This window comes from Cajanus cajan, chromosome 11 (assembly GCF_000230855.2).
Source record: "Cajanus cajan strain Asha chromosome 11, NIPB_CcT2T_4, whole genome shotgun sequence".
Lineage (NCBI taxonomy): Eukaryota > Viridiplantae > Streptophyta > Magnoliopsida > Fabales > Fabaceae > Cajanus > Cajanus cajan.
In genome coordinates this window covers 3149616-3221704 of record NC_138527.1, presented here as the reverse complement: position 1 = coordinate 3221704, position 72089 = coordinate 3149616, and the positions used below count along the sequence as shown (strand labels likewise).

The window sequence follows — 72089 nt, the reverse complement described above, 5'->3', positions numbered from 1 at the left end:
TTCAACTTATCCAATATATTGTTTTCAAATTTTGCATTATTGCATATTATGACCAATGCTCTATATTTAAAGTTTGAAATAATTTGTATTATTTGTCCAGAATTACCCTCTAAATTATTGGGATCTCATTTTCTAATTCCTTTCTACCTAATTAATTAATGCATTTCCACTTTTAACCATTCTCTTATTCTATAAAATGCCAAAGTGAATGAAAGAGGCAGCTCTGACTAGTGATCTTCCCCTATCTTTGTGAGAGTCCAAGAAATTAATTTACTGCAATTATTATTCATAGACTAGAAAAAATAGATGAGTAATTAAGAACATTTTCTGTTAATTTTTTTTAAATGCAGTAAATAATTTAGAAGGGGTCCTATGAAAAGGACCAAAGAAAACGTCAAAAACAGTTCTTACAAATTCACCAAAAAAAAGGTTCTTATAAAAAATAAACAATATTTTCCATTTTTTAATCCTTAACAAGTGTTCACTAGTTAACATTTGCCTATATATTGTTAAAAACACAGATAAGTGAATACTAGTAACTGTACCAGGGACAAAAAAAAATGAAACATCTAAACTGAATTAAAAGTTCAAGGGAGTAAAGACAAACACCAAGATCTTGCAAAGTTTTCTCAACCCGTTTGATAGTTCTAAGTCCGGCAGAAGCATTCGCAGCTTGCACCATTTGCTCAAGTGCATATGTTCAAAAAAATAGTTCAAAATTTTGATATGACATCAACGTAACAATGATTTGAATTCTGACCCTACTCATTTTGACATTACCCAATTCAAAAGCTTTAAAATAAATATCGAATGTTTTACCATAATCATTCTACAAAAACCACTATCTCCATCACAAACAGCATTACTTATCCATCTAGGAGGGAATAATTTTTTCTAAACCTCCTACATTAATGCATACATAAGCTCAAGCAAGACCAGGCTCCAAATAAATATTGTCACAGCAAACCAAAAGGTATCCTCACAAAAGACACCCCTCAGCAAAAGTAAATGATAAATTAGGCCAACACTCAATTGCCAAAATCAAATAAAGCTGGGATTATTATGATTCTGATAATCTATCTCTGATCAAGTTTATAGAATCTCGCTGTTGGCATCGATCCATACCAAAATAAATGTACTCCACACTAAACTTGGGGTTCAAGGATTTAAAATGGAAGCCTAGGAACAGAGATATGTAAAATAGAGATAATTGCTTTATTGGATAGAGAGAACAAATATAATTATAACCTCCCTAAACAGAGCAATTGTGCCATAGAGAACAGCATACATGTATTTTATTTTTGCTTTTCTTTCTTGTTTCTCCTAGCATAAATCCTCCAAGTCCTAAGGCCCATTTGCTTGGCAGTTGTCTCAACATTAATTGTTCTCTATCAACCAATCAATATCTTTAGACAAACTAAATTAATGACTGAAGGAAAAACCTCTTGGATGTAACAGTATAATTTGTTGAGAATAGACCACACAGGAATAACATGATATCCTTTTCTTCCCAAGAAAAAAAAACAAAAACGGCTTTCAACAATATGATTTTTATAATCTCCAACATGCTAACAAACAATTTAGCACTTATAATTGTGCATACACAAAAATATATTTTAATACTACTCTTGCAATAGAAGTCAGTCGAGACTCAACAATCACAACTTGATACAGTGAATAAAATTCAGTATGGGTAGCATAAAAAAAAATGCAACATGATAGCTTGAGCAAACCATTCAAAAAATTGCATAAAATTGTACAGTTAGACATGATACCCACAAGATCTGTCAAATACTTGTCATACTCCTCATCTGTGTATTTGATTACGTCAACAGATTGCACCACAGCCAGTAAACTAACATTAAATCATACAAAAAGACGATGATGCCCAAAACTAAATTCAGAAATAAAGCAATGCAAGACATGCATGAAGACAGAGTAAACTCACATTTACCTTATTATACTTAGCAAAAGAGTAGTCCCCTGTAGGAGGAACACCGTTGACAACTCGTACCTGAATTAGGAGAGACAAATAACAATTACTCGTGTGTTCATAATCACAGATTATATTCAAAATTATACCGAGATAGTTACTTACCCAATGATAGAGGTGAAGATTATCTTTACGAGCAGAACTAGTGAAAGGAAGCCACTGCCAAGTGACCTGAAGAAGAAGAGAAAAATGTGAAATTATTCAATAGTTAAACCACCAAAGTAATTAAGTACTGCCAAAACAAAAAAAAAAGAAAAAGAAAAGCAAACCTTTTCGAGAGGAGGAGGCTTTTTCTTCAATTGAGAAGCTTCAATTGCAGGCATAAGAGGTGCGAGTCCACCAGCGGCAGAGGCAGTGCAGGGGAAGGTATGGGAGGGAGGAGAGTGTGGGGGCCGATGTAGGAGGCGAGTTCGCTCTTGGCGTGGTTGAGTTCGGTCTGAAGCTGCTTGAGGCGGTGCTGGAGGATGGAAATGAGGCCAACGCGGCCGTACACAGGGTCCCGGAGACGCGCCTCCGCCTCGTAGGCGAGGGACTTGACGGCGTTCTCGTGCTGCGCCGCGTTAAGCTTGTTAAGGAGATTCAAGTTTGTAGAGGAGAACAGATTTGGGAGAATGGCATAGGCTCTGCTTGTGTGCGATTTTTTCGAGCTATACTACATCGGTCCTTAAAGAAATTGACGTAGAACAACACATATTTACATTGTTTTTGCTTCGAACCGATGTAAATATGCTAACATTTTACATTTATTTACAAAATTGTCACTGCATTTTATTTTTACGTCATTTTTAAGCCAACCGATGTAGAAATGGTGATGTAGAACAGTACTTTTGTAATAGTGTTAGACCGAGCCAAAAGGTCCATCTCTTTAATCTTAAGGGAAGTTAACTGTAGAGGCTTCCTACTCAAAGCATCGACCATCCATTGGCTTTACCAAGATAACAACTAAGATTAAAATCCTAGTCTATAAAAATTTCAACTCTTTTGTCTCATATTCAACTCCTTCGGGTCAAACAATATTTAAGGCTCTTACGATTACTAATTACCTCAAGCTTAGAATCATATAGGTAGTGTCTCCAAATCTTAGTGTAAATATCACAATCGCTCACTCAATGTCATGGGTAAGGTAATTCCTCTCATGAATTTTCAATTTCAAGAAACATAAGCTACTACCTTTCCTTCTTGCATCAACACTCCCAATCCCATCTTAGAAGCATCACTATATACCACAAAAGTCTTACTATAATCCGGTAGTATTAACACTAGTCAATCTTTCCTTATGAGTTTGGAACATACTCTCACATTTTCCATCTTTCACAAGGCAACTCCTTCCTAGTCAATCTAGTCAAAGGTAATGCTATCTTAAAATTTACTCAATAAATCTCCTATAATAATAAGCTAATCCAAGAAAACTCATAATCTCACTAACTGACTTTGGTATCTCTCACTTAAGCATGACCGCTACCTTAAGTAGATCTACGTTATACCTCTGCTAGAAATTATAGGGCCTAGAAAACTCACCTCATACAATCAAAAATCACACTTAGATAAATTAGCGTAAAGCTGTCTTGGATATATTCTCACACTCAATTCCAATATGATGATATCACACCCTAAGGTCAATCTTACTAAACACATAAATACTCGTTAATTGATCCATAAGGTCATATATCCTCATATCAACATACATGCATATCAAATCATATTAGAATACCTACTTTAAACCTTCATATATACCATCCCTAAGCATGTACAAATCAATCACCATTTCCACCATATAACATGTACATGAACCAACCTTACCACATAGCATCATACCATCTTAAACAACCTCTCAATGACAACACCTCAGAACATCATATCCAAATCAGTTTCTATCCTTGCTATGCCTAACAACTCAAAAACATCATGACAACATATACCTCCCTTCAACAACTGTCAAATAAAATGACACACAAAGAGTTATACTCATCCAAATGATCCCAAACATGTCTCAAAAGAAAGCTAAGAGAATAAGCTATAACTCTTATGAAGACATAAGATTCTAAAAAGATCATCTTCTTAGCTAAAAATTCAAAAACCACAACAAATATATTCAGCGCTTACAACTAGACTTCTGATCACCAAAGCAGTTATAACTAGAGTTATAGACCTCCGTTTTACCTGATTCCAGTTCCATTAGAAAGATAACGTCCAAGGCTAAAACTTTTATGAAGACCACAAAATCTAATTCTATCAATACGGTACTCATACTGGCACAACAAAAATTCAGCGAAAAACATTCTCTACACCAAACAACAATAGTGTATCAACATCTAAGGCCACAAAAATATCACAATCCTTTCAAACTCACTCCTTTCCACCTCAAACTCATATTCAAGCTTTCCACTACAATCCTAAACCAAAACAACTCACATATTCCACACAAACGACTTAGAGCTGAAATAAAATCCTCATGCAACCTAACCCCTAACTAGGTTAGTATGCAAGCATCAAAACTTAAGGAAATCACCAACACTTTGACCTTTCATCAAGAACGCTCATAGCTCTAATGCTCAACACATAACCTCTTGGATTCACTCACTACAACTATAGCTTTTAGAAACTCCACCAATCGTAAACTCTTAATACACTTGACAAATTAATGTCTTACCCACATCCAAGGTTCTAATAGTTCTAGTTGGTTAGCACAAGGCTTCGTCCACTACTACTGACACATATGCTCACAACACGAGCGATAACACTCAACCATTACTTCTTATATAAGCAAGAAGTATCAAAACAAATAAGCAATCATGAATAGAATCAACTAAGCTATATCATGTCTTTTAGCCAAATTCTGAGAAAATAATATACAAGTAAGCACAACACTAACAACACAATGGAAACATCATCATCATCATCATTATCGTCATCATCAAGCAAAATATTGTTAGAGTACACAGCAGAATCATGATAAGTACATAACTCACGACCGATTGGATCGACCTGCTCTGATACCACTAAATGTGACACCCTTACTACCCCAACACATATATTGTAATAATTTAAATAGACTAAGGAAATAAAATTTTTAAACATTGGTAAAAGGGTTTACATAAAAACCTTCATAAATATTCTTCAATATCCAAGATAATTAAAAATAAAAAATAAAAAAATAGAAAATGAAACATAAGAGTTTACAAATTGTTTTTACAACTCCAAATCCATATAAAAATCCATGTCCTAGAATTCCTCTGCCCCAATGTCACAATATTAGAGCATACCCACAATTCAACCGTTGGCATTCTAGATGCCACTCATAGCCGAATCTTCCTCACCTAAAACATCCACAATTGCACGGTGAGAAAAGAAAACATCTATATGTAAAGCACACAAGGAAAACCCAACACATAATCTCATCATAACTCTATCAATCATCACTAGTGAAAAATTAGTATATTACGTCACCTCTTTAACGTCGAAAACACTAAAATCCGACGTAAAAAAGACGTGGTGACATTTTTGTAATTTTTGTGAACTTTTTTACGTCGGACCTGGTATGGTCTGACGTAAAATGTCAAATCTACGTCGGATGTATGTTGTGTCCGACGTAGATTTGACATTTTACGTCAGACCCTACCAGGTCCAACATAAAAAAAGGACGCGAATTTGAATAAGAGAGTGCGAGGCACTCCGCGCACATTCACTCTTCCTTACTTTTCATTTTTTTCTCTGTAAACCCTTTCCCTCTCCTTTGTTACTGAATCATTTTTTTTGTCTTTTGCAGAGTGGGGTGAACTCTTTGTTACTCATTCGCACACTGTTGCAGCTCATCAGGTATGAATCAAGGTTTCGTTAACACCTTTTTGCTTTGCATTGCTATTGTGGCTATTTGTTCTATTCGGTTTTTTGGTTGTTCTATTTGTATAGGTCGTTGGCCTTTTCTTTTGGGTTGTTCTACGAAGCAGAACGGCCAGTTCTCCTTGCAGAATGGGCCATTTTGAATGGAGAATGGGCCGTTCTGCTTGCATTCATTATTTTATTTTATTTATTTTTACTACTTTTTTACGTCGGACCTTGGTAATGTCCGACATAAATTTACGTCAGTTTTGCAGGGCCGACGTAGATTTACGTCTCCCGCATTAACGTCGGTATTTTTTCTGACGTAAAAAGCTCAAAATAACCGACGTAGAATACCTCTTTTGTACTAGTGCATGCATCATCTTCACATCATAACTCGCAATCACACCCATTCATCACAAATCTTACAATTATCATTATCATTTTCACATCCATAATTCACACAAATCTTACAATTAACACTATGCCAAGGCCACGCCACAACTGACATAAGTGATACAGGTTAATTGCCTCATCCCACACCATGCCAGGGGCACGCCCTCCCTGTAGCATCACTTACCCAGGGGCCATCTCATCCCTGGTCATTAGTGTGAGGAACCACAATCACATCACAATTCACACATATCTTACAATTAACCCTATGCCAAGGCCACACCACATCTGAAATAAGCGATACATGTTAATTGTCTCACTCATCCCACACCATGCCAGGGGCACGCCCTCCCTGTAGCATCACTTACCCAGGGGCCGTCTCATCCCTGGTCATTAGTGTAAGGAACCACAATTATATCACATCAACATCTCATTTCATGTCAACATACTCACATCATGTTATCAATTCAATATTAAAACAGTATATATAATGTATATATTTGTACGAAGGCAGCACACCACATTCCATGTCTAGATCATCAATTTTACCAAATAATGTAACAATAATATTAATAAATTAGTATAAAACCAGATTGAATCATCAATTTAGTAGAATCTTAACTCAAATAATAAAACCCTCAATTTCTCCAAAAACCTAACTCATAGGCACTTTTCTACAATTTCGTTCTCTCTCCCAGATCATCATTCCTACAAATTAAATATATATTCTAATACTCAACACATTTAGAATCTAATGGGATCATCAATTCCTCAAAAAGAAATAATTCCTCAAACAGAAATAATCCAAATTTTCCAAAACCTAACTTACAGACACTTTTCTATAATTTTGTTCTCTCTCCCAAATCATCATTCTTACAAATTAAATATATATTTCTAATCCTCAATACATGTAAAATCTAATGGGATCATCAATTCCTCAAACAAAAAATAATTATAAAATTACTCATAATCTTAAGGGACTCTTCCTCTACCCAATTCCCTCATGTAACTTTGCATACAAATAATCCCCTTTCCCCCGTACCTCGATAAGTAGTAGTTGAAACTAAAACAGAGATTTCCTTGGTCTCCTCCTCTGAGTGGTCTCCTCCTTTGAGTGGTCTCCTCCTCCGAGTTCCCCTCGATCTTTAGATAGTGTAGAAGGAAAAGAAGGGAAACTAGAAGAAAGAAGTCATAAATGAAAGGTTTTTTTTTGGCAATGCCAGAGTGCCCTATTTATAGGCATCAGGAGTGGCCGGAATGACCCGTTTCAAATCCAGAACGGCCTGTTCTGAACTCTTTGTCATGCATAAAATTTCACATCCAGAACGACTCATTCTCAAACCAGAATGACCTGTTCTAGGGTTGCATTTAACCCACAGCGACCATATTTGGAATAGCCCGTTCTTAAACCAGAATGGCCCATTCCCAACTAGGGTTACAAGCCTTTTTTTTAATTTGGAATACCCCGTTCCAATGTGGGAACGCCCTGTTCAAATGTGGGAACACCCCGTTCCCAACTAAGATTTGTAGGCACTTTTAGTATTTTGGAACGGGCCGTTCTAATCTGGGAATGGCCCGTTTTGAGATACTAAATCACCCTCGTTTTAGTAGTTTGGAAAGCCTGTTCCAATTTGGGAACGACCCATTCTGGGCTACTAAATCACCTCTATTGGGCTTTTTGCCCTCGTACAATTTGTGAAAATCAGGTTGTTACACCAATCATGGGCTCCAACCTCAATCCCAAATTTGAATACGAAGATAGTCATTTAACATTAACCGACGAGTTAGAAGACCTCCATATAGGTTCCAAACTCGATCAAGTAATGAAAGTTGGAAAACAACTACCCCTTGAGGTCCGCTCGAGCATTTCTTAAATCCTTCTTAATAACTCTGACATATTCGCCTGGAGCAGGTCTAATATACTAGGAATCGACCCCAACTTTGTATGGCACAAGCTCTCCATGTCCAAACAAGCAAAATCAATCGCCTAGAGGAGGCAAAAACTAGTCGATGAAAGATGCCTTGCCACCAAACATGAAGCATGTCATGGTCAAAACATCACGTCAAAAATGACACATGTGCATCAATTACACCAACTTGAGCAAAGCCTACCCAAAGGTCGCATACCCACTCCCTAACATTGATCGCCTTGTCGATGGCACCTCAAGTCATCAACTACTTAGTTTCTTAGACACTTCTTTCAGATACAATCAAATCAAGATGTACCGGTCAAAATCACATGGACGAATAAACATATTACTCCATAGTAATTATGATTATAGAAGGTTGAAATGAAATCGCCAAATTTTCACATTAATTGGGTGACAATGATGTATTGCTAGATGTCAATATTTGTCTTTAATATTTAATATGATATAATATATGATATTTAAATATTATTTTCAATCAAGTGAGAACCTTAATTTGGGGTCACAAGCATAAATACTAGGAGCAAGTCATTAAATTAAATTTGATTTGATTTTATTGCTAATTAAGAAAATATGATTCAATTAATTGACAAAAAAGCCTAGATCTTGTTAACTTTCTACATGTGATATGAGAGCATGGTTACATTGTGTATTGAACCCAGAGATTAAATAAATTGATTCCAATTGGAAATTTTTTCTTTTATAAAATTAATTATGAATTCTTTAATATAATTTCATTTTGAATATTCATTAAATAAATTAGGACATTTGTGTTCAAATGGTTGAGCATAGGTGAACTAAAGGGCAAGATTTTTAAGGACAAAACTCTAGTGAACGGAGGAAGGTTATGGTGGCCACTTGCAAATAATATTGCAAATAAGGATAATACTATTTATATAGGGGTAGGGTGTGATGTAAAACTTAAAGAGTTTGTTAGGAAACATTTGATCTTGTTAGGATATTTCATACATAAGGTCTTATCAGGTAATAAAAGTGTGACCTGGTTGGCGCTTATGTCAAATAAACACTAAGTTGAGTGATGCCTTGAGTTAAAGCTCAATGCTTATGTCAAACAAGCATTGAATTGGTAAGGATCCAAAAAGTGTTAGATACCCGTTGTGAAGGGATATTTTGATGGTAGGCCTTAACTTAGAATATTTTTCCATAACTATTGTCCCCATCCCCAAGATGGTATAAAGCTTTAGCTTTATGTCAACTCGAGTATGTCTTGTTGAATTTGACCATTAATTATAATTCAATGGTTAGCACAAGAAATGTTACATACAAAAAGTGTTTCTATAGGTACAAAATATATAAATAAATTTATTTGACATATAATTACATATAATTTTAGTGTTGATTTTAAATGAGATTTAACAACACATATTGTGTTACTATAACATATACTGATGGAAAACTTGTTGGAGAATCCGGATTGATGTGAATCCTCTTCAAGTTCCTCCCTAGATCTTTGGCTCCTTGATTCTTCTTAAGCTTCTCTAAGGTCTCCAATGGAGGAAGAGGCCTTAGAACCACCACGGTTTGGTGGGGAACTCTCTCAAGAGACGTCACTCCTTGGTGAAGAGATAAGTCTCTTCAATTCTCACCACACTCTTTTATGGAAGGGATAAGAGAATTGGATGAATATCAAAGAGGTTAAAGACTTTTGGAAGAGAGAATTTTCGTGCAAATTCTTATCTCACTCAAAAATATCATCCAAAAGTGTTTTACAATGAAGGAAAAATGAAAATATAGGAGTAGGAAGCTTGGAGAGCAAGCTAGCCTTAACCATGGTTCACTAGGAACCATGGTAAGGTCTAGCTAACCATCCATGGTCTAGAGGATTGGAGAGCAAGCTACTCACTTAGCTTGCTTGGTAAGAAAGCTAAGGAGAAGCTTGTGCTTCAAGCTTCTAAGCTTGAGTGTGAACAAGCAATGTGAACACAAATCAAGGTGGGCAGCTCATGGACTTTATTTTACTCCAACTGGTTTTGAAAAAATGTTGATTTGGTTTAGTTAGGTCCATCCAATGTGAATGAAACCTAGCTAAATCAAATCTATGAAAAATTAGGAGTAAAATGAGTCTAATATGTAAAATTTTGCCTAGGCCCAATTGCTAGTAACACTCTCTAGCCTGCTAGTTACACTCTATAGCTTGCTAATGTCACTCCCAATCCTACTACTAGAAAACTAAGAAAAGAGTGTATTTCTAGATTAGGTTAAATGGAGTCAAAGTGTCCAAGTAACCTACCCTAGAAACAATATACAATAGCTAATAAAAGGAAATAAAGTGCCTCACAAATACAAAGGCAAAAATACACCTATACAAGTATCTACTATATACAAGGTACAAGAAATCAAACTATACAATGTATGTACAATAGAGACTATGAGACTAAAAAGAGGAATCATACTCAATAATCATATTGAGCATAGGTCTAAGAAGCACCTCCTCTCTAGAAGCCTCCTCTAGCCTCCTAACCATGGACCTAGTTAAAGGCCCAATGGTCTTCAAGTGTGAGCGCCTTGGATCAACCTTCACCCTTCTTGGTCTTACCTCTTACAAAGGGATCCTTGGGGATTAGATTTCCATCATACCCTCCCCCTTCGAAAGGATTTGTCCTCAAATCTCGTGGTCTTTCCACAAGGATAGCATCACCTACAAAAATAAAAAACAAAGCATTAGTAATGATATATGCATATAATACATGTGCAAAGTGCACCCTATGAGGAATCCCTTCTATAGTCCTAACAAGGCTTCTTAGACTAGGAAGGATGGGTTCTCTAAGCATAAGAATAGGATCCTCACTATAGTGTAGTCTAAGTGTAAAACTAAATCCTAAAAATGTTAAAGTACTAAAACTATAAGAAACTAATGAAGTACTCCTACATACTAAGCTATCTTTCCTAAAGTACCCTATGTAGTAACCTAGGCTTCTACAAGAAAACAAAGTGAATATAATAAGGAAACTACCTAGACAACCCTTGATCATATTATATGTTAGATACATCATGGAAGAGGGTGTAAAGAGTTTAGAAAAGTCATAGAATCTAATTTGGTCTTGAAGGGAAGTAGTAAAATTAAGTTCAAAGAAGTTTGAACTTCCCTTAAGATCAAAAATAGAAAATAAGACACCATAAGATGTATCTAATAAAAAATATAAACCAAAGGTTGGGTGCTTTATTAGAATAACTAAAGAAAGAGAAGTCCTAAATAGACAATGGTTGTCTACTTTGGGCACCATCAAAGTAGTAGCATAAGAAGTAGAACTAGGTGAAGTCCACTCCTTCTTCACAAGACTAAGAACTTGAGATCCTTTATTTTCAAAAATGTTTAGGTTGTGGATCTTAAGCTCTAAGGTTGTGGCAGCAGTAGAAAAAGAGTTAAAATCTTTGTGAAGAAGAAAAGTCTTTTTGTAATCATTTTGAATTAAAAAGTGACTTTCCTTTTGCACAAGATTTTTGGAGGAGACACTATCCTCCTTACTCTTTTCCAAGAGTAGTGTCTTTTTAGTATTAATAAGGTGAAGAGGTTGTTCAACTAGAAGACATTTCTTGATAGAATGTTTTATTAAAAATTGACTTTTAGGAACAACTTCCTTGGAGGAGATACTACCCTCCAACTCTAGAACCTTCTTTTTCTCCTCTTTTCTTTTTTTCGATTTCATAAATACTTGATCCTCCAACACTTGTGAAGGTGAAAGAGGAGTCAATGTGTGTTTCTTGCCTAGGTGGACTAGGCGAATTTTGTTTGTAACACCATCATGAATGACCTTCCTATCATGTTGCCAAGGCCTTCCAAGTAAAATGTGGCTTGCATCCATTGGAATTATATCACATAAAATTTCATCTTTATATTTTCCAATGGAGAAAGGAACATTTACTTGGTCCTTAACTTCTATAGGTCCATCCTTATTAAGCCATTGAAGTTTATAAGATTTAGGATGGGCTATAGTAGTTAGGTTAAGCTTATCAACCAACCTTTGGCTTACAAAGTTATTACAAGATCCACTATCAACAATAAGAGAACAAGTTTTCTTAAAAATTTTGCATCTAGAATGAAAAAGGTTCTCTCTTTGTGATTGGTCATTGGGTTGGTTGGTAAGTAACCTTTGAGTAATGAATAGGTCACCTTCACATGGTGCTTCCTCACTAGAACTAAGACTAGCATCTTCTTCACTTGAGGATGATGAAGAAGATGAAGTGCTTTCCTCACTTAGGATCTCATTGCCCCTAATGATCATGGTCTTTTTTGTTGGGCATTGGGAAGCTATGTGTCCCCTCCCTAAGCACTTAAAGCACTTAATGGAACTAGTTCTAGGTTCATCGGAAGGTTTTTGTTTTTGTTTTTCTTTTTCTAGTGGTCTATCCTTTGAATAAGAGGAGTAACCCTCCTTCTTGAAGTCCTTTTTAGGGTAGGGGGTAGTTTCTTTCCTAAAGCTAGGCTTTCTTCTAAGTTGTTGCTCTACCCTCACACAAAGTTGAACTAGTTCATTAAGGTCTCTATAGGGTAATAGTTCAACCTTGTCCCTAATTTCTAGGTTAAGACCACTTTGGAACCTAGCAATGGTGGTTCTCTCTTCTTTCCTAATTCCAGCCCTTAGCATAAGCAACTCCATTTTTTGCCTATATTCCTCCACACTAAGGTTCCTTTGTTGGAGTCTTTGGAGCTTGTCCATTAACTCCCTCTCAAAATAAGGAGGAATGTGCCTTATCCTTAAGGCACTCCTAAGTTCATTCCAATATTTAATGGAGGGCTCTCTCATAATTTATTTTTCTCTCATTAGGGAAGTCCACCAATGCATGGCACTCCCTTGAAAACTAAGGGTGGCCATAGGAACTCTTTTCTCTTCACTCACATTGTGGCAAGTGAAGAGTTGTTCAACCTTCATCTCCTAATCCAAGTAATCATCAACATTGTCTTTTCCATGAAAGGGAGGAAGGTCAAACCTAGGTTTGTCGCCACCCGCCGAAACGGACCTTGGCATTCGCGACGATGGTCATGACTCTTATTAATGTTTTGAAAAGTGATGGATTGTTAGAACGACTTATTCTCAAACTGAGACCTTATCGAACTAACAATTTTATTAAATGATTCACTAATCCATGTTAATCCCAAACGGGACCCTCCATAGATTAGTGGTTTTCGCAAAAGGTAGGGTTCTTGGAGTCGCCACCAATATTTTACTCAAAACATTGGAAAAAGATTTAAGGCAATTGATTTTATAAATCAACCTTGGCCATTACAACCAGAGTTGGGTAAGGGAGTCGGTTACGTGCGGGGAAGGTGTTAGCACCCCACAGCGCCCCTTTCGGGTTCCCTATGACGGATTATTTCATAAATAACAGTGTAAAATTACTAAATTACCCCTATTTATTATAAACGATTACATATTAAATATCTACATGATGACGAATTTAAATATGCAACAATCAGAAAGCGGTAAAAGAAGGGATTTTTAGAGAAGAAACCTCTTGAAGCGTGCTTTTTATATATCAATGAAGTTTAGGAGGCTTTTTGGCGCTCCCTCCCTCTACAAGCTCGCTCGCTCCTTCCTAAAAAATAATTTTTACTATGGAAATCCAAAAGATTTCCCTTCGACTAAGTTCGAGACTCAAGCAAATGGCTCGTGACTCAAGAACTTCGTCGGATCGACTTCCAGAGAGATTTCTAGGGCAGAACACTGCTCAAAAACCCCAGAATACTCAAGGAGGGAGTCAAAACTGTGTGGAAAAGTGTGGAATGACGTCCAAATGACGTCCTATTTATAGGGATGAGGCGCAGTACGGCCCCTGGGTTCAATACGACCCGTATTGAGTTTTTGTACTTCAATACGGCCGTATTGAATTCAGTACGGCCGTATTGAAATACAGAAACTTCAATACGGCCGTATTGGTTTCAGTACGGCCGTATTGTAGTACAAAATGTGCAGTACGGCCGTACTGAACTCTAAGGAGGCCGTATTGAGCTCCAAACCTCCCACTTCCTTATTTTTAGGTACTCTAAGATCTCTAAACCTACAGATAGTCATCTTATGGTCTTCTGGGAGTCCTTCTGGCTGACTTTCCTTTGATCTTTGAGAGTCTTCGAGTCTTATTTCTGACCCGGACAATTTTAGGGGTCTATAGCTGCCCCCCCTTTACTTAGTCAAACGGCCTTTTGGTGTACCGTTTGATAAGTAAAGGAGTTGACCCAATTGTCCGGGGAATAAGCCATCCTTCCGACTTGTAGTGTCTTCAGGTGGGAAAATTGTTGAGTAGCCTCTCCAGGTTGAGTTTGCCCTCTCCAGGGTGAGTATTAGTCGTCGCCTCTCCAGGCTCATTGCATACCTCGGTGCTCTGGACATCTGGGTAGCTGAGTAACGCCTCTCCAGGCTTGTGCATACCTCGGTGCTCTGGACATCTGGGTAGCTGAGTATCGCCTCTCCAGGCTTGTGCATACCTCGGTGCTCTGGACATCTGGGTAGCTGAGTATCGCCTCTCCAGGCTTGTGCATACCTCGGTGCTCTGGACATTTAGGTAGCTGAGTATTGCCTCTCCAGGCTTGTGCATACCTCGGTGCTCTGGACATCTGTGTAGCTGAGTATCGCCTCTCCAGGCTTGTGCATACCTCGGTGCTCTGGACATCTGGGTAGCTGAGTATCGCCTCTCCAGGCTTGTGCATACCTCGGTGCTCTGGACATCTGGGTAGCTGAGTATTGCCTCTCCAGGCTTGTGCATACCTCGGTGCTCTGGACATCTGGGTAGCTGAGTATCGCCTCTCCAGGCTTGTGCATACCTCGGTGCTCTAGACATCTGGGTAGCTGAGTATCGCCTCTCCAGGCTTGTGCATACCTCGGTGCTCTGGACATCTGGGTAGCTGAGTATTGCCTCTCCAGGCTTGTGCATACCTCGGTGCTCTGGACATCTGGGTAGCTGAGTATCGCCTCTCCAGGCTTTGTGCATACCTCGGTGCTCTGGACACCTGGGTAGCTGAGTATCGCCTCTCCAGGCTTTTGTGATAGTTTTGTCTCCACAGTCCACGATGCTGCTTCGACGATTGTTTTTTGATTTTTGTGCCACTGAGGGCTGGATAACGCAGGGATCCATCTAGGGGATGTGCCGTTATTTCATAAGTTCTTGTGTCCCAACTTTCCATTGCGTAGTTGGTACCCACTGGGGAATTTCTGATTCCTTGGGGATGTAGACACAAAGATGCTCTTTCTGATGTGAGCGGTGCCTTATGATTTGGCTGACGTCCTTTCGACGTTGGTGGAGTATCCCGGTTATCCTTATTCGGGTGACTCTTTTTGATTTTCTGATTTTGTTGCCTCTGTGTAGGCTGTTATCCGCTGGGGGATTTTGTCATTGATTGTGATTAGCCTCTTCTGTTAGGCGGATCATCTTGACGCTTGATGTTTGGCTGAAAGCCGGATTCCACTTGGGGAATGTTTATTTGTCTTTTGTGATTTTTTTTTTTTTTTTTTTTGAAGGGGTGCCTCTGAGTAGGCGAATGGGGATTTAAAATTTTATATATCCCAGAGTATTATTTAGAAAGCCTCTTCAGGCTTAGCTTCACTCATCGCTTGAGTTGGAAAGCTATCCTCCACTGAGGAAGTATGAGTCCTTTCGACTTGGATATTCTGTTTGGATGATCAAGCCTTCCTTGGGGAATCTTGCTGATCTTGGTTTGATAGCTCTCACTGGAGAATTTGGCCCGTGAGTGGAAGATGAGATATCTCTGAGGAGTATTATTTCAGCAAGCCTCTCCAGGCTCAGTTATTCTGATGAGGGAGTATTATTTCGGCAAGCCTCTCCAGGCTCAATTATTCTGTTATGATGAGAGAGTATTATTTCGGCAAGCCTCTCCAGGCTCAGTTATTCTGTATGATGCGGGAGTATTATTTCGGCAAGCCTCTCCAGGCTCAGTTATTCTGAGAGAGTATTATTTCGGCAAGCCTCTCCAGGCTCAGTTATTCTGTACGAGTATTATTTCAGCAAGCCTCTCCAGGCTCAGTTATTTTGTACAATTTGTTGGGTTTTCTGTATTTTGCATTTTTTTGTTGATTTTTGGCTTTTTCTGTATTTTTGCCTTTTTTGTCGATTTTTCGGCTTTTTCTGTTGGAGGGATCTCAAACACACTCACAGATGAAGTATGCAGAGGAATGAAGATGTTGTGATGAATGAGAATGGGCCAATACGGGCCGTATTGAATTCAATACGCCCGTATTGGTGTGGACGTTATGGCCAATGCTGCCGTATTCATTTCGGTACGCCCGTATTGAGTTGAAAATTTGTTCATAACCCTGATTTTAGTACGGGTGTACTGAACATGATACGGGCGCATTGTTTTTTCTGAAGTTTATATTTTTTTGTTTTTTTGTTTTTTTTTGTTTGTTTTGTTTTGTTTTTTTTTTGTTTTTTTTTTGTTTTTTTGTTTGTTTTTTTTTTCAATAAACAGAGAATAAGTGATCTTCCAGTACACCTATCATCTGTATGCATGTATGCGGTATGATGCACCTAATTCTATTTGATTCATTTTTCAAAAGAATTAACCGATGCGTTTCTCTGTTTGAGTTTTGCCATTCCTCCAGACGGGCTGTGCGCTGCCGATTTACATAACCGAGGAATGATGCGTGTTATATCAAGATGGGCGTCATCAACCCAGTGATTCTTCCCTTCCTTTAGAAGACATGTCAACCCTCCTATTGACCACTATATCTCCATGTTTCCACTAGATTATCCTAAAATCGTTTGGGACAAGAGAGAAAAGAAGGGAAGGATATTTTTCGAAAGTTTGTGTTTTAGAGGGGTTTTATTTTTATTTTGAAAAATGGTTTTTGTAAGAATGGCTGGCCAAGGTAGGCTTATGTGTTTAGGCTTGTTTGATTAAACACTTATGAAGTTAATAAAATCTTGTTTATTGACGATGTGATTTTGACAACTTAGATAGCTCCCCTTGAACCTTTCTTTTTTGAATTCGGCTCATGGTACCATCATGGATTTCTTTTTTTTTTGATTGTCCTTATTTTTGCCTAAAACACCCTTTTGTGGCATTTTAGCGGACTTTTGTTTTTGTTCATTTTTGCAACCCTAACTTTTGCCTAGGTCACCCTTTCGTGGGATTCCTAGCGGGTCTTTTGCTCTTATTTTTGCGCAGCCCCCTTTTTGGGTTTCCTGCCGAGCTTCTTTTATTTTAAAGGATTTCTTTTTATCCATGATGGCACTTGTCGAGGCCAAGGGAAGGTGCTCCAAGTTTTCACACACACTTCCACATAAAAATGATGCGGGTTTATTGTTATTAAGATGATTTTAACCTCATTCATGTTTATTCAAACAGGGTTAAAAATAATGCGGTTTAGAAATTTATTGTAAGCAAGAAGAGAAGCAGTAAGAAATGATAAAGAATGATTTTATTATAATCATAATGGAAACATGTGCCCTATCGAGGCTCGGGGGTCGGGCTGTCCCCGAGGAGTGATCTCTAACAGTCATCAGGTCTATACATCCCTATCGGAAGGAGAAGAACACTTGATGACGACGACCGGCCTTGACGCTTGTGAACCGGCCTTCCTAAAGATCTGGCTTAAAGAACGTCGAGGAGGATCTTGGTTCCTCTTCGTCCTTTGATCTTTAATAGGGTTGTATCCTAACCCTTGTTTCCCCGGATTATCTTTGATGATGGGTAGCTCGGGAATCCCTTGGGAATCCTTGCCAAGTCCCTGTCCGGGCAAGTATCCATTCTTGGTGAGCATGTAGGCTACCTTCTTCATTTCTCGGGGAAACGTTTCGACATTGGCAATCTCCAATGCTTGGAAGGCGGTTTCTAAAGCTTCCTCTGCTGCATCCACGTAAGGTATGGTGGATGGCTTACTGATGAGTATGTCATCTTCAGCTTGTACAGTCACCAGCTTGTCACCCACTATGAATTTGACTTTCTGGTGGAGCGTAGAAGGAACAGCTTTCGCATCATGAATCCAAGGTCGGCCGAGGAGACAGCTGTACGCGGGAGTAATGTTCATCACTTGAAATTTGACGTTTGAAGATGGTGGGTCCAATTTGGATTGGGAGATTGACTTCTCCCACCACTTCTCTTTTAGAACCGTCGAAAGCTCGGACGATCATGTTGCTCGGGCGCATTTGGACTCCCTTGATTGCCATTTGATCGAATGTTCTTTTTGGCATCACGTTCAAGGAAGATCCATTATCTACCAAGACTTTAGCGATGTGATACTCCTTGCACTTTACAGAGATGTGCAAGGGCTTGTTGTGGTTTGGTCCCTCAGCGGGGATTTCTTCATCGGTGAAAGAGAGGTGATCACTAGCCGTGATGTGACTAACAATCCCCTCAAACTTGTCTTGGGAGATAGTGTGCGACACGTATGCCTCGTTCAAGACTTTCAACAGAGCTTGCCGATGCGGTTCGGAGCATAGGATCAACGACAACAGAGTAATCTTTGTTGGCGTCTTATGAAATTGATCCATGATGGAGTACTCGCTCTGTCGGATATACTTTAACAGCTTGTCTGTCTCCTCCTCGGATTCTTTGTTTTCCTCGGTTTTCTCTTCTTTTTCTTTCCCTTTATTCTTGGGAGCTTTATCATGAAGATCTTCGGGAGTGTAGATCCTGCCACTCCTAGTCATGCCCCCAAGTCCAGCGATGTTGGAGATATCGCTGTTGGCAGAAGAATGGATGTCGTATATCCACGGCACAGCCTTATTTGATTCGTAGGGGAAAGGTCTTGGAGCAGTGATCCTTAACGGTGTCGGACCTTCCCCTTTATTCGTCTTGATTACCAACAACGGAGTTGATGTGCGTTCGCTTGGCGCGGTTGTTGGCTTACACTTAATAACAAATGGCGTGCGATCCATTCTCTGAACATACGCATCGATTGATCCTTTCTTTTTATTAATGTTTTTTTTTAATGAATTACTAGGAGGGATGTATGAAATGCAAAACTAGATCCCTCCATGATCTTTGATAAGAATGCATGATATGAGATGATGGCGTTGAACATGCATGCATTGTGTTTATTCAACTAAGCATTATCATGTTTTTAGGATGTCCCTAAGATGATGCATGATATTGCTTGGTTTGGATAAATAACCCTTTTTTCTTTTTTTTGGGTATTTTGTTTTTTGTATTTTTGGGTGAAAAGGGAAACTACCTATATGAATGTGATGAAGGTAGATGTTAACACCATGTAATGGAAGATTCTTATTCCTATTTATTTTTATTTTAAAAAGGAATGTTGTATGTTTAAAGAATGCAATGTATGCTCAAACAATGTCACATAAACAATGCACAAACAATTCACTCATCCACGAACAGTCACGAGCGAATCACGAGGTAGGGGTATCCTGCAGAAAAGTGCATATTCAAGGTGGTTCTAACTGTTCTCACTGGTCTGAGGCCCCCAAGGTGCCCCCATTATAGGGACCCAATTCCTCTCGTCGTAAGTCGATGGAAAGTTCCAACGCACTGTCGGACTTGAGTTCATGGTTATCACCTTGAGTGATGCTTTCCGACAACGGTCTACGGGCACCTATAGACCCATTCGACAACCGGCCGTACTAACATCCACTCCCTATGGCTTTCCACTCATGCCCCCGGGTATAGAGGGAACTGTTGTGTGCAAAGGTTTGTGTACAGTTTTTATTTCAAACAATTGCGGAAATTTAAACATACAACAGTTATTAAAGCCAAATAGATAAAGCATGTTATCATACAAGTAAGGGGTAATAAAGTAATTTTAAACTATTATTTTGAAAAGAATCCATCACTAAATGGGACTGACTCTCGAGGCTTCCCCAGTGGAGTCGCCATCTGTCGCCACCCGCCGAAACGGACCTTGGCATTCGCGACGATGGTCATGACTCTTATTAATGTTTTGAAAAGTGATGGATTGTTAGAACGACTTATTCTCAAACTGAGACCTTATCGAACTAACAATTTTATTAAATGATTCACTAATCCATGTTAATCCCAAACGGGACCCTCCATAGATTAGTGGTTTTCGCAAAAGGTAGGGTTCTTGGAGTCGCCACCAATATTTTACTCAAAACATTGGAAAAAGATTTAAGGCAATTGATTTTATAAATCAACCTTGGCCATTACAACCAGAGTTGGGTAAGGGAGTCGGTTACGTGCGGGGAAGGTGTTAGCACCCCACAGCGCCCCTTTCGGGTTCCCTATGACGGATTATTTCATAAATAACAGTGTAAAATTACTAAATTACCCCTATTTATTATAAACGATTATATATTAATGTAGACCCCTAAAATTGTCCGGGTCGGGAATAAAGCTAGAAGGCTCTCAAAGACTGAAGGAAGATCAGCCAGAAGGACTCCTGGAAGGCCCTAGGAGGGTTCTCTGTAGGTCTAGAGGTCTTAGGATAGCAAAAATAAGAAAAGTGGGAGGAATGAAGCTCAATACGGCCTCCCAGAGGTTCACTACGGCCGTATTGAGTATTTTGAACTGCAATACGGCCGCGGCGAACTCAGTACGCCCGTATTGAAGTCTTTGAACTTCAATACGGCCGTACTGAATTAAATACGGCCGTATTGAAGTTCAAAAACTTCAATACGCCCGTATTGACCCCAGGGGCCGTACTGCGCCTCATTCCTATAAATATGACGTCAATTTGACGTCATTGGACACTTTTACACTGAGTTTTGACTCCCTCCTTGAGTATTCTGGGGTTTTTGAGCAGTGTTCTGCCCTAGAAATCTCTCTGGGAGTCGATCTGACGAAGTTCTGGAATTCCGAGCATTTAGCTTGGAGATTCGAACTTAGTCGAAGGGAAATCCTCCGGATTTCCATAGTCAAAAATTATTTTTAGGAAGAAGTGAGCGGGCTTGTAGAGCGAGGGAACGCCAAAAAGCTTCCCAGTTTTACTTGATATATAAAAAGCACGCTTCAAGAGGTTTCTTTTCTAAAAATCCCTTCTTTTACCGCTTTCTGTGTGTACATATTTAACTGTCATCATGTAGATAGTTAATTTATAATTGCTTAGAATAAATAGGGGTAATTTAGTAATTTTGCACTATTATTTTTAGAAATAATCTGTCATAGGGAACCCGAAAGGGGCGCTGTGGGGTGCTAACACCTTCCCCACGCGTAACCGACTCCCTTACCCAACTCTGGTTGTAATGGCCGAAGTTGATTTATAAAATCAATTGCCTTATCCCTTTTTCCAATGTTTTGAGTAAAACATTGGTGGCGACTCCACGAACCCTTCCTTTTTATGAAAACCGCTAATCCATGGAGGGTCCCGCTTGGGATTAACATAGGTTGGTGAGCCTTTTAATAAAATTGCTCGTTTGACGAGGTCTCAGTTTGAGAATAAGTCATTCTAGCAATCCATACTTTTCAAAACAATAAAAGAGTCCAACCATCCTTCGCGACCGCCGAAAGCCCGTTTGGGCCGGTGGCGACAGATGGCGACTTCACTGGGGAAGCCTCGAGAGTCAGTCCCATTTAGTGACAGATTATTTTTAACAAATAATAGTTAAAATTACTTTATTACCCCTCACTTGTATGATAACATGTTTATCTATTTGGCTTTAATAACTGTTGTATTTTTAAATTTACGCAATTGTTTGAAATAAAAACTGCACACAAACCTTTGCACACAAAAGTTCCCTCTATACCCGGGGGCATGAGTGATTAACCATAGGGAGTGGATGTTAGTACGGCCGGTTGTCGAATGGGTCTATAGGTGCCCGTAGACCGTTGTCGGAAAACATCACTCAAGGTGATAACCATGAACTTGAGTCCGACGGTGCGTTGGAGCTTTCCATCGACCTACGATGAGAGGAATTGGGTCCCTATAATGGGGGCACCTTGGGGGCCTTGGACTGGTGAGAACAGTTAGAACCACCTTGAATATGCACCATTTCTGCAGGATACCCCTACCTCGTGATTCGCTCGTGACTGTTCGTGGATGAGTGAATTGTTTGTGTAAATGCTTATGTGCAATTGTTTGTGCATTAATAATAAACCTCGTGATAAGGTCTAAAGAATAATCCCCATGCATGAAAATACCATGACATAAGAGGAAAGACCATGTGTGGAAATATAATAAAAGTGAGGAGCATGTACATCATTACCAATAAGACCTCATGCATCCTCATCAATTATTCATTTTAGGATCACCAATACCCTCTCGATGTGAGTAAAAGGGACCCATGACTATTGAGATCCTCCGTTGGGGAGAGATCATAGGCTAGGGAGGGTGATAAACCTTCATCTTAAAAAGGCAGCGCCTTAAAGATGGAGTCTTATCAAGCTCACATCGAGAGTGTATTCATACCATGAATAAACTAATTAGAATAAAACATTCATTTTAGAAAGTGGCTGGTCATCTCTCTGTCCTCACACGCGCGCAGAAAATCAAGAAGATGGAAGCGCTGGAGGACCAAAATAAGAAGCTTACAGCCGAGCTCTCACAGCTCAAAGAACAAATGGCGCAAATGATGGAACTCATGCGTCACCATAATGTACATGGGTCTCACCACAGTGACCATGAGTCCCATCATCATGAGGAGGAGGAACATGAGGAAGAACCTCCACGAGCTGTACCCCTTGGGGCGGGGATCATGATTAAAGAGCCCGAGGTTTCAAAGGAACAATTCCACGCCCTAGAGGATCGGCTAAGGGCTATGGAGGGGCATGATTTTGACATCAAAGATGCCGCCGACATGTGCTTGGTGAGGGACATCCAATTCCCTCCCAAATTTAAAGTGCCAGATTTCCCAAAATATGTGGGATCGACTTGCCCTAAGAGTCATCTCACCATGTACTGTCGCAAAATGGCTGCATATGCCACAAATGAAAAGCTCTTGATCCATTGCTTCCAAGAGAGCTTAGCCGATACTGCGCTCAATTGGTATATGCAGCTAGATGGAAATCTAGTACATACATGGAGGCAGTTGGCCGACGCCTTTCTCAAGCGCTATAAATACAACATCGACCTAACACCCGATAGGTCAGATCTTCAAGCCTTGAGTAAGAAAAATGATGAATCTTTCAAGGCGTACGCCCAACGATGGAGGGAGTTGGCGGCACAGATAGAGCCCCCGCTGTCGGATAAGGAGACGGTGTCCTTATTCATCAACTCGTTGACTGGTCCCTATTACGATAAAATGATAGGGAACACAACGACACTCTTCTCGGACATCATCACCATTGGGGAGAGAGTGGAACAAGGACTTAAAAGTGGGAAGCTAGCAAAGCCCTCCCAATCATTCGAAGCTAAGAAGACCTTCGGGAAGAAGAAGGAGGAAGGAGTCAACGCCATAACCATTTCTTCATCTTCTTCCACTTCGAAGTCAGGAAGATCGCAATTCACCCCTTTGAAGAAGTTTGATAAACTTCCGACCACTTATAGCGATCTCCTGCCGAAGCTAGTAGAAGCCAAACTTCTAGCTCATGTTCCACCAAGGAAGATCGACCCACCTTACCCCGATTGGTACAAGCCACAAGACAAATGTTTATACCATTCGGGGGCACCAGGGCATTCAACAGAGAAATGCCTAGCTCTCAAATACAAGGTCCAAAACCTTATTGATGCCGGGTGGGTCACCTTCGATTCGACAGCGCCCGACGTGAGCAAGAATCCTCTGCCAAAGCAGGAGTAGAGAGAAGAACAAGCCACGATAGGGCCCCTTCATATTTCTCTTTTAGGGACTCATGATCAGTACCCGAGATCATGAGAACCTTTTCATGTAAATAAGGGTTTTTGTACAGTTTTAATACATATCAATAAAGAGGCATTTTTCACATTATTCTCTTTTTTGTTCTTTTCTCTCTTTCCTCATTAACATTAATAATTCTAAACCTAAACAGAACCAATAAAATAATTATGTCTGTAATTGTTCGCTCTGACCGGGATCCGAAGGTGAAAGGGTTGAGTTGGACAGTGATGAGGAAACCATTTCTCCGGATCTGCAAAGATTGCTAGATCAAGAAGCTCGTCAAGAGAAATTGGAGACTATAAATTTGGGGCATGGCCGAGAGATAAAAGAGGTCAACATTAGGACCCATACCAGTGATGAAATAAGGACACATGTTTCCGCTATGATTATAATAAAATCATTCTTCATTGCTTCTTTTCTTGCTTATAATAAAATTCTAAACCACATTATTTTTAACCCAAACATGAATGAGGTTAAAATCATCTTAATAATAATAAACCCACATCATTTTTATGTGGAAGTGTGTGTGATAACTTGGAGCACCTTCCCTTGGCCTTGACAAGTGCCATCATGGGTAAAAAGAAATCTTTTAAAATAAAAGAAGCTCGGCAGAAAACCCAAAAAGGGGGATGCGCAAAAATAAGAGCAAAGAACCCGCTAGGAATCCCACGAAAGGGTGACCTAGGCAAAAATTAGGGTTGCAAAATAAACAAAAAAAACAAAAGAAATCCATGATGGTACCACGAGCCGAATTCAAGAAAGGCTCAAGAAAAGCTATCCAAGTTATCAAAGCACAATCGTTAATAACAAAGATGTGCTTAACTTCATAAGTGTTTAATCAAACAAGCCTAAACACATAAGCCTACCTTGGCCATCCATTCTTACAAAAACCATTTTTGAAAAATAAATCCCCTCTAAAACACAAACTTCAGAACAAAAATATCTTTCCTTTCTCTTCTCTCTTGTCCCAAAAGATTTTAGAATAATCTAGTGGAAGCATGGAGAAATAAATCATCACTGAAAATGGATCTAATCTGAATAATAAAATGGTGGAAGAACTGTGCCAAGAATTCAAGATCCAACACCGCAACTCTTCCCCATATCGGCCAAAGATGAATGGGGCAGTCGAGGCAACCAATAAGAACATCAAGAAAATAGGGCAAATGATGGTTGCCTCATTTAAAGACTGGCACGAGATGTTACCCCTCGCTCTTCATGGTTATAGGACTTCAGTACGCACATCTACAGGAGCTACTCCATTCTCCCTCGTCTATGGGATGGAGGCAGTTCTACCCGTCGAAGTCAAGATACCTTCTCTAAGGGTAATCATGGAAGCAAAACTTTCCGAAGCAGAACGGGTTCAAAGCCGGTATGACCAGTTGAACCTCATTGAAGAAAAACGGCTGAACGCCATATGCCATGGTCAAGCCTATCAGAGGAAGATCAAAAAGGCTTTTGACAAGAAAGTCCACCCTCGAGTCTACCATGAGGGAGAGTTGGTAATGAAGAAACTCGAAAGGACAAAATCGGAAAGTGGGCCCCAAATCACGGAGGACCATACGTGGTAAAACGAGCCTTCTCAGGAGGAGCATTGATCCTCACAGACATGGATGGAAAAGAACTTCGATACCCAGTCAACGCTGACGTGGTAAAGAAGTACTATGCTTGAAGACGTTGCTTGCATAGGCCCGCTAGGATGAAAATCCAAAAAGGGCGTCCTAGGCAAAAGTTAGGGCAAAACAAAAAGCCCGCCAGTACAAGGGTACTAGGCAAAACAAAGGCAAAATTATCCCCGCTAGGATACGTCCTAGACAAAAGTTAGGGGCAAAAGAATAAGATGTAAAAGCAAAGCAAGCAACGGTCACTTGAATCGAAAACCGAAAGGCGGTTCAAGTGATTATCTTCTAGAAGCAAGCGTCTTGCAGCATCTACGCTCCTGGCTCAGGCATCTCACCCGAAGCAACTAGGGGAATGTAAAGAGCAACAATTACAGATATAATTGTTAAGCCCAATGTATATAGCCTACCCTGGCCAGCCATTCTTCAGAAAAACCTTCTGTATATCTTTCTGTAAAAACACTTGTGAATATCAATAAAATATCTATTCATTTTCTCTTCTCTCTTGACCATGTGATTATGCCTCTAAAATTGGTATTTCTAAAAAATTGTATGAAATTCCTTAATAATCGGTCAATAAAGAAAATTGGAGGGGTTCCTATAAAATTCATAATCTCCTGCATAAAAGGCTCACAAAAATATTCCCTCACGTCGATGACAGAAATTCCTCCAAGAAAAGGAGGATAGGGAGAGCCATTCATTTTTCTAAAAACATTAAATAATAAAACTTGCATTTGTGCATCACACACATTAGTTGCACATTCAAAGACCTTATCATGAGGCAATTGCATAAAATAGAAAAATAGAAAATTGCTTGTGTATGACAGCAGTCAACAAAAGCCGAAAACGAAAAAAGGCAAGGATACAAACAATACTCCTCAGTTTGTACAGAATAATTGAGCCTGGAGAGGCTTGCTGAAAAAATACTTCCTCAGAATAATTAAGCCTGGAGAGGCTTGCAGAAACAATACTCTCTCACCATACAGAATAACCGAGCCTGGAGAGGCTTGCCGAAATAATACTCTCTCAGAAATAACTGAGCCTGGAGAGGCTCGCCGAAATAATACTCTCACAGAATAATTGAGCCTGGAGAGGCTCGCGGAAATAATACTCTCTCATAATAACTGAGCCTGAAGAGGCTTGCCAAAATAATACTCCTCAGAGACATTTCTGTACAGAAAAAGCCAAAACTAACAAAAAAGGCAAAAAAACACAGAAAAAGCCAAAATCAACAAAAAGGCAAAATACAGAAAATCCAACAAATTATACAGAATAACTGAGCCTGGAGAGGCTTGCCAAAATAATACTCTCCAAAAGACATCTCAGCTTGCATTCTTGGGCTGAACAAGAAAAGCAACTCATCGTACAGAATAACTGAGCCTGGAGAGGCTTGCCGAAACAATACTCCCACAGAATAACTGAGCCTGGAGAGGCTTGCTGAAATAATACTCTCTCAGAATAATTGAGCCTGGAGAGGCTCGCCGAAATAATACTCTCTCAGAATAATTGAGCCTGGAGAGGCTTGCCGAAATAATACTCTCATCAGAATAATTGAGCCTGGAGAGGCTCGCAGAAATAATACTCCCTAGAGAAACCCCAACTCAAGCTCACGGAACAAATCCCCAGCGAGAGCTATCAAAGCAAGATCGACAAAATTCCCAATGGAAGCACGATCACCCAAGCAGTATATCTAGTCAAAGGACTTAAAACTTCCTCAGTGGAAGATAGCTCTCCAACTCAGGCGTTGAGTGAGTCTAAGCCTGTAGAGGCTTTCTAAATAATACTCTGGGATACATAAGATCCCTAAATCCCCAGTCGCCTACTCAAGAGGCATTCCTACAAAAAGGAAAAAAATCAAAAGATCAATAATCATTCCCCAAGTGGAATCCGGCTCTTGGCCAAACATCAAGCGTCAAGATGATCTGCCTAACAGAAGAGGCTAATCACAATCAATGACAAAATCCCCCAGCAGATAACAGCCTACACAGAGGCGACAAAACCAGAAAAACAAAAAGAGTCACCCGAATAAGGATAACCGGGATACTCCACCATCGTCGAAAGGACGTCAGCCAATCATAAGGCACCACTCATCTCAGAAAGAGCATCTTCGTGTCTACACCCCAGGGAAACAGAAATTCCTCAATGGGCACCAACTATGCAAAGGAAAGTTGGGACACAAGAACCTATGAGTAACTGCACATCCCCTAGACGGATCCCTGCGTTATCCAACCCTCAGTGGCACAAAAATCAAAAACAATCGTCAAAGCAGCATCGTGGACTGTGGAGACAAAATCAAAATCAACATCCAGAATCCCCCAGTGGATAATAGCCTACACAGAGGCTACAAAATCAGAAAATCAAAGAGAGACACCCGAATAAGGATAACCGGGATACTCCACCAACGTCAAAGGACGTCAGCCAAACATAAGGCATCGCTCAAATCAAGAAGAGCATCTGTGTCTACACCCCAAGGAGTCAGAAATTCCCCATGGGTACCAACTATGCAAATGCAAGTTGGGGCACAAGAACCTATGAATGAATGCACATCCCCTAGACGGATCCCTGCGTCATCCAGCCCTCAGTGGCACAAAATCAGAAAAACGTCGAAGCAGCATAGTGGACTGTGGAGGAAAAAAAAATCATCTCAGATCCCTGGAGAGGGTAAACTCGCATTGCCGAAGTGATCAGAAGACACGGACGCAGACCCTGGAGAGGGCAAACTCAGTTGCCTAGGTCATCAGAGACCAAACAAAGTCTGGAGAGACGGTACTCAAACAAGGTCTGGAGAGACGGTACTCAAACAAGGTCTGGAGAGACGGTACTCAAACAAGGTCTGGAGAGACGATACTCAAACAAGGTCTGGAGAGACGGTACTCAAACAAGGTCTGGAGAGACGGTACTCAAACAAGGTCTGGAGAGACGGTACTCAAACAAAGTCTGGAGAGACGGTACTCAAAGAAAGTCTGGAGAGACGGTACTCAATCAAAGTCTGGAGAGACGGTACTCAAAGTCTGGAGAGACAGTACTCAAGGTCTGGAGAGACAGTACTCAACCATCAGCGTCGTCAGAGGCACGTTGGTGTTCAACTTCCGGCTCGGGCGTCGAGTGAAGTTGACCCTGGAGAGGGTAAACTTAGCTACCGAGGTTGTCAGAAGCGCCGAGGTATGCACTCACCTGGAGAGGCTACTCAACAATTTTCCACCGGAAGACATTACAAGTCAGAAGGTCGGCACATCACCCGGACAATTGGATCAACTCCTTTACTTGTCAGCCGGTACACCAAAAGGCCGTCCGACTAAGTAAAGGGGGGGCAGCTGTAGACCCCTAAAATTGTCCGGGTCGGGAATAAAGCTAGAAGGCTCTCAAAGACTGAAGGAAGATCAGCCAGAAGGACTCCTGGAAGGCCCTAGGAGGGTTCTCTGTAGGTCTAGAGGTCTTAGGATAGCAAAAATAAGAAAAGTGGGAGGAATGAAGCTCAATACGGCCTCCCAGAGGTTCACTACGGCCGTATTGAGTATTTTGAACTGCAATACGGCCGCGGCGAACTCAGTACGCCCGTATTGAAGTCTTTGAACTTCAATACGGCCGTACTGAATTCAATACGGCCGTATTGAAGTTCAAAAACTTCAATACGCCCGTATTGACCCCAGGGGCCGTACTGCGCCTCATTCCTATAAATATGACGTCAATTTGACGTCATTGGACACTTTTACACTGAGTTTTGACTCCCTCCTTGAGTATTCTGGGGTTTTTGAGCAGTGTTCTGCCCTAGAAATCTCTCTGGGAGTCGATCCGACGAAGTTCTGGAATTCCGAGCATTTAGCTTGGAGATTCGAACTTAGTCGAAGGGAAATCCTCCGGATTTCCATAGTCAAAAATTATTTTTAGGAAGAAGTGAGCGGGCTTGTAGAGCGAGGGAACGCCAAAAAGCTTCCCAGTTTTACTTGATATATAAAAAGCACGCTTCAAGAGGTTTCTTTTCTAAAAATCCCTTCTTTTACCGCTTTCTGTGTGTACATATTTAACTGTCATCATGTAGATAGTTAATTTATAATTGCTTAGAATAAATAGGGGTAATTTAGTAATTTTGCACTATTATTTTTAGAAATAATCTGTCATAGGGAACCCGAAAGGGGCGCTGTGGGGTGCTAACACCTTCCCCACGCGTAACCGACTCCCTTACCCAACTCTGGTTGTAATGGCCGAAGTTGATTTATAAAATCAATTGCCTTATCCCTTTTTCCAATGTTTTGAGTAAAACATTGGTGGCGACTCCACGAACCCTTCCTTTTTATGAAAACCGCTAATCCATGGAGGGTCCCGCTTGGGATTAACATGGGTTGGTGAGCCTTTTAATAAAATTGCTCGTTTGACGAGGTCTCAGTTTGAGAATAAGTCATTCTAGCAATCTATACTTTTCAAAACAATAAAAGAGTCCAACCATCCTTCGCGACCGCCGAAAGCCCGTTTGGGCCGGGTGGCGACAATTAAATATCTACATGATGACGAATTTAAATATGCAACAATCAGAAAGCGGTAAAAGAAGGGATTTTTAGAGAAGAAACCTCTTGAAGCGTGCTTTTTATATATCAATGAAGTTTAGGAGGCTTTTTGGCGCTCCCTCCCTCTACAAGCTCGCTCGCTCCTTCCTAAAAAATAATTTTTACTATGGAAATCCAAAAGATTTCCCTTCGACTAAGTTCGAGACTCAAGCAAATGGCTCGTGACTCAAGAACTTCGTCGGATCGACTCCCAGAGAGATTTCTAGGGCAGAACACTGCTCAAAAACCCCAGAATACTCAAGGAGGGAGTCAAAACTGTGTGGAAAAGTGTGGAATGACGTCCAAATGACGTCCTATTTATAGGGATGAGGCGCAGTACGGCCCCTGGGTTCAATACGGCCCGTATTGAGTTTTTGTACTTCAATACGGCCGTATTGAATTCAGTACGGCCGTATTGAAATACAGAAACTTCAATACGGCCGTATTGGTTTCAGTACGGCCGTATTGTAGTACAAAATGTGCAGTACGGCCGTACTGAACTCTAAGGAGGCCGTATTGAGCTCCAAACCTCCCACTTCCTTATTTTTAGGTACTCTAAGACCTCTAAACCTACAGATAGTCATCTTATGGTCTTCTGGGAGTCCTTCTGGCTGACTTTCCTTTGATCTTTGAGAGTCTCCGAGTCTTATTTCCGACCCGGACAATTTTAGGGGTCTACAAGGTTCTCTAAGAGATGTTGTTTCATGCCTAGGCCTATGTTGCCTAGGGGGTCTTTAATAGTAGTCATCATCATGGTGGCTACTATAAAACCCTTCACTTGAGGATGAGTGTGTGTGTGAATGGTGACTATTGGACCTAGATGGTTCTTCTTCATGTTTATGTTTATGGGGCCTAGAAGGCCCTTCACCATCATGTCTTTTGGGCTTAGAAGGCCCATGACCCTCATTGGCATAGGGTTTGCTAGTCTCACCCCCCACCACAAGCTTACTTAACAACTCTCTTATAGTCTCATTATTTTTTTCATTTTTTATGTCTTTTCTTCTAATATATTCCCTAAGTTCTCTAAGTTCATTTTTAGTACTTCTATGACCATTAGGAGAATGATGACCATGCACACTACTTTCATGAGAATGATCACTCATTTTTGCAAGGGAAAGGTTTTCACAAATCTTAAAGAATTTTGCAAATTGAGTGATAAAGATTTTCACAAAAGGTTTTCTCTTTTAAGTGTGAGACTAAGTACTTGGAGGTCTAAGTATACAAGTTGCACTATCAAGGGAGGTGAGCTACAAGGAGCCACTTAATAACCAAGCCTTTTCAAGTGGAAATTACTAAACCCCCTTATACTTTTCTCACAAAACAATTTTTCACACAAACAAGTCAAGTAGTTGTGTGTGTGTGCACGCAACCCCTATTAGGCAAAAGAAGCCTTCTAAACGAACTTAGAAATTAAAACAAGTTTAAGGAAAGCTAGTAAAGCATATACTAGTCGTAGGGTCCTAGGGTGGAAGTCCAAGTGACACTTGAAGCCTTTGGGGACCCTTCCACAAGTACTAAACGTGTCTAGGAATCTTTATTTAAGACTATTTAGGAAGTGGTGGGACTTAATCAAAAGTTTTCCCAAACAACCACTCCTAAATGTAAGTTTGTTTTCAACAAAAGGAAGTTAAAAATTAACCCAAGGGTAGGGTTAAGGAATTACAACAAGAAATTAATACAAATCAAAAGAAATTGGAGAGTCTCTTCAAAGGTCTTGAGGGCTGAATTTGGAACAGCTTTTGCAACAAGTTTAGTGACCAAAATGTTTGAAAATGAGGATCTCCACAAATCCGTCACAACCTTCCAAATCCGTCTCTAATTCCCTTCTAAAATCCGTCTCCAATCTTCAACCTAAAATAAGAAAAATGTCTTGGCTGCAAAATGAACAAACAAGTGAGCCTTTCCAAGGTGTTTCACTCAAGTAATCTGTACCTCAATCTCCTTCAAGTGTTGACCCCTTTGAGATTAACCCCAATATGTCTCAATTAGCCCTTCCTTCCAAGTGTAATGACTTGAAAAAGAATTATATCTCACCAAGGATTAACAATCAATCAAGAGAGAGTAGAGGCGGCGAAATTAAAACTGAAAAGCACAATTAGAATAGGCTACACTCTTATAGGAATTAATGTGACAAAACAAAGAGAGCCAAGAAGACACAAAGCAACAATTAAAGGCTAATTTCAAAAACTAGCACACAAAAGATTAGTCCTAGGAATGGCACTAGAATGGATTACAAAAACCAAAAAAAAATTTGTGCAATTGTTTTGAGTGTTTAAAAGTCTTTTTCCAACCACTGGACAGCAAGAAAACCTCAAGAAAAATCACACAAAAGTTCAAGGCCAAGTGCTACTAGTGATGTTTTGTTTCACCTTTCTTTTTCTATGTTTTTCTCTTTTGTTTTCATTTCTTTTTCTTGTATTTTTGTCTCTTTCTTTTCTTTCTTTTCTTTGAATACAGAGAGTAAGCACTTAAAACAGAGGCCAAATAATTAATAAAGAGGTTTCCAAGTGGTGGATAAAAGAGAAGTAAAAAGAGTAGAAGTGTAAGTGTACTAGTCAAAAATTTCAACCACAAAATGTTACTAGTTTTGATACTAGTTTGTTCTTATCTTTTGTACACTTTGATTTTCGTTTTTAATACACTTCTAACTCTGTTTTCTTTTTTCAAAACAAGCACAAGACACACAAGGAATTGCTGGTCACAAATTGCTAGGAAACAAATAGCAATTGAAGTTCACAAAAATTTGACTCTAGAAAATGTTGGACTAATAACATGCATTGGAAACATTTTATGAGCACTCTAAGATTTTTTTAATGTTCAGCCAGCAATGACACCATACAAGAACAGATATCAATTCATATAGATTCAAAAATAAAAAGGCACAACAAGGATTTAATGACAAGAAAAACAACTACACATGACTCTAAGACAAAACTAGTAGATTAAGAAATGTAAAATGCTTGTATTCTTGTTTCTTTTTGGGAATTTCTTTTTAGTCCGAAATTAATAGGAGTCCAATGGAAGATAAAAGCAATCCTAAAACATTTAAAAAGACATACAAAGAATACCTAAGGCACACACAAAGATTGATTCACAAGAATTTAGAACATGAATAAAAAAAAACAAGCAAGACAATGTGAGTGTGTTCTATAGATTTATAGATGTGACACAAGAACAATTCAAGGCACACAAACACAAGACAATAAAAGGAAATACATGGAGGAACAGTATAGACACATTTTTATATGTTTTTGGACGAACAAGAATGAAAGACAAAAGCTCAAGAACGAATTTACCAAGGAGACCTAGCTCTTGATACCAAATGATGGAAAACTTGGTGGAGAATCCGGATTGATGTGAATCCTCTTCAAGTTCCTCCCTAGATCTTTGGCTCCTTGATTCTTCTTAAGCTTCTCTAAGGTCTCCAATGGAGGAAGAGGCCTTAGAACCACCACGGTTTGGTGGGGAACTCTCTCAAGAGACGCCACTCCTTGGTGAAGAGATAAGTCTCTTCAATTCTCACCACACTCTTCTATGGAAGGGATAAGAGAATTGGATGAATATCAAAGAGGTTAAAGACTTTTGGAAGTGAGAATTTTCGTGCAAATTCTTATCTCACTCAAAAATTTCATCCAAAAGTGTTTTACAATGAAGGAAAAACGAAAATATAGGAGTAGGAAGCTTGGAGAGCAAGCTAGCCTTAACCATGGTTCACTAGGAACCATGGTAAGGTCTAGCTAACCATCCATGGTCTAGAGGCTTGGAGAGCAAGCTACTCACTTAGCTTGCTTGGTAAGAAAGCTAAGGAGAAGCTTGTGTTCAAGCTTCTAAGCATGAGTGTGAACAAGCAATGTGAACACAAATCAAGGTGGGCGGCTCATGGACTTTATTTTACTCCAACTGGTTTTGAAAAAATGTTGATTTGGTTTAGTTAGGTCCATCCAATGTGAATGAAACCTAGCTAAATCAAATTTATGAAAATTAGGAGTAAAATAAGTCTAATATGTAAAATTTTGCCTAGGCCCATCTCTAGGCCCAATTGCTAGTAACACTCTCTAGCCTGCTAGTTACACTCTCTAGCTTGCTAATGTCACTCCCAATCCTACTACTAGAAAACTAAGAAAAGAGTGTATTTCTAGATTAGGTTAAATGGAGTCAAAGTGTCCAAGTAACCTACCTTAGAAACAATATACAATAGCTAATAAAAGGAAATAAAGTGCCTCACAAATACAAAGGCAAAAATACACCTATACAAGTATCTACTATATACAAGGTACAAGAAATCAAACTATACAATGTATGTACAATAGAGACTATGAGACTAAAAAGAGGAATCATACTCAATACTCATATTGAGCATAGGTCTAAGAAGCACCTCCTCTCTAGAAGCCTCCTCTAACCTCCTAAACATGGACCTAGTTAAAGGCCCAATGGTCTTCAAGTGTGCGCCTCCTTGGATCAACCTTCACCCCTCTTGGTCTTACCTCTTACAAAGGGATCCTTGGAGATTAGATTTCCATCATATACTTACACTTTTTAACAATGTATTAACATATGTTATATTTGTAATATAGGTAAAAGTAATTTTTAATAATAGGTATAATGTTACTATTGAACGTGTATCATCATAAATTTTTTTTGTATTGTGTTATTATCGATATGCTCTAGTTTGAAAGCTCTATCTATATATAACCATTCTTTTTTTCAAATTTTAATGACAATTTTCCATCTATAATTTTAATAATTTCTTTGGAAGGTCCAATATTTCTAGAATTTCATAAAATAATTCCAACAAATTTTGATCCAAATGGATCACATGAATTTTTTAGCGATCAAGTCGCATAAATTACCCATCATCACCACACACTCTTCTCGCACTAGGTTTCACAGACAAAGTGATTGTTGTGCGATTTGGGGCAGACATGTCAAGTCAGATTTTACACAGTTTCCATTTCACTTCATTGTCATGATTGAGATAATTGAATCCTTGAGCCCCGTTGCATATTCACTAGAACAGTTCTACCTAGTGATATGACCTTGGGACATTCGCTTCCTAATGAAAGGAGCTTAGCTCACTTCGGTTCAAGTTAACCTATCACATATAGTATTCTCCAAATCCATCAGAAATCTCAACTAATTTCAATATACTACGAAACACACTAGCATATATCTCAGACTTTGAAATTGGTGTACCATCATCAAATGTTAAGGGAATAGACTGTTTATTTACTGGTTTTGCGATTTCACCATCTTCTCCTATTTTCAAATAAAATATGAATTTTCTTTCGCTAAGCCTATTCTTATGGGATTGGGGTCCCTCTTTTTGCTGGTAAGGGTTAGCCCCGTCAGTCCATTTCTGGGGGAGTTATCTTGCACTTATAGCTCCTTTCATATCTTATGCCTTCTCTTATTTTTCCCAGGATATTTTCTGTGAGCAAGCCTCTTTCTTCCTTTATTGTGAACAACTTTGAGCATGGAGAAAGTTCCAACAAAGGTGGTAAAGAAGATGATGAGAAACCAAATTATCCTCCTTGTCAGCACTATGGAAAGAGAAACCATCCCCACTTCAGATGTTGGAGAGGGCCCAACATACTCTCTAACAAATGCAACCAGCTTGGTCATATTGCAAAATTTTGCAAAAGCAAAAGGCAATCTCAAAAAGAGGCTCAAGTGGCTGACCAACAAGAGGAGGATGAACAATTATTTGCAGCAACTTGTTTTGCCACCATAACAATTATGCGAGTTGACTAATTGATAGTGGATGCATACATCATATGACCTATGATGAAGAATTGTTCAAGGAGCTGGATAGGATAATTATTTCAAAAGTCAAATTGGTAATGGAGAGTGCATAGTTGTGAAAGGGAAGGGAACTATTATAATTGAAAGTTGTTCAAGTACAAAAATAATCACTGATGTACTTTATGTACCTAAAATTAATGAAAACTTGTTAAGTGTTGGACAATTGCTTGAAAAAGGCTACAAAATTCTGTTTGAAGACAAAATGTGTTTGATCAAAGATGCAAGTGGACATGATCTGTTCAAGGTCAAAATAAAGGGAAAAAGCTTCTCTTTAGATTTAATGGAGAAGGTGCAAGCTGCTGTTTCAAGCACGATTAATGTCATTGAGCTTTAAAACAAGAGAATGGGTCATTTTAACCATGTTGCACTACTAAACATGAAGAAGCACAATGGAAGGCTTACCATCATTTGGAGCTGACTTAATTAATTGTAATGCATGTCAATATGTGAAACAGTATAGGTTACCATTTCCACAAACTAGTTGGAGAGCATCACAAAAACTGCAATTGATTCACATAGACCTTGGAGGACCTCTACCTGAATTATCTCTAAATGGGAGTAAATATTATATTTTCTTTATTGATGATTTGACAAGAATGTGCTAGATTTATTTCTTGAAATTTAAATTTGAAGTTGCAGGAGTTTTGTGGCGGTTCAAGGCTTGGATTGAAAATCAATCTGGCTGTAAAATTCAGGTTTTACGGTCTGATAATGGAAAAGAGTACATTTCAAATCAATTTAATTCTTTCTATGAAGAAGCTGGGATTGAGAACCAACTTACTACTCCTTACACTCCACAAAAAAATGGAGTGGGTGAGAGGAAGAATAGAACGATAATAGAGATGGTTAGAAGCATGACACATGAGAAAGGACTTATGAAGAAGTTTTGGGCTGAAGTTGCAAATACGGTTGTGTTTCTATTAAATAGGCTTCCAACAAAAGATGTGCCAAGAAAAACTCCTTATGAAGCATGGTATGACTATAAACCTTTTGTTCAAAACTTCAAAGTTTTGGCTGTATTTTTTTTACTTGTGTGCCAAAGGTGAAAAGAGATAAGCTAGACAAAAGTGCAGAAGTAGGAATTTTCATTGGCTATAACACACCTTCAAAAACTTATAGAGTCTACCAACCACAAACTAGTAAGATTCTCATAAGTAGAGATGTCCGTTTTGTTGAAGATAAACAATAGAGCTGGGAGAAAGATGATTGGAAGCAAGTTCCTAATTTTTCTTTTATAGAAGAAAAAGATGAATTTTTTAATGAAAATGTTGATGATCTACCAGTTAGAGGAACCAGATTACTTTTTGATATTTATGAAAAATGTAATGTTGCTATATTAGAACCTGTAGATTTTTTTGAAGCAGAAAAAGATCCAAAGTGGATTGTTACAATGCAGGAGGAGTTTTGCATGATTGAAAAGAACTAAACTTGGGAATTGGTTTCTAGACCTCAACATCAAAATGTTATTGGTGTTAAATAGGTGTTTAGAACCAAACTCAATGCAGATGGTTCCATTAATAAGCACAAGGTCAAACTTGTAGTGAAGGGATATGCTAAAAAATATGGAGTTGATTTTTATGAAACATTTGCTCCCGCTGCCCAACTTGATACCATCAGATTGGTTCTAGCTTTTGCAACACAAAATGGTTGGAATGTGTTTCAACTAGATGTACAATATGTTTTTCTAAATGGTTATTTAGAAGATGAGATATATGTTGAGAAACCTGAAGACTTTGTGGTTAAAGGACAAGAAGACAAGGTCTATTTGCTAAAGAAGGCCTTTTATGCTTTGAAGCAAGCTCCAAGGACCTAGTACAGCAGAATTGATGAGTACTTGCTGAGTATTGGCTTCACAAAAAGTCTCAGTGAGTTAACTCTCTATGTGAAATGCTTGAATTATGAAATTTTGATTGTTTCTTTGTATATGGATGACGTTTTAGTGACAGGAAGCAGTATTACGTTTGTTGAGGAGTTCAAGCAAGATATGATGAAAGTTTTTGAGATGACTGATTGTGGAAAAATGGCTTTCTCTCTTAGCTTGGAAGTCGAACAAGACCAGAAAGAAATTTTTATCAGTCATAAGAAATATGCAAAAGAAATTCTAAAAAAGTTTCAAATGGAAAAATCTAAGCCTATGAGTACTCTAATGTTTCAAAAGTTGATGCTTTGCAAAGAGCATGGTGTAGAAAAGGTTAATGAGACTGATTTTAGAAGTCTTGTTGGGTGCTAAATGAATCTTATGACACCTGATATTTTGCAAGTTGTAAGTCTTCTCTCTAGATTCATACGTCATGCAAGTGAAGTACATCTTCAAGCTGCTAAAATTGTGCTAAGATATGTTAAAGATACTCTTGACTATGGAGTAAGGTTCAAATATGATCAAGAATTTAATTTCCATGGATTCTATGATTGTGATTGGGGAGGTTCATTGGATGATATGAAAAACACTTATAGTTATTGTTTTACATTACGCTCATAAATGTTTTCATGGGTCTCAAGAAAGCAAGAAGACAATGTGGCACAGTCAATTGTAGAAGTAGAGCTCATAGCTATTGCTAAAGCTGTTAATCAAGCTTTATGGTTGAGGAAAATTCTAGATGATCTACAAGTGGTTCAAACAAATAAGTGGACAATCAAGCAAAAATTGTAATTTCTAAAAATTCAGTCTTACATGGGAAGACTAAACACTTCAATGTTAAGCTGTATTCTTTTAGAGATTTTCAGAAAAAGGTAATGTTGTGTTAGTATATTGCAAAATAAAAGATCAATTGGCGGACATCTTCACAAAGGCACTTCTAAAAGGAAAGTTTGAGAACTTGAGAAGGAAACTTGGAGTCAATAGCTACTGATATAGGGAGGAGTGTTGAGAATCTGAATCAATATCTATTATTTGAGTTTATTTAAGATTCTCAACACTCCTCCCTATATCAGTAGCTATTGACTCCAAGTTTCCCTCTCAAGTTCTCAAACTTTAATTTAATTATAAGAATTATAGGTGTTGTAACACTTTTATGAGTATTTACATTTGTCATTTAGTTTTATGTTTATAAGCAAAATTTATATCAACTTTCAATTGTTTTTTGTGTGTTTAAAGGTTGCAAGTATAAATAAAAATACATGAGTTTCACCTTCTAATTTTTTTCTTCTGAATTCCTACAAAGTTGTCTCCAATAATTTCCATAAGGTGAAAAAGCGAATCTGTGGATTCATATCTGAGGCTAGAATTTTAGGCCTTGATGCAAAGATGACATCATGGGTTTTCATTATCTTTTTAACATATTGTGGTGAGGAAACAATGACCGTGAAGACCTCTCCAAGTTGCAGATGCATCAGGGGTCCATATATTTTGGCCAAGTCTCTTAATTTTCGGTGTGGTGGTGTAGATGTAACGAGCTGGAGAATATTTCCTATGATAGGTAGCTTCCATGGTCCTGGAGGTATATTAAGAGATGACTCAGTTTTCTATTGAGATTTCTGACTACTTTCAGCGCCACAATCAGAAAGAGGAAAAGGGGGAACATAATGTTAAGAACTTGGGAGTCCATGGTAACAAGCTACTAGAAAGGGATTCTAAAACTCCAGTTAAAGATGAGAATGTTGGTTGCAGTTTATTGCTTTGTTTGTAGTGGTTTCTGTTGTTGCTTCTGTTGAAAACTTCACACTTCACAATAAAGAATCCTTCGGTTTGTTTCATTTTCATATCTAGAAATATATATAACCTACACTACTAGAAAAATTAAAATTAGAAAGGGAACAAAATACGTCACTAAATATGTTAAAATTCGTCACAAAATAAATTAGTGACGGAATTTGTGACGAAACTGATTTCGTCACAAAAATTGGCATCACAAAATATTTAGTGACGGATAATTTCAGTCCGTCACAATTAGTGACGGAATTAAGGCATCACAAATTCCGTCACTAATTTATAATATTAAATATTCATAAATTAATAAATTTTCGTCACAAATTGTGACGAATTTAGTGAGGGACTTTTTTCGTCACAAATTTGTGACGAATTTACTTCATCACATATTTGTGACGAAATTTGTAATTCTGTGACAAATTTGTGACGGATTTGTAATTCCGTCACAAATTTATGATGGATTTGTAATTTCGTCACAAATTTGTGACGGAATTTGTTACAGATTAATTCCGTCACAAATTTGTGACGAAATTTGTGCCTTTTATTAACACTACACGTTGATAGGAATGTTGGCCTCTCAAGAGGAGTCTATTTTACGACATTTTACTTTTTATCGTGTTTTATCCTTGCTTGCACAATTTCTGAGAGATGGTTCAATAATATGACCCACCTATATAACATCTTCGAAGAAACATACAATAAAATATTTTCCTTAAAAAGCATGTCCCCATTTCATTTAGACTATCTGTATGGAAAAAGCAACAACTTGTCGTCTTGTGTGCAATCCTGCATAGTGTGGTCAATTTTACTTTTTCGAAGAGATTAGTTGGCATTGACAGGAGGAAGTACGCAACCATGTGCACCATATTAACAGTTGTACATCCATGAATTACAACATTCAATAATCAAGTGAGACAATTCATGAATAAGTAAAAATTTTATCATATTGACCAGTAAGGCAAGGGTATGTATATCGTATGGTGGCCGACCAGGCCGAATACCCGAACGCGAAAACCGAACCCGCCGACCACTCGCGATACGAACCGAACACTAAGGCCCAATACCCGAGCTTTCTAAATACTCGAAGACCGAATGATGCGCTCGACGCACTCGGCTTAAACCCCATACCTGCGGCAAGACGATTACGGGGAGTTTAATTAACATTAATCAGATTAACCCCCCCTAATTTTCCGGGGCCCAATCCCTAATTACGGCCCAATAAGAAGACCTATAAATAGGACCCCAACAAGGTATGTAATTAATTCTGAACTACCGCATTTATTACGCCGAACACTAACTTGAGCTATAGAGTGTCTTTGTAGGCACACCACCCCCCTCATTTCGGATAACCTGGACTGGAACGAGAAGACCGAGACGCGAGACCCGACCCGCAACTACGCTGATAAGTGAAGTGTGTCTCCTGATACAAGAACATTTGGCGCCCACCGTGGGGCCAAAGAGACATTTTCAGCCCCTCTTAAACTCTACGACTGAGACCGAGATATGGTAGTAACACGTAAAGGACAATCTACAACGACTCAACCGATTCCCCCCACTGAGAACAATACCGCTATGAACAACCAAGAACGATACCCGTATGGGATGCCTCAGACTCAACCGGACCCTGTGATACAAGAAGTCCGTCCGAGTGCTAACCAAGCCCAGCCCGACCTTCAAGATGACATGCGCGCCTTGCAAGAGGAGATGACGGCCATCCGTAGACAGAGAGAAGTCGACGCCCGAGAACTGGCTGAGCTTCGTAGGCAAAATGCCGAGCTCCGAAGCCTAAACCAAACTTATGTGCCGTCAACTCCCACACTCCAAGAAGAGTCGGCGTATCACGTCCCAACCGACCACATGACCCGAACGCCAGTCACGTCTCTAATAGGCAACAAGGCCGACACCAGTGTTCACTCTCTAAGACACCCCTTCTCGAGAAGGATCATGGAAGCAACACTTTTGGACCATTGGAAGAGTATACCGATTGAGAAGTACGATGGGTCAACCGACCCTGAGGAGCACCTGAATGTTTTCCTAACTCAAGCGACCTTCTCAACTCAAGATGACTCGGCATTGTGCCGAATATTCCCCACGTCGTTGAAGGGAAAGGCATTGAGCTGGTTTACGAGGTTGTCGAGCTCCTCCATTGATTCGTTTAACGAGCTATCATCCCAATTCACCCTACAATTTACAACGAGTAAGCCGTACAGGACAACCTCGCTAGCCTTGGCGGGGGTTCGTCAGGAGAAGAAGGAAAGCCTGTGGAGCTTCATGGACCGATTCAACAAGATCGCCATGGAGATAGGCGATCTGAACCCGGCTATGGCCCTGGACTGGTTGATAACTGCTCTTAAGCCGGGGCCATTTGTGAATAGCTTATGTAAGAAACCACCAGTTGACATGAACGATCTCCGACGCAGGGCCGAGAAGTATATGCAAATGGAAGAGCTTTCGGAGACCCGCAACCAGGCCAGGGCCGAGGAGGCCTATAACAGGAAGGAACCGGGTAGGGAACCAACGAAAAAGGGGAACGCCGAGCCCTCAAACCCTCGTTCGCCGAGAGGACCGCGCTACACCGCGTACACTGCCCTCAATGCAAGCAGGGAAAAGGTATTGGAGCAGGCCCTCACATCCGAAATACTGGTGATACCCAAGTGGGTGAACACACCACCGAGGGCTGACAAAGCTAATTCGTGCTGATTCCATCGAAATCGGGGCCATTCGACTGAAGAATGCTCGGTGCTGAAGGACAAACTTGAGGACCTCATCAAGCAAGGTCATCTCGGGAACTTCGTGACACCGCAAGATCATCGAACAAGAGGGCGAGATCAACACCCTCGCGAAGCACCATCGCAGAGAGACCGACGCCATAGGTCTCGATCAACCGAAAGGAGAGACCACTCCCAAAGTGCCCGAGAAGACAACAGCCGACCGAGGAAGATAATCAACACGATAGCAGGAGGTTTTGCCGGGGGAGGTTCCACATGTTCCGCCCGGAAAAGACATCTCCGAGCGGTACGATCAATAAATAGCGTGAACCAGTCAAGAATGCTGAAAATGCCTCCGATCACCTTCTCTGACCGAGACTTCCGAGGCGTCGATCCCGTCCAAGATGACCCCATGGTGATTTATGTGGAAATGCACAATTGCATCGTGAAGAAGACTTTGGTCGACCAGCGGAGTTCCGCCGACATCTTGTACTGGAACACATTCAAGCAGCTCGGGATCCCGGAGCAAAGCCTAGAGCCATATCACGAGCCACTAGTCGGATTCTCCAGCGAAAGGGTAATGACCAGAGGGAGCATTGACTTGTACACTCGGTTTGGGTTCGACCAGAAGTCCTCACGAGAGATCAAAATCCGATACATCGTGGTGCATGCAAACACATCATACAACATCCTACTGGGCTGACCCTCCATTAATGCCCTGGGTGCGATTATCTCGACCCCCCACCTGTGCATGAAGTTTCCATCGAGAGACGGCCAAGTAATAACCGTGCATGCTGACCAAAAAACAGCAAGAGAATGTTATCTCTCCAGCCTCAAAATGAAGCCGTTAGCCGACTCCCCGAAGGCGAAGGGTGTGAATGTAGTAGGGCAACACGCGGTGGAGGATATCGACCTTGACCCTTGGTTAGATGAAGAACGAATCGAGCCAGCCGAGAATCTTGTGTCGTTTCAACTGGGCAGATCACCCGAACAAGTCACAAACATGGGATCTCAGTTGAGCGAGACCGACGCAAACCGAGTCAAAGGTGTAGTCAGGGATAACCGAGACCTCTTCGCTTGGACGGCATCAGATATGCCAGGAATAGACCCCAAGTTCTTATGCCACCGATTAGCCGTGTGCCGAGACGCACGACCAGTTGCTCAAAAGAAAAGGAAGATGGGGGATGAGAAGCGAAAGGCCGCGAACGCCGAGGTGAAGAAATTGTTACAAGCTGGATTTATAAGAGAGGTCACATACACAACTTGGCTAGCTAACGTGGTCCTGGTCAGGAAGTCGAACGGAAAATGGAGAATGTGCACCGACTACACCGTCCTTAATAAAGCCTGCCCTAAGGATGCCTATCCACTCCCTTGCATCGACCGACTCGTCGACGGAGCATCTGGGCACTCTATCTTCAGCTTCCTCGACGCCTATTCTGGCTACAACCAGATAAGGATGCACCCATCTGACGAGGAGAAAACGGCGTTCATCACTGAAAACGCCAACTTTTGTTACCGAGTTATGCCATTCAGACTTAAGAACGCCGGAGCGACCTATCAGAGGTTAATGGACAGAGTGTTCCGAGAGCAAATCGGCCAAAACATCGAGATTTACGTGGACGACATGGTGGTCAAGTCCAATTCTCCTGCCGAGCACATAACAGACTTAGCGAAATCTTCGGCGAACTCCGCAAGCACAACATGAGACTCAACCCCGAGAAATGCACCTTTGGGGTTAGGGGAGGAAAATTCCTGGGTTTTATGCTATCAGCGAGAGGCATAGAAGCTAACCGAGACAAATGTCAGGCCGTGCTAGACATGCGGAGCCCAAGCAACCTCAAGGAATTGCAACGTCTGTCGGGAAGATTAGTCGCCTTATCCTGATTCCTCCCGCGTCTAGGCGACAAAATTAGCCCTATGACGAAACTCCTGCGGAAGGCCTCGGCCTTCGCATGGAACGAACTGTGCGAAGAAGCCTTTTTGGCGTTGAAAGCGTCCTTGGCGACGCCGCCGATCCTAACAAGACCTGATCCTTCGTTTCCGCTGTTAGTATACTTGGCCGTATCCGACGAGGCGATCAGCTCAGTTTTGGTGCAAGACAAGGAGGGCACCCAAGCTCCCGTATACTTCGTCAGCCGACTCCTCCAAGATTCCGAGACCCGGTACCAACTAATCGAAAAGGTGGCTCTCGGATTAGTGCACACCTCCTGCCGTCTTAGGCATTACTTCCAAAGCCACCGAGTGGTTGTACATACCGACTGTCCAATCTCGAAAGTCCTGGGCAAACCCGAGCTCGCCGGGAGAATGATGGCCTGGTCGGTGGAGCTCTCACAATTCGACATTACCTACAAGCCGAGAGGGCCGAGAGGGCCGATCAAGGCTTAGTGCTTGGCGGACTTTATAAACGAGCTACACCCACACGACCACTTTGAGGAGCAATGGTGGACCCTCCATGTGGACGGTTCCTCAAACTACCAGGGGAGCGGGGTAGGAGTGATACTGGAGGGACCAAAAGGGGTAACCTTGGAGCAATCACTACGCTTCCGGTTCAAAGCTTCGAACAATCAAGCCGAGTATGAAGCCCTACTCGCTAGCCTGAGACTAGCCGAAGACATGGGAGCTTCGAGAATTAAGTGCTTGACCGACTCCAAAGTGGTGGCCAAGCAAATAGGCGGGAACTTCCAAGTAAAGGATCACAACATGATTAAATACTACCACGCCTATCAAAAGTTAAAAGCAAATTTCCAAGAGGTATTGGTCGAGCACATCCCACGTGAAGACAACACCCGAGCCGACCAGTTGTCTAGATTGGCCGCAACCAAGAAGCCGGGCCAACTGAGAACAATCATCCAGCAGGAAATCGGCCACCCAAGTGTGGAGGAGATGGTAGCAAATGTGGATACCGACCTTCCTGACCAGAGTAACCCGTCTGACTGGCGGGAAGAAATCAAAGCATTCATCACTAAGGGCGCCGCCCCAGCCGATCCAACCGAGGCCAAAAGGTTAAGAACTCAGGCCAGCAGATACGTTGTCATCGCAGGCCTGTTGTATAGGCGTGGCTTCTCCACCCCTCTGCTCAAATGCTTAAACCACGCCGAAGCCGAGTATGTGACACGAGAAGTTCATGAGGAAATTTGTGGAACCCACTCAGGAGCAAGAACGACCGTCGCGAAACTCCTACGAGCCAGGTATTACTGGCCGACCATGAACACCGATTGTGAGATGTTTGTGAAGAAATGTCAACCATGCAAGAAACATGGCAACCTAATCCACCGACCGGCCGAGCAGCTGCATTGTATTCCTCCTGCATGGCCGTTCGCCACGTGGGGAGCCGACATATTGGGACCTTTCCCGATTGCCAAGGGACAGTGCAAGTTCCTCATCGTCGTCGTGGAACTCTTCACCAAATGGATCGAGGCCGAACCCTTAGCATGCATCTCGGCCCATCAGGTCCAGAAGTTCTTGTGGAAGAACATCATCACTCGTTTTGGCATCTCACATACTCTGGTGACCGACAACGGCCTGCAATTCACCGACCGAAAACTTAACGAATTTTTAGCCGGCCTAGGAATACAGCACAAGGTCACATCGGTCGAGCACCCCCAAACGAACGGCCAAGCCGAGTCCGCCAATAAAGTCATTCTGACAGAGTTGAAGAAGCAGCTAGGAGAAGCAAAAGGAGTGTGGGCCGAGCAGTTACCTGAGGTACTCTGGGCCTACCGATGCACGCCTCAGTCGACCACTCAAGAGACCCCCTTTCGGATGGTCTATGGGTCCGACGCAATGATTCCAGTGGAGATTGGCGAGCCCTCATTCCGCCGAGCCCACTTCAACGAATCGAACAATGACACCCAGCTCCGGGTTAACTTGGACATCATGGAAAATATGCGAGAACGAGCACAAGTAGTAGCCGAGGCCACTAAGCAGCGCTACAAAAGAAGATTTGACAGCAGGGTGAAACCCAGAGAGTTCCGAGAAGGAGATCTTGTGTGGAGAGCTACAGGCGAAGCAAGAAAGGATCCGAGACAAGGAAAGCTTGCTCCAAATAGGGACGGACCCTTCCGAATACGGCATAACTTGAACAACGGAGCATACAAGCTAGAATACTTATCGGGAGAACCAATTCCAAGAACCTGGAACTCCTCGCATTTAAAAGTGTATTATAGCTGATGTAACAGTGCACTCTTTTCCTCGGCCGACTCTTTTTTCCCTAAGGAGGGTTTTGGGTCGGCAAGGTTTTTAACGAGGCACTATTAATACAAAGACATTTCCGAATGTGATTTCATTTTTCCATATTTAACTGCAAATGTATATTTAAGTCAGACATACAGGTCGAACCTCGGATAACGCTCGCTGGCGCCGAGCAACCCTAGACCGATCGAGCCCTACAGGTTTCCCTCCCGAGTACCCTCCTCGGCTAAGGATGTACCTAGGCCGAGCACAATGACCTACACCGACGCCGAGTAACTCTCGGCCGACCACTAGAACGATGCAATCGAGCCCTACAGGTTTCCCTCTCGAGTACCCTCCTCGGTTAAGGATGTACCTAGGCCGAGCACGATGGCCTTCACCGACGCCGAGTAACTCTCGGCCGACCACTAGAACGATGTAATCGAGCCCTACCGGTCTCCCTCCCAAGTACCCTTCTCGGCTAAGGATACCTAGGCCAAGCACGATGACTTCCGCCGATGCCGAGTAACTCTCGTCCGACCACTAGAACGACGCAATCGAGCCCTGAAGGTTTCCTTCCCGAGTACCCTACTCGACTAGGAAGGTACCCAGGCCAATCGCTATAACATCGTCGATACCGAGCATCTCTCGGCCGATTGCTAAAATATTTCAACGCTACCAGACCGGACACTTCCGTTTGATAACGCCGATTACAATTGTTGGACGCACAACAAATTTATAGCGAAGCGCTAAAACCGACTACTCTCGCATGTTTCACATCGCCACTCATCACTAAAAACCGAGCCCGATATGTCCAAACACTATCAAGCCTAGTTCGTTGTCCAAGACATCAAGCGTCAATCGATGATAAAGCGCGAATCTTCCTATCGACTAAGCACACAAGTCGGTTTATAGTCACGTTTCTAAATAAACGGCAAAAATGGACAAAGGAAATTTCATTAATATATGGCCGACCAACTCGGCTACTTACACAAAAAATCGTAATCTATCGGCGCTAACGGCCAAAATTACATAAAAATGCTTGCAAAAAATCACTAACAGCCCGGCCACAAAGAAAGCAAAAAGTTAACATGACCCACTATTCCGCGGCCGATCCCTCTGGATCCCCTTGGCCGACCACATCGATGACCGGATCGTCCTCCCCTTCGGTCGGCGGTGCTGAAGGTTGGGTAGAGATACCCCGACTAGGGGCCTCGGCATCCGGCTCGGCCCCTTGCGGGAATTCAACATAACTTATAAACCTACCACCATAAAAGTCCCGACTGACATCGAATTGAAAATCAGCTGGGACCTCGCAGTAGTAGTATGCTTGTCGGATGGCATGCTGAAACCCTGCATCATGCTGCTCCAAAATCTTCTCAGTGGCCTCGGCCTTGAATCTAGCAGCTTCCTCCTTCAGTCGAGCAATTTCACCCTCATAGCCGGCAGCCTCGGCCTTCAACTTCTGAACGGCCAACTTCAGGTCGTCGGCCTCCCTTCGGTGGGCATCGGCAACTTTCTTTAGATCGTCGGCAGATGCCGTCACCTGGGCATTTGCTGCCAATGCCTCTTTCACTGTGGCCTCCTTGAGTTGGCCGTGGAGCCTCGACTCGGACACAGCGTGCCTCATCATGACGTGCTTTGCCACCAGGGAAGTCCGAGCATCCAGCTCATAGAAGAGCTTATACTCGGCCTCCGTTGTCATGCTTTCCAAGTACTACAAGCCTCCCCCAGTCGTGAGGTCTAGACTAACCAAGTTCTCGATCTGCACGTCCGGAACAAGGAAGTTCGACCCTGCCACAACAGCGGGAATGGTGAAGGCACCGCAGCCAGATTGCTCCAGAGACAATTGCTTCGACCGCTTTGTAGAGGTGCTACCCTTCTTCTTTGGGTCTCCTATCGGAATTACCACGTGGGCAAGCCGATCCCTTGACACCTTGAGGGCCGACCTCACCGGAGGCACTTGTCCACTGGCCTTCGCGTCTTTTGCCCTCTTAGTGAGCATGGCTATAACACCTAACTTCCCCCGGGCCATTAATCCTGCAACAAAGAAAATTTTAACATCAATTCAACACACTGCTAAACTACCGAAACCAAAAACACATACCTAGCAAAGCCATCTCAAAATGAGATGTTTCAAAAATGTCTAAAAGGCCTCGGATAGGCAAGCCTTTCGGTAACTGGCATCGCCTCGTAACGCGTCGGACGCCTCGTTCAATAAAAAGGGAATAAAGGGGTGCCTTCTCGGTCATAAAAACAATCCTTTAGGTCCGACTGTAGACCCCTAAAATTGTCCGGGTCGGAAATAAAGCTCAAAGACTCTCAAAGACCGAAGGAAAGTCAGCCGGAAGGACTCCTGGAAGACCCTAGGATGATTCTTTATAGGTCTAGAAGTCTTAGAGTAGCTTAGAATAAGGGTGTACGAGGATTGGAGCTCAATACACCCTCCCAGAGGTTCAGTACGGCCATACTGAGCCATTTGAACTGCAATACGGCCGTAGTGAACTCAATACGGCCGTACTGAAGTTTTTTGAACTTCAGTACGGCCGTACCAAATTCAATACGGCCGTAGTGTAGTTCAAAATGGCTCAGTACGGGCCGTACCAAATTCAATACGGCCGTATTGTAGTTCAAAAACCCAGTACGGGCCGTATTGACCTCCCAGGCCGTATTGCGCCTCAATCCTATAAATAGGACGTCATTGGCACGTCCTCCCACACTTTTGAGACAGGTTTGGACCCTCTTGCTGAGGATTCTTGGGTTTTTGAGCTATTCTCTGCCCTAGGAACCTCTCTGAGAGCCAACCCGACTAAGTTCTTGAGTCATGAGCCTTGAAGCTTGAGACTCGAACAAGTCGAAGGGAAATCTCTTTGATTTCCATAGTTAATATTTGTTCTAGGAAAAGGAGCGAGCGAGCGTGTAGTGGGAAGGAGCGCCAAAAAGCCTCCTAACTCTTTTTGAATATATAAAAGCACGCTTCAAAGGTTTATTCCCAAAATCCTTTCTTTTACCGCTTTTTGATTGTTGCATTACACGTTTAAAGCTTTCATCATGTAAATATTATACTTATAATCGTTTCTAATAAATAGGGGTAATTTAGTAACTTTACACTATTATTTATGAAATAATCCGTCATAGGGAACCCGAAAGGGGCGTTGTGGGGTGCTAACACCTTCCTCGCACGTAACCGACTCCCTTACCCGACTCTGGTTGTAATGGCCAAAGTTGATTTGTAAAAATCAATTGCCTTATATCTTTTTCCAATGTTTTGAGTAAAACATTGGTGGCGACTCCAAGAACCCCTTCTTTTTGCGAAAACCACTAATCCATGGAGGGTCCCGCTTGGGATTAACATGGATTGGTGAATCATTTAATAAAATTGTTAGTTCGATGAGGTCTCAGTTTGAGAATAAGTCGTTCTAACAATCCATCATCTTTCAAAACTTAAAAAGACTCCGACCATCGTCGCGAATGCCAATGTCCGTTTCGGCGGGTGGCGACACCGACCCCCAACGAACCTTGAAGAAACCACTCTTAAACCTCTTATACGAGGAGGTGAACGCTCGGAGGAAACCACGCTTTGGCACCCGAGCCAATGACACCCACTTCACCGGTTTGCTCGGGCGACAAGTATAATAGTAAAGGAAGGCAAGGGGTTGGGGAGTGAGACCCAAGCTTAGGCATAGGTTTCGAAACGCCTGCGCCGCGGCCCAAGCATTCGGATGCAACTGCGTTGGTGCCACATTGGGTACTCGGAGAACCCCCATTTGAAAATCATCAAAAGGCAACTGAATGTCGAGATCTTGGAACCAACACATATAAGCGTAAAAGTAGTCGTCCTCTTCAGGCCCCGGTTCCAAAAAGATGAAGTCAGTGTCCGACCCATCATCCACACACGACTTGGCAAGTAACGGAAATTCATCCTCCCCACTCCCAAAGCAATTCTCCAAAGATACGAATGTGTCCAATAATCCTTGGTCGGACAGCTTAGAAAAGTATATGCCGACTTCCCCGTCAACCCATTCATACCCCGGGATCTCCACTGTGCCATAGTCGATCCTTGCCTTAGGCTAAGTCCTCGAGATGGCGACGCCTTTGCCTCGCGCGTCACCGACAACCTCCAACTCGTCCTCTCCGGCTACGGCACGAACCACCTCAGTATCTGGGTCCGACTGGCCGACTCGACCTAAACCTCTCTCATCAACCTCGGTGGCCCGCGCCAAGGCCACAACCAAAGACGTTGGTGCCATTACTTCGACCACCTCATCCCCGCTATCATCATGTTCGGGGTGATCGGATGGAAAAACCACTTCGCATTACAGTGGAGGCAACCTAGAGATCTCACTGGAACCCAACCCCTCCCCATCCGACTCGGCGCCCGACACATCCGACGATGTCCAACTCCCAGCCGACGAATACTCCTTGTCCATTTATTACTAAAAATAAATAATACAAAAATTACCTTGCTCGGTGTGTTCGGTACTAATCAATTTTGGCAGCGCTCGAAAAATTTACAACGAGTAAATTCTCTCGCACCCACCCCCCCTATTTATAGGCAAGGTAAATGGGGGAGGTGAAGAGACGTGCCCGGGTCGCGACCGTTCGATCTATATCATCCAACGGTCCAGATTTAGTAACCGTTACGCTCGTAACCGCTAGGGCCAACGTGGCAAATCCCAACCGTGTTCAACCGAGGTCTCGGCCTAGGTCTCGCCCAACCGAGACCACGGTGCGACCTCACATGTCGAAGGTCTCGGGGTAAACTTCTACCTTGGGACCTCGGCGCCACCTGTGGTCAACCGAGGTCTCTGCCTAGGTCTCGTCCAACCGAGACCACGGCACGACCTCGACATAAATTTCTACCTTGAGACCTCCACACCAACTGGGTTCAACCGAGGTCTCGGCCTAGGTCTCGTCCAACCGAGACCATGGCACGACCTCGACTTATATTTCTACCTTGAGACCTCGACACCAACTAGGTTCAACCGAGGTCTCGGCCTAGGTCTCGTCCAACCGAGACCATTTCACGACCTCGACTTAAATTTCTACCTCGAGACCTCGACACCAACTAGGTTCAAACGAGGTCTCGGCCTAGGTCTCGTCCAACCGAGACCACGGCACGACCTCGACTTAAATTTCTACCTTGAGACCTCGACACCAACTGGGTTCAACCGAGGTCTCGGCCTAGGTCTTGTCCAACCGATACCACGGCACGACCTCGACTTATATTTCTACCTTGAGACCTCAACACCAACTGGGTTCAACCGAGGTCTCGGCCTAGGTCTCGTTCAACCGAGACCACGGCACGACCTCGACTTAAATTTCTACCCTGAGACCTCCACACCAACCTCATTCAACCTAGGTCTCGGCCTAGGTCTTGTCCAACCGTGACCGTGACACGACTTCACACGTCGAAGGGCTCGGTATAGTTTTCGCACTTAAACCCTCGACATCGGCAGGGGTGTTCGTTTTCCCCTCAATAGGGATCGCATGGTCGGCCACAGTCGTCGATAACACCATACCAGACACTAAAGAACGTCTTCGTCTTCCACATCCTCGACGCTGCGGGGGTTGTATACCGTATGGTGGCCGACCAGGCCGAATACCCAAACCCGAAAACCGAACTCGTCGACCACTCGCGATACGAACCGAACACTAAGGCCCAATACCCGAGCTTTCCGAATACTCGAAGACCGAATGATGCGCTCGGTGCGCTCGGCTTAAACCCCATACCTGCGACAAGACGATTACGGGGAGTTTAATTAACATTAATCATATTAACCCCCCCTAATTTTCTGGGGCCCAATCCCTAATTACGGCCCAATAAGAAGACCTATAAATAGGACCCCAACGAGGTATGTAATTAATTCTGAACTACCGCATTTATTACGCCAAACACTAACTTGAGCTTCGGAGTGTCTTTGTAGGCACACCACCCCCCTCATTTCGGATAACCCAGACTGGAACGAGAAGACCGAGACGCGAGATCCGACCCGCAACTACGCAGAAAAGTGAAGTGTGTCTCCTAATACAGGAACAGTATGTATTTTAAAAGTCTTCTTATGGAGTGATATAATCACAAGTTCTATAATATGTTAATATCATATACCACTATAATAATTAAAAAGTTTCATACTATAATAATTTTACGAAATATAATACCCCATGCATCATTACGTTGCTATAATTACGATGAAAAATAAATACAGTTTAAAATACAAATAATTATGTTAATAAATTATTTTTAATTGATTTACCATTTAGAGAGATGTTAGTAACATTTTTTTTATTGAGATTTGTTTTTGATAGAGATGTTAGTAACACTTTTAATATTCTTTCTAACATTTTATCTATTAATTATTGATTAAAGTTTATTAGAATTCCAAAAATTGTGTGGTATCACTCCTTTATTTAATTACTTCACTTATGATTAATTAAAATTTATTAAAAATTCAAAATTTTGTGTGATATCCAACAATCTTTGGCCGTTTTTCCTTAAATTGTGTTATTAGACTCCAATCTAAAGACATATTTGTCCATCCTGATCAAACTCATCAAAGTATCCATTATAAAATATATATATATAAGAAATATTATCATTTATTTTGCCAATATTATTTGAGATTTTATACTTGTTAATCCTTCATTTATGTCAATAGTTTTAATGATTAATTTTTATCAATAATGTCAATTACAAATTAAATGAGTATAATTTTTTTTTCTATTAATTATTTTTACTTAAATATTTTTTAGTCCTTATATTTTGAGTATTTTGTTCTTTTAGTCTCCACAAAATTATTTTGATCATTTTTGCCCCTACATAATTTTCTGGTGTGTTTTAAGTCTTCTTAGTTAAAAGTTATGTTAAATGATGATTTGATAAATAAAATATCATATCATTAGATAACGTGTCATCCATGTAGACATATGTTCAAGAACTAAAATGACAAATAAGTTTAAGAGAACTAAAAAAACAAAATACCAAATTATAGACACTAAAATGATCAAAATAATTTTATATGAACTAAAAACACAAAATGTCAAATTAATTATAAGGACTAAAAAAGTATTTAAGAAAAATTAAAATAAAAATGAATTAATTAAAATCTTCATTCATCATTATTGTCACAAACACTTTATCTTCTTCTTACACCACCCCAATCAATATTTTTGTTATCATCATTATCATCATCTTTTCGGTTGGAGTCATGAGCTCTTGATTTATGTTTGTTGAAGCCTTCTCGTGAATAGGAGAGGAGATGATGAAAACTTTAGGGAGATGCAAAAGATGATGTATAGCTTCTCTTTCAAACTTCCTGGATGAATCTTTCACTTCTTGGACTCCTTCAAACTCCTTCATTGACTTCCATTGATGTTAGAATCCATTTCTAACACACAAGAGAAGATAGAAACTCCCTTAGGTGACGCCATATGAAAAGTGATAAGTCTCTTCAATTTGTCACCACACTCAAGAGGGGATAAGAGAAAAGGAAGAATTTTAGAGAGAAATAAGTTTTGAGAGAGAGAATTAGAGATGAAATTTCATCCAATTCCAATAATACTCCAAAGCTATTTGGCCAATACAAGAAAAAAAATAGTATATAGAGTTTGGTTGGCTTATAGTACAAGTTAGACTAATCACGGTTATGTGTAACCATGGTTAGCTATCTTGTACTTAAGCTAACCAACCCTAGTTAAGTATCTAGAAGCTTATGGAGTAAGCTAAGCTATAGTTTAGAAATAACCTAGGTTAGCTTAAGTTAACTCCAACTACCAAATCTAATCATTAGAACTACCAAACTAATGATTACTTTTAACAAGTTGTTGAGATGTCACAAAAGCCATATGACTTAATTTATAACTTGGATGGTAAACTTGAGCAATTGAAGAATAGTAAGAAAGGTAATGTTTTAATGAATAAATAAGAGTAAAGAGGAGGTGGAAATGATATAAGTTAATGGCATTAGAGATGAATAGTGATAACTAAGAATTATAAGACCTGATGAGATGAGAGATGTTTAATTAAAGAGTCTTAAGCACAATGCTTAAGGCACTTAGCACATTTGAGGTGATATTTTGTGTTGTGATGAGGAAGTTCATATAGAGGTTTGGTAGTGGTGAAATCTAGGCAAAGGCTTGGTTCTAATGAAAAAGTCTAGATAGAGAGATTTGGTAAATTGATGATATTGGTGCTAAGCATGTGAATTAATTGTTATGTTTAATTTTGTGATATAAGAGTTCATGCATTCATGCATAATTTCTTCAAAGATGGTGTGAATTTATGTAGGAGGTTCTCTATGGTCTTTTACCTTAGTTCTGATAGTGTTAACCGCTAACAAGTATGAAAGGTGACCACGACTGACTATGATACCATTACTAGATCATAATAGACCTTCTCCTAGTTGAGAGTGAAATGATAAGCTCACCCGATGTCTGGTGATTCGATCTATGTGCTTTTAAGCTTCCTTGTATTTTGAGTGTCTTTGGTGATTCCTCTCCATGCTCCTCCATGCTCCTCCCTAGATCTTTGGCTCCTTAGTTCTCCTTAAGCTTTTTCAAAGTCTCCAATGGAGGAGGAGGCTTTGGATTTCACCAAAGATGGTGAAGAACACTCTCAAGTGGCGCCACTCCTTAGAGGAAGATTAGCCGCTTCAATCCTCACCACACTCTTGTTTAAAGAGGATAAGAGGAATGAATAAATATCAAATAGGTTAATAACTTTTGAAAGAGAGAAAGTTCAAAAAAAAATTTAGAATTCTCTCATATATGCATCAAAAGTGTTTGCAAAGTGAAGGAAAAGACTTATATAGTGAGGAGGTGGCTTGTGGTGCAAGCTAGGCTAACTATGGTTCAAGGAGAACCATGGTTAGCCTTCTTACACTCAAGCTAATCGGTCTAGTAACTTGGAAGCTTATGGAACAAGCTAAGCTTCAAAGCTTGTGGAGCAAGCCAAGCAAGAAGCTTGTAACACAAGCAAACCAAGTGTGTGGGAGAAACTAGAAGAGCTAGGTGGCCTATCTTGTTTTCCTTCACTTAATCCAATCCAAAAATGTTGGTATTGGTTTAGTTAGGTTCACCTAATGAGAATGAGACCTAACTAAATCAATTCCTTGGATTAAATGGAGCAAAATAAGCCCATTATGTAAAAATTAGCCTAGGCCCGTTACAGGCCCAATTGCTAGCTTCACCTACACACTTTACTATTTGTCACCCCACTTCTACTATTAAAAATATGAAAATAAGTGACCCTTAATACAATGTCAAATGGAGCAAAAGTCTCCAAACAATATACCCTAAAATCTTAAAGGGATGACTTATAAGAAAATAGAAAGGTGCCTTACAAATACAAAGGCAAAATACACCTATACAAATATCTACTATATACAAGGTACAAGAACTCAAACTATATAAGGTATGTACAATAGAGACTATGAGACTAAAAAGAAGAATCATACTCAATGCTCATATTGAGCATAGGTCTAAGAAGCACCTCCTCTGTAGAAGTCTCCTCTAGCCTCCTAACTATGGACCTAATTAAAGGCCCAATGGTCTTCAAGTGTGAGCTCTCCTATAGATCAACCTTCACCCTTCTTGGTCTTATCTCTTCCAAAGGGATCCTTGGAGATTATATTTCCATCAGATATGTTTATGATTTAGGTGTTTTCTATATTGCTTATGAGTTATACATGTGTAAGATATATTTTCACTCCTCATGTTATTTTTTTGGTTGTTTTTCTTGTTTTGCCTAAGTGACATGCATGAGTTGATCAGGTATATCAGGTTGAGCATGGGGAGATGAAGCCTTGAGGCTTCGATTTTGTTTATGGTATTAATACATAAAGGTGAAGTCTCACACCTTAAATTTGACAAAATTTTAGTAACATTTCACGTTGGTCTCCAAATACACAAAAATGAAAGTAATAACATCAAATTCACAATAATCAAGTATGCATTCAAAAAAAATAACACAAAATGCATTAAACTGAAATGCTATCAACTTATAAATGAGAAATTTAACAAATTCCCAACTATAAAAAATAATTCTTCCCAAATTCCCAACCGAGCTATTTATATATAATTTCAATATAATAATTACACATTACTTGTGCAATCATTGCATTCAATGTTAAATGGGAAATTTAACAAAGTTATAAGTTATGGAATATGTTATTACTAAAGGGTTTTAAGATTATCAAGTTGTCACAACCTGTATCTGAAAAAATTGTAAGGTTAAGAAAACATCATATTTAATCAACCCCTTTTGTATTTAAAATTTTATCTTAAATTTAATTATATTAAAAAAATACTTGCATTTAAATTAGTATTTATAATTATCAAAAATTTTATTTTATTATGCTTATTTTATTTTATAAATTTTGGGACTATTAAGTTGTCACAACTCATGATCCGAGAAATATAGAGATCAAGGAAATGTCATGTTGTATGGTGATGATGTGTGGTAATATTTCATTAGTTGAAATTTTGTTGTTTAAGTTGAAAGTGGTATGTTATATGAAGTTGAAGATGTAAGTTGTGTGTTGTTAAGATGTGATAAAGCATATGATGCATTTTTTGTTGAAAGTTGAGAAACCAAAATAAATTGTTTCTGGTCACCATGGCGGACGTTATTTCTAATCACCATGTCAATCGTTGTGGTTCAGTAGAGTCAAGCCATTTAGACGTTGTAACAGCCCAAGCAACCCGCATGAGGATATTGTCCGCTTTGGCCCACGGCCGCACGGTTTTGCTCTTGGCGATGACACGCATGCCACCCCAAAAGGCCTCCTCACAAGGAAGGTATCCACACCCATATATATGGCATGCTTCGTTCGCCTTCCTAACTGATGTGGGACTATATCCACCCCCCCTCAAGGGAGTCCAGCGCCCTCGCTGGCACACCGATCCGGGCCCCGGCTCTGATACCAAATGTAACAGCCCAGCAACCCGCATGTGGATATTGTCCGCTTTGGCCGCAGCCCTCACGGTTTTGCTTCTGGCAATGTCCTCATGGATTGTGAAGTCCCACATCGGTTAGGAAGGAGAACGAAGCATGCCATATATATGGGTGTGGATACCTTCCTTGTGTGGACGCGTTTTGGGGTGGCATGCGTGCCATTGCCAGAAGCAAAACCGTGAGGGCTGCGGCCAAAGCGGACAATATCCACATGCGGGTTGCTGGGGTGTTACATTTGGTATCAGAGCCGGGGCCCGGATCGGTGTGCCAGCGAGGGCGCTGGACTCCCTTGAGGGGGGGTGGATATAGTCCCACATCGGTTAGGAAGGAGAACGAAGCATGCCATATATATGGGTGTGGATACCTTCCTTGTGAGGAGGCCTTTTGGGGTGGCATGCGTGTCATCGCCAAGAGCAAAACCGTGCGGCCGTGGGCCAAAGCGGACAATATCCTCATGCGGGTTGCTTGGGCTGTTACATCACATGGTCTTGTCTATTTACACCAAACACACCATGCCACGTGGCAAGCTCTTATTGATTCTTCTCAATCTAGGATGGTGGCATAAGTCACACTTTCCTTGCTTTGCCACATGGCAAGCTCTCATTTGTCATTCTAGATATAAGATAGTGACACTTGGAGCTTGGTTGACTGAATAGGAACTCTAGACTAAGGTTAGTAGTTTTGAGTTCAAGTTAACCTAACTTAAGTTATTTTTAACCTAGGTTAACTTAGCTTGCACCACAAACTACTAACTGCTCCTATATATAGGGTTTTCCTCATATGACTAAATCACTTTTGAAGAATTGTGAGAAATAACATTGAGTTTTCTTCTTCCAAAAGTCTTAGTTCTTTCTCTTAAAGACACTTCTCCTTAAGAACTTTTATCATGGATTTTCTCTTTGTGGCAAGTTAGCACTCTTGCTTATCTTCCCTTGGAAGTGATACACCAAACTTCTATCCTCTCCACCATTTGATGTTTGTTTTGAAGCTTTTTGGATTACATGGAAAAAGATTAAGAACACCTTGAAGCTAGTTGAGGATTCCACCAATCATCTTCAACCTAATTTCATCAACTAGTGAATAGTATGGTAACCATAATGCAAGTATCATTTTAATGATCTTCTTCAAGCATCAATATATGGACATTTCAAAATATGAATCAGAAATCAATTAACTTAAATGGACCTCAGCCTGTGGTTGTAGGTGAAGTAGATGATGTTGCTACGTATTCTTTAAAGGAGAAATTTCAAGATAGGGATACACAAATATAAAGAGTACTTAAAGACTAGTAATATATTTTATAATAGTACTTTGCAATTACCATCTTACCGAGATGAGAAACAACAGCCATCAAGTATAGGTCATCTTTTCTTTTCACAGATGCTCCAAATTGCTCAGTCATGTCCAAGTCCTCACTTTTCATTCCGTTCGGAAGCTTCCAATCAAAATGATACAACAAAAATGCAAGGGTTTCTTCAACACTTGCTAATCCATAGGTGATGCCTGGACATATTCTTCTTCCAGCACCAAATGGAATGTACTCAAAATTACTCCCTTTGTAATCAATAGAGCTATCAATGAATCTCTCTGGATAAAACCTGTCAGGTTCAGTCCAGTTTTTTGGATCCCTTCCGATAGCCCAAGCATTGATAAGGATCTTACTTTTGACTGGTACATGATACCCATCGATCTCACATGTTTGTCCACATTCTCTTGGAAGTAAAAGAGGAGTTGGAGGGTGTAACCTTAAAGTCTCTTTCACAACTGATTTCAAATACTTGAGTTCATTGATGCAAATTTCATCAACCTTTTCTTTAATGTTGAACACCTCTCTCACTTCAACTTGTGCTTTCTTCATTACTCTTGGATTCCTTATCATTTCTGCCATTGCCCAATTTATGGTAGTTGATTCTGCTTCACCTCCTCCAGTAAAGATGTCCTGCAAAATAGTTACTTATTTGTGAGTTTTAATGCATAGATTTTTGAATAAATAATTACGGATTTGATTTTTTTTTTAAATGAGAGTGAAAATTAGATTATAAATTGCAATTACAATCATTAATCGAATGTTAACTTTTTAGATCGTAAAACGTTGCATATGCATTATAACAAACTTTGTTGTTAAATACCTCAGAGTTGACTTCCCCATTAGTAGCTAACTAGTTATAACTTTCTACAAATCCTCTTTTAAGACACTGATGCAAATTTTTATAGAAATAAATATACTAGAAACTAACAAATACATACAGTATCGTGATTTTTTCAAGAAGAAAGAAGCCAGAAAGGTCAAATAAATTGCAGAAGAATTAGTTACAGATTTTACTATAATTTTTTACATACAAGAAATTATTAAATTAAAAATACTTTTAAAAGTTTTTCTATTTAAAAGTAAAGAAAATTTTTTAATAATTTTTTTAAAAACCACTTATAAATTTGTATTTAATCAAACTTTAAATTCACATTCACCGCCATTTATAAGGTAGTGCATGACGCGTAAATGAGCCTATAATAGGCATCTTATCAAATTAATTGCAAATTGCAGCTTCAGTGATAATAAAATCTCTCTTTCTAGAAGCATTCAACTGACGTCCCAATGTACTATTCAACTGTTCAAAAATCACGATTTCTACAATTTATTTTCTAAAACTAACATTTATATATATACACATTCGATTATTTATTAGGTGTAAATATATCCTCCAACTATTTAAAAAAAAAATGAACTATATGTTACATTATTTTAAAAATATTTTCTCAAACACTATATATATATATATATATATATATATATATATATATATATATATATATTATATATATATAACAATCATCTCTCCATCTCTTTTTCATAGGGGAAAATTATAATTTTTAGTGTGTTAAAATTAATGAAGACATATTTTTACTTTTTAAGTTTATGGTCTCGCAGACAATGCAATTTCTACTATAGCTTAGAAGAAGTTGAAGGAAAATAAGTGGAATGACTAAGGGCATTATTTATTCTCCACTAAGTAAATTATTTATTCTCCAAGAAGTAGTAGCTGACACATTCTTATTTCAAGAATAATGGGCCGATGTCATGAGTAGAAAAGAAGGGATATATAGAAGTGACAAGGTACACGTTAAATTTCAAACTCTAAAATGTGAATTTCTCTTAATATTAAGGAAAGTATGAGACCATACATAAAAAACTACTATTCTAGAACAAACAAAATAGTTAGTCAAATGAAAATATATCAGAAAAATATCTTTGTCAAGAAAAATATTTAAAAAATTATAATTTCTATTACCTATAAATGTAATGCAATCATGGTTATGATTAGACAAAGATTGGTCCACCTTATTAGTGACATAACTAGTGGACTCATCAATACACTATCTAGAATAATGGCGAAAATATCTTAAATATTGGTCAAATAATGGAGAAAGGTCATGTTCTTCATTTTGAACAAGGTACATCCACTATCTAGAATAAGAAAAAGACAAACAATAACCCAAATAAAATGCATAAAGGAAATAAAAGTTTTTCAATAAATTTCAAATATGCTATTAACATTAACATGAAAGCACAAGTTAATAATTCATGGATATGGGACGAAAGATTTGGCCACTTCAACACTCAAACCTTGAAGTTGTTATGAAGAATATGATGAGAGATCTTCTAGTTCTAAAAGAATAATAAAGCCTATGAAGGATGTCTTCTCAATAAGTAATATAGACTATCACTTTTAACTAGAAAAGCATACAAAACTAAAGAGTTGCTAGAGTTGAACCACACCATTTGTGAACCAATGATAACACCATAACTTCACAACAATAGGTACTTCATCCTCTTAACTTATGACTTTTCTAGAATGACATGGATTTAGTTCTTTAAAGATAAATCAAAAGTTTTCAAAATATTCAAGAAGTTTAAAACTCTTCTAGAGTTGCAAAGTGAAAAACATATAAAAGTACTTTGAAGTGATTGCAGCAAAAAGTACAACTCACATGAGTTTGATAAGTTTTGTAAAGATGTACGGTCACATACTTCTCCTCAACATCTGTTCAACACTTTTTCAACAAAAGGTTTACACTTAGTCTATATACACAACAAATGTCCAACTAAAGCGCACTCCAAGACAATACCCTTTTTGAAACTTCAAGTAGGTGAAAGTCATTAGCTAAACACCTACAAGTATCTCAGTCTATATATATTTGCTACATACATATTCCTAGAGAAAAAAGGCATAGGCTAGAAGGCAAGACTATGCATGGAATATCCTTGGGATACAATACATAGTCAAAAGGATACTAAGTTCACAACCAACAAACGAAGAAACTCACCATTAGTTGAGATGTTGTGGTTGATGAAAATGCTACTTGAATTTGGGAAGAAGAAAACGTTGTTAAATGCAATATTTTGACCCATTCCAATGCAACAACCTTAAGAAGAAATTCAAGAATTGGCAAGAAATTCACACACACACACAAAATTTGCAATACAACTATGCTTGAACCTAGGAGCTATGAAAAATCATGAGCTAACCACAAACAACCACTACTACATTTAACATCTTTAGCAATATTTGCCTACTTAATTATATTTATTAAAATGTTACTATAAATTAACTCAATAGGTTAGTGTAATATTTTTTTTTATATTAAATATTATTATATAGAGAGAGTAACATTTTTTTATCTTAATATTGTTTTTTTCTTTCTAATTGTTTCCTAAAATTAAGTCTCACATCAAGTAAAAGAATGACTCATAAAGAATATACTTCTTCAATCTCTAATTATTTTTCAAACTTCATCGAGTAAAAGATGTTGAATTCTGTCTTAATGTATGTTTTAATAATGACAAATTTAGTTTCAAGTTTTAACTATGAAGAGTTTTCATGTGGAGCACCAATAGATTTGTTTAAATGTTTCAGATTTACTTTATTTAGTACTCAAAAGCTTAACAAGTATTTCAGCTTAGAAGCACCACAGAAATCAATTAAGCTACTTGAACTGATATATAGCACCATGGTTGTAGCTTATTCATGAGCACACAATCATTGTTGATCAAGGGAGTTCAAGATAAACATTTTCTCTTAAGAAAGATGCCTTGAAGACTTAATTCATAGGTCCATCTCTTTGAATCATTTATCAAGAAGCTTCAAATTAAAACTCAACTTCTCAAAAGACTAGTATTGAAGACTCTACTCAAAAAGTTTAAAGAAAAGGTTGCTCAAAAGGACCGATTTTAATAAATAATAGATTTTTAAGAGAGACAACAATTCAAACCCCCATCCTTTCTTGTTGCCTAACATTCACTTCAAAAGAATGACACATAAAAAGTATATAGATGAAACTTATGATAAATAAACTTTATAATGTCATCTAGATTTGATGATGACTAACTTAAAATATCTTTAACTTCATAGAACTCGTTGGCAAGAGTTATAAAATATAAATAGTAGTACAATCTAGATTAATAATAATTATCATTTGATAAAATTTACAAAAGTTTAACAATATTATTATAATATTATAAAAACCACTTTAATAACATTTTTAAAATGTTGTCATTAATATATAAAAATGTTACTAATAATCTTTAGTAATATAAATTTTATCTTACATTTAATAAAATGCTACAAAAGTAAATTAGAAACATTTATTCATAATTCAATAATATTTTCTAATATTACTAAAAACTGTAGAGAATAAAGCGAATCCAACTTAAATATTGAATATAAAAGACCAAATAACATACATATTTACAAAGACATTATCTAGAATAAACTTTGAGGAACTACAAACTATTCATAGATTTTCTACTACGAATTATTCATGTATAGAATTTTCAGAATTTGCCATCGAGGAGGAGTATTAGACACTAATTCAAATTCATAGAAAAAGAAAACATGGATATTCTAGAAACTACCGGCAATTATAGTAACGTGATTTTGTAAAAGAAATAAGTAGCTAAATAGGTCAAATAAATTGTAGAATTAATTAGATATAGTGTTGTTTACTTGAATTTTCTACATAAATAATCATTGAAAATTCACTGCCATTTGAAAGGGATGCTGGATGTGCGCAACAGCCTATTAATAGACATCATATCAAATTGTGTACTGCAGCTTCACTGATCAATAAAATCTCTCCTAAAAGCATCCAACTAACATCACAACTATTCAACTTTTCAAAATCTATCTCTTTTAAAATTTATATTCTAAAATCTATCCCTTTTAAAAATTACTTGATATTTTATTTCATTAATTTAAATTATTAGATAATCATAAAAATATTTTTATAGGTTGATTTAAATTATTAAAATAAAGTATCAAATATTTTTTTTTTAAATTATAGATTTAATTTATACATTAAGAACTTTTACATTAATGATTGAATTGTTGACATTTGACGTAGAACATGAGTTATTGAACGGAATAAGTCTACTGAGACTTACTCCTAGAACAAGTGGATCCCTCCTCATATATATATATATATATATGTGTGTGTGTGTGTGTGTGTGTGTGTACGCACACATTTCGTTATATAAATTTAAATCAACTTTTAAAATATTTTTAAAATTATCCATTAATTTGAATTAATGAAATGAATTATCAAATAGTTTTCAAATTTACAAACTTTACCTATAAAAGAAATTTTAATTTAATGATTGAATCGTTAAAATTTATTGTAGAACATGAATTATTGAGTAGAGTAAATCTAAGTAAATTTACTCTTAAAGTAAATGGAACCTCTACACACACACACACATATATATATGTGTGTGTGTATGTGTGTGTGTAGAGAAACTCACTTACTCCACTCAATAACTTATGTTTTATATCAAATTTTGAACAATATAACCGTTAAATTAAAAGTTCATAATGCATAGATTAACTCTGCAAATTTTTTTAAAATTTTAAAGTTGTTTGATACTTTGTTGTATAGATTAAAATCAACGTATAAAATATTTTTATGATTATTCCTTAATTTGAATTAATGATATGGCGCATCAAATAATTTTCAAACTTTTCAAAAATTTGCAAACTTGGTCTATGTATTAAAAACTTTTAATTCAACGGTTAGATCAATGAAATTTGATGTAGAACATAAATCATTGAGTGAAGTAAGCCAAGGTAAACTTATTCTTGGAGTAAGTGGGTCCCTCCTCATGTATATATAATCCACTTGCTCCAAGAATAAGTCTAGCTAAACTTATTTTACTTAATAACTCATATTTTACATCAAATTTCAATCATTTAACTATTGAATTAAAAGTCCTTAATCCATAGATTAAGTTTATAAATTTTTAAAAAGTTTAAAAACTATTTGATACTATGTTTCATTAAATTAAATCAATGTATAAAATGCTTTTATGATTACCTATTGATTTGAATTAATTAAACAGAGTATCATATAGTTTTTAAAATTTTCTAAAATTTGTATATTTGATTTATGCATTAAGAACTTTTAATTTAATGGATAGATTGTTAAAATTTGATGTAGATCATGGGTTATTGAATAAAGTAAGCCTAAGAAAACTTACTCTTAGAGTAAGTAGATCCTTTCTCTCTCTCTCTCTCTCTCTCTCTCTATATATATATATATATATATATATATATATATAAATATATATATATATATATATATATATATATATAAATATATATATATATATATATATATACTCTAAAAGTAAGTTTATTTAGACTTACTTCACTCAATAACTCATCTTTTACATCAAATTTTAATGATCAAACCATTAAATTAAAGGTTCTTAATGAAAAAATCAAGTCGATCTGTAAATTTTTTAATACTTTAAAAAATATTTGATACTCTATTTTATTAATTCAAATCATAGTATAAAATAATTTTATGATTATCTATCAATTTGAATTAATGAAATGCAGTAACAATTAGTTTTCAAATTTTTTAAAAAAATTTACACACTTGATCTATGCATTAAAAATTTTTAGTTCAATAATTAAATCATTAAAATTTGATATAGAACATGAGTTATTGAGTAGAGTAATTTTGAAATATGCAAATTTCTCCTCATATATATATATATATATATATATATATATATATATATATATATATATATATATATATATATATATATATATATATATATAGGAGGGTTCAAACGACACCGGTGTAACTTTTACTAAGTGTTACACCGCTCAATAACTTTATATTAAACGTGAATTTTGAAAATCCAACCATTAGATTGAAAGTTCATATCTCTTAGATCATATATGTCAAATTTTATATTAATCTAAGATGATTTGATACTTCATTCTTATAAAACAAAATTGACGTAATATATACATTTTAAAATATACTAAAATATGAACACTTTGATTACTTTCAAGTTGTTGTTCAATTTTAACAAAATTTGACATATATGATCTAAGAGATATGAACTTTCAATCTAACGGTTAGATTTTCAAAATTTACATTAAAGTTATTGAGCGATAAAACACTTAGTAAAAGTTACACCAGTGTCGTTTGAACCCTCCTCATATATATATATATATATATATATATAGAAATCATTCAATGATACAACACATAAGTTGCCACATACTGCATAATTTTGAAGAGCATATGTATATGAGATATTCAGATGTAAGAATTAAACATTTCTCTAATTTCTATAGAAACTATAATGAGATTTAGTCTTCATAAAGGAAATAATTTATTTATAAGGTGTTATCCTTACCATGATTATAGCCTTGATATTGTTAATAGTTAAGCAAATGTTTTGGTTACTATCATTACCATCCTGGAATTTTAGTAGAATATCTACCAAATATTCCTCTGCTTCAGCTTGGTCTTCTTTAGCTTTTGACTTTGCCTCTTTGTGTTCATCGATGATGTTTTGTAGTATCTTATCCATTTGTCGATGCAACCTCTCGAGTTTAGGCCTCGCACCAGTAACAAGATGAAGCCATTTAGCAGAAGGAAACAGATCTTCTATGTTAAAACCTGCTGTAACTGTCATTACTTTTTTTAGGAGCGATATGAATTCTTCCTTGTCTCTGCATTTCATGCCAAAAGCACTTCTTGAAATGATATTATATGTTGATAAAAGAACTGCTTCAGTGAGGTTGATGGGGGACCCATTATGTGAAGCAACCATTTTAACGAGATTGGCGAGTTCTTCTTCTCTTATTGGTTGGAATGAGTTGACACGTTTCTGGGTGAGAAGCTCCACTGTGCACAATTTTCGTAACTGTCTCCAATAATCTCCATAAGGTGAAAAGGCAATATCTTTGCATTCATAAGAAAAGACAACTGAGGCTAGAATGCGAGGCCTTGATGCAAAGATGACATCATGAGTTTTCATTATCTCCATAGCATATTTTGGTGAGGAAACAATGATTGTGAAGACCTCCCCAAGTTGAAGATGCATGAAGGGTCCATATATTTTGGCCAAGTCTCTTAATCTTTTATGTGGTGGTATTGATGTTACTAAATGATGTGTATTTCCTATAATAGGTAGCTTCCATGGTGCTGGAGGCAATTTTAGAGATGAATCAGTTTTCTTAACATTCTTCCCTATTTTCTGTGCCAGAATCACAAAGAGGAAAAGAGGCATCACAAGGGCCAGGATGTTAAGTACTTCGGAATCCATGGTGACAAAAGAGACTAACAAAGTGTTTTCTAAGTCCTGATAAAGATCAGGATCAATATTGCCTTTTATTGGTTGTTGTCTCTTTTTTTTTTTGCTGTTTATGCTACTGTAGAAATAATCTCTGTTTATTTCGTTTTCATATATATCAACAAATATTGATGGAGTTTAATTAATGATATAACCCACGTGTATTTTGTGTTCTTATATATAAAAATAAATGCAGTTATTAAGTTATTAATTATTTTTTTATTAGCTGTATTATAATTAAATATAATTATTGCTTACATTATTTAATTTTATAAATATTTTTAAATGAATTTCAATTTGTGATACTATCGATTTTAAAACTAATTAATTTAATTATTTTCATTAATATTAATGAATTAGGTACTTGTTTTGTTGGAGCGGATGATATATATATATATATATATATATATATATATATATATATATATTAATTATTTACCAAGAAAAATGTAATAAATAATTTACTATAAAATATCTCTCTATTATCGTTATTCTAATTTTTATGAATATAAAAAGAATAATCTTCCATTTTTATTCTTGCTTTCATCATAATAACATGAAAAATTACAATGAAAAGTATTTATTAATTTTTGTCAAGACTTCAATAATATTGTGATATTTATCGGAAAAGTCAACATTTACATGGAAGACTTATTATAAATTTTTCTTTAGAATATGACAAAATAACATTTTCATCGACATTTTTTTTAAAATTTTAGAAGTGACAATGTAATTATCAACATAATAATTATAAAAAAAATGATTTCTTTTAATGTTCCTTCCAATTTTGAATTTAAGTATAAAAAAAATCATCCTAACAAAGAAAATTAATTAATACTTATCATATAATTGAATTAATCTCATTTAATAAATAAATTAATATCCTATAAACTATTAATTTTTAAATTTGATATTAAGAATAAAAATGATTATTTAAAAGACAATCTCAATTAAATAAATGAGTATTTTATAAATAATAACATTAAGTAAAGTGAATTTAGTTGAGATTAGTTTATATTTGAGAATAATACTTAGGAATATTTTTTTTTACTTATATTTCAAATCTGTCGGGATGAATATATATGAACTAGAGACGCAAAAATTACATAAAAATATATTATATTATAATATAAATTTTTAACTTAAAATTTTAAATTATAATACTTTATTTATTCAATTAGAATTGTAGTATTCTTTTATTTATTTTTTACGTTTAGTTATTATTTTAGTTCCTTTAGTTACTAACTAATATACATATTTAATTATTGTGTATAATATTTATATTTAATATATATAATTATTAATAATAATTTTTTAAATAAAAAATTTAATTTTGAATTTTAAAAATTTTACTATTGTTATGGAGATGTTTAGGACATAAAAAATTGTTACTTTCTGAAGAATATGATGTTAGGAATAGTACGTTTTTCATATATGGCTTGTTATTTAAAAAATATTTTTTGGGAATAATTTTTTATAATTTTTTCACGAAATTATTTTCAAATGTGAAAAATTAACTTTTCTAAGATAAAAATAAAGTTTTAATACTATAAAAATTATGAATTCCCAAGTAACATTTAAAAACAGTTTTAAAAATATTTATGTTCAATCAAACAGATTTTTATGATTCTTAAGAATAATAGCTTTCAAGATTTATAAATTTTAAAAATCATAATTCTAAGCTTGAAATATTTTACCTTATACCAAAAATCTTGGACTTATAGGATAGGAAGATTAATGTCGCAAATATTATGTAACTTTTTCATATTTATATATTTGTTTTGTCTTGTATTATTGTAACTTTTTTAGTTATAGGAAAGTGGTCATTTTAACTAATAATTGTAAATTTTTAAAATTTTTCTTTATATATTTGATATCCATAACCTTCATTATTAAATTTGAAAATGATAAAGAATGAATGACAACCACTATCTCCACCCGTAGTTGAGGTAGCACGTCAAAGCTATTACTACTAGCTCCACAAAACTCACGTCACCTATGTGCAACCCAAATTGTTTTGGTGTAGAAAACTGTGATTCAAAAACATGGTAATCAATGTGAGAGATTGATTTATGCGGATGAAAGGTCTGCAATTGAGCAGGTAATTTTTTTTTTAAAAAAAAATAATGTAAAAATTTCTAGCACAATATATATTGTTGAGAGATTAGCATGATGAGAGGCTTTATATTAAAAAATATAAGGAAATTAATAATAGTATGATTTTGAGAATACTATTTTTCATGAATACACAAGAAAAATTATTTGTTGTTTTATAGTAAGATATAAATATAATGTATGAGAAGATGTGAGAGAATAATTTGGAGACATTATTTGGTGAATGATGTAAGCAATTAATTTTTGAAAACATTTTCAGAGTGAGAAGAACTAGTATAAATAAATATAATAATATTAGTGTGCATCAATTTATGTGATAATGAACATTTTTTGCTATATATTTTTTAGATACTGGTTTCTAGAATTCCTCATATTTTGTTGAATTGACTTGGTGGTTATATATTTTATTTACTTTTGAGGCAATATGTTAATCTATATAACATTATGTAAGAGATAACTAGTGACAATTGAGTGATTTCAGTATCTTAATTAAATTTGTATTCATGTAATGAAAGTTAATATCTTTCAAGTATTAGTGGTGTAAATTTCATTTTATTTGTTAAAAGTTACTCATTTATGACATGAGGAGTTTTATATATGGGTGTCCTCTATATGGATATCATGATATGTCAGAGAGATATCATAAATTATGGTATTTAATATTGTGGATTTTCCATTGTATTAATTGAGTCTTGGACCCATATGAGAAAAAAATCCACTTGTGTTATTACACTTTATTGTAGTGAAATTAATTTGAGATAAAACAATAATTATTATAGACTTTGTTACTCTAGAGATGGTTCAATATGAGACTTAGTGGTTGAGAACCTCTTAGCAAATATTATATTGAGAATATAAAATTAAGAACCGGTGTGATATAACAATTGTTTAAAGATTGAAATTTATTGATCGATCTTGTGTAGTCAATAATGGATTTAGCCTATCTCTTGACTTTAAACATTTGGGAAAGATATATTATTTACGAAACATTGTGTTATATTTATAAACATCGAGGGAAATGAGATTTTATTAAAGTCACTTGAAGCAAACAATGATGGTAACCTAACATTTGTGATTGAAAATCACATAAAAAAGGTTCAATGGGAAAAATAAGTCAATTGTTAGTTCTATTAGCCCTAAAATTGATTTTAATTAATTTTAATTTTTTAATCTCTTCCAATGATGTGAAAAAAAGTTAAATTATATTAATGAGGGGATAATCTTTATAGTTGAGCTTTATGTGATTATGAGAAAGCTTGATTTCTTATAAAGATCACTACAAAAAATATGCAATTTAGCGACCACCAAAATCGGTCGCTATTTACCTTAGCGACCGAATTTAATCAGTCGCTAAAACCCTGGTCGCTAAAGTGATTTTGGCCGCTGAAGTATATGGGACCAAATTAGTGACCGAATAAATCGGTCGCTAAATCGGTCGCTAAATATTTATTTTTTATTTTATTAAATTTTATAGACGTCGCAAATTTAGTCGCTATGAACCACTCATATTTGGCCTCTTAAGGATTTTATTTCACAATACTTAAGTTTTTAGCATGTTTTGTCCTTAATTACACAATTTTTGGAAACTTCCTAGAAGGTCACCCCACTATATTACTCCAAGTCAAGCACGCTTAACTGTGAAGTTTTTATGAGATAAACTACCGAAAAGCAAATGCATGTTGTTAGTATAAATAGTACAAATGAATTCATTTAAGTCATCCTTAACTATCCAATCTCATACTTAAATTATTTTTGGATCCTTATCATTTTGGTATATCCGGACCATTATAAATATATAATAATATATATAATAATTATATTACTAATAATAATTATTATATTATATTTAATTAATCTTTATTTATATATACGTACTTACTTTTATAATTAACAATCTACTTATTTCTATTTAAAATTAATTTTATGATACAATTTAAATTATTTATTATAAATTTAAAAGTTTAAGTAATAATTTATATATTTTAAAATGAGAAGGGTTATAATAACACTGGTATAACTTTTACTAAGTATTACACCGCTCAATAAATTTATATTAAATGTGAATTTTGTAAATCCAACCGATAGATTGAAAGTTCATATCACTTTATATGTTTATATCAATTTTTGTTAAAATTAAACAACAACTTAAAAGTAATCAAAGTGCTCATATTTTATTTGAAATGTATATATTATGTCAATTTTGTTTTACAAGAATGAAGTATCAAATCATGTTGAATTCATATAAGATTCTGTATATATGATCTAAGAGTAAAAAACTTTCAATTTAACGATTGAATTTATAAAATTCACATTTAATATAAAGTTATTCAGGGATGTAATACTTAGTAAAAGTTACACCAATATTATTATAACTCTTCTCTTTTAAAATATTATTTTTATAAATTAAATTTTAACATTTTAAATAAATTATTAATTAACTTAATATATTTATTCATCTTAAATCTAAGATATAAAATTCAAAAAATGTATTTATCCTTGTTTTATTTTCTAATTATCAATCATTAATAAAATACTAATTTAAAATTTAAATATAAAAATTCATTTAAAAATAAAGTTATCATAAGTTAGAAATATATATTATAAAAATGGATCAAAAATAAATAAGAAATTTTAAAATTCATATACTCTAATTAAAAAACTGCCTAAAAATCCAATCGTAAAAAAAAAACCTCTAAATGTTTTTTCACATAAATAATTATTGATATTAATTATGTAGGAGTGCATATAAATATTTTTTTTAATATAAATTAATGTCTTGCTCTTACAAAAAAAAAGAAAATGGGATTGGTACTCAACAAAAATATTATCATCACTTTTAAGCAATTTATAAATTTTTTTAAGTTTTACTTAGTGACCGAATAGAATTTCGTCGCTAATTTTAACTAATATTTAGCAACTGAATAAAATTACATCGCTAATTGTAACTAATTTTTAGCAATCAAATTTAATTTTGTCGCTAAAAAAATCAAAATTTCTGATTTAGAGACCGAATTCAATTCCGTCACTAATTTTAAATAATATTTAGCGACCGAATTAAATTTCATCGCTAATTT

The 72089-nt window shown here is 37.9% G+C and overlaps 2 protein-coding genes across 2 annotated transcripts in view; both read right to left on the bottom strand.

The window, feature by feature from the left end:
• Positions 1 to 2915, bottom strand: part of LOC114916023 (SWR1-complex protein 4-like) — a 3437-nt gene extending 522 nt beyond the window's left edge. Inside the window, exons 1-4 of the mRNA XM_083067231.1 lie at positions 2909 to 2915; positions 2263 to 2543; positions 1919 to 2164; positions 608 to 697 (exon numbers count right to left, since the gene is read on the bottom strand). Of these exons, the coding sequence (XP_082923357.1) occupies positions 608 to 697; positions 1919 to 2164; positions 2263 to 2543; positions 2909 to 2915 (624 nt within the window). The remainder of the gene's footprint in view (positions 1 to 607; positions 698 to 1918; positions 2165 to 2262; positions 2544 to 2908) is intronic.
• A 54567-nt stretch (positions 2916 to 57482) lies between these two features.
• LOC109792456 (cytochrome P450 71D11) lies at positions 57483 to 67032 on the bottom strand. Its single transcript, XM_020351869.3, has 2 exons — positions 65959 to 67032; positions 57483 to 59187 (listed from the first exon to the last, which is right to left on the bottom strand). Exons 1-2 carry the CDS (start codon positions 66871 to 66873, stop codon positions 58534 to 58536), a joined length of 1569 nt encoding a protein of 522 aa, XP_020207458.2. The 5' UTR covers positions 66874 to 67032; the 3' UTR covers positions 57483 to 58533.
• Positions 67033 to 72089: the final 5057 nt, after the last annotated feature.

Excerpts from the sequence above, each read along its gene's own strand:
- LOC109792456 (XM_020351869.3), bottom strand. The coding sequence starts at position 66,873 with ATGGATTCCGAAGTACTTAACATCCTGGCCCTTGTGATGCCTCTTTTC. Across the intron at positions 59,188-65,958 it reads ATATCAAGGCTATAATCATG|GACATCTTTACTGGAGGAGG; the intron begins GTAAGGATAACA and ends ACTATTTTGCAG.